Raw genomic sequence first — 72,089 nt, 5'->3', positions numbered from 1 at the left:
TACACAAGTTTGAGCCAGATAAAATTTCAGAACTGAGAAGAGGAAGTGGCACAAAGCCCAACCCATAACTAAGAAGTATTTGCAATTGATAGCTGTTGGGAAAAAGGAAATCAGTTTTTGTCAATAGAGTGATACTGGGTATCCAGGACAGGTCCCATGCTCAGGAGTAACTGGCCAACAGAACTTGGACTAGTGTTTTATAAGCCTTGTATTGTGTTTTTGGGTTTGTGTTGGGTTTTTTTTTTTTTTTAAGAAAGCATAAAAAGTTGAAGGACAGATCTGGGAGGAGTTAGGGGAAGAAAATCAATATGATCAAAAGGCATTGTATAAAAAAAAGCTTTAAATAAAATAAAAAAAACATTAAAATATCAACCAATCAATAGGATTTTTGAGAACTAGAGAGACTGCTCAGTGCATAGAGCATATACTGATCTTGAGGACCTGAGTTCAGTTCCCAGCACCCACTTCAAGCATCTCACAACCACTCATAACTTAAGTTCCAGAGTATCTAATATCGCCAGCCTCTGTGGGTATGACATTCATGTGCCCCAAATCTCACACAGATATATGCATTCACGGAATTTTGTGGGAAGCGGCTCCACTCTCACCATTACAAAGTGGCAGTTGGCATAGGCATTGCTTGAGAGAAAAGACAACTCCATATATGGAGTTGTATGTGCTGAGAGGTGTGGCTACCCGATCTCCCCACCTCGCATCATTGAGAGTGGCCAATTAGCAGTGACTAGCAGCTGCTGATAGGATCAAGGCAATGCTTATAAGGGGCTGCGGGAGCTGGGGAGAGGGACAAGAGGAGACAAGAGAGGAGAGAGAGAGAAGAAACTCGCTGTACAGGATAGCTGAATAAACTACTTGAAGAAGAACATGGTTGCCGTTGCCTTATTCTGCAGGTCGGACGTGGGTAGCGACATAATTTAAAAATTAAAAGTTAAATATTTGAAAAGGAAAAGATGGGTTATCCTTGCTATTTGATGGTATAACTTATCTGGTTAACTCAGCCCATGCCACGGAAATCATGCTGGGCCCGTTCTGGGACAATTCAGAAAGCAGCTGGAGGTCTACGTGCTCCTGGACTGAATTACAGGTAAGTGCCCAGGAAAGGCAGTGAGGAAAAAGCCAAAGGCACGAAGAGGAGATGGTGAGGTAGGAGAGGACACCATCAGTTGGCCACCTCGGGATGGACCTGAGCAGGATCCGGTGGTGTGGCCATCCATTCACATGAACACTAATCACCCAGGGTCTCCCTTGCTGGGAGGGCCAGCTCCAGGGGCCCAGCCCTCACCTCCACAGTCAGGGACTTCTTGGCACTGTGTATCTCAGAACCCAACAATTGGTTGGCAAATAGCTGGGACTCCGCACAGCAAGGGCCTCTGCCTTAGTCCCTCTGTTCCTAGCTATCTCATAGTTCCAGGCCAAAGCGGAAGCTCCAAAACCCAAAAGGCCATTGAGCCTGACGTTCAGCCTTCCTGGGAATGATCAGACACTGTTTCTCTTGCTTCCGCTAACAGATGCAGATGTCCCTCCTTACTGGACTTTCTACCAGCTTTCAGAAAAGGTGAAGAGGGCCCTGGGGTCGCTCAGTCCCCCAACATTCAGTCAGCCCTGACCCCCGACTCCTTGTCTCTGCTCTACTCTGTGACAAATCATCCATCTCAAGGCGGAGATCTGCTCAGCTGTATGTTTCCAACCAACCAGAGCACAGCTTTCCCGAAGCCACCGATCCCCGCCTGTTACTCTTCATCTTGTTAGCATAATGTGCAGCTTCATTAACCAGCCAGATGAATCATTTAGTAATGGGAGCTAATGAATTTAATTTTCTACTTTCTATTTTTTTTATAATAAAACATAGTCATACAGTCCATTTGGAAGGCTCCAGGTTGCCTTCTAATGTTCAGAGTCAATGTTAGAGGGAAAAAAAAAAAGGCAGGGGGAGGGGCTTTTCCTTTCCCTCACCACCTCATATTCCAGGAGTAAGAGTAAGGCCAGAAGAAGAATTCATTTCTCTTTTCACTGTAAGGTGTAGCCATGATGGCGGGCATCCTAACAGGTCAGCGAACTGGCATGGCTCACAGGAAATACACGGAGGATAAAGTTATTAAAGTTATTAAGAAAGCATAATGGTATCAATAAGGGGGGGGGGTGTTTCTCCCAAGTATCCAAATCCTTTCAAGTCAAGTAAGCTGTGCCTTGCCCTCACTATCCCACTAGAAGATGGAACCCTGTTAGGCCGCGGGCTACTTAACCAGTCCTCCTGCCCCACAGCCCAGATGAACAGAAAGGACCATCTTGTAGCTTGACCGCCTCATAGATCCTGGCTGCAAACTCAGACACCGTTCATTTATTGTGAGTTTTCTTAGGTATATAAAAGGGAGGACGCGATGACTCGCCCCTTCTGGCTTGAGACACATTTCATTCAGGACTCTGAGCAGATTCCTCGCAGATTAAGCTTGTTAATTTCCCTCACGGCCAACATTCTTCTCCACATCGCTGAAGCAAAAGCCACCAGCTCTTGTCTGAAATGGAAGGGATGAAAAGGGCTGGATTGTCCCCTCCCCACCCCCTACCCCTCCCACCCCCAGACAACAGTTACATTAACCACTTTGTCCTTTTAATTCATCTAATTACATGCAAGGAGAAAGCAGGCAGCCTTAGCAGGCTCTGCTCCTGCCAGAGCCCGGCTGCTGGGCCATTGCTCTGGGCTTTTTGTTGCCTTATTAGGGGTGCTTTTGTTCAGGGGGATGGTTAAAGCCATTTTCAGCAGCTAGCGAGATGAAGCCGCTTCAATAAGGACACAATGTACTTGTTTAAATTACCTTTCAAAATGCTCAAAACCATTAAGGGGGAGGTGCTGCAAATAAAAGTTGGACTTTTTGTTATAATGTTTTACCCTAATAACAGCTTTTATTTTATTATAATCCATTAGTTGACAATATTATTCTATAGATTATTAGGCAGCAATTTTGTTATTTTATCACACTTGCGGCACTCACTCACCGGGGCCAGAATCCACAAATCTCTGGATAATATGCTTTCAATTCTGTTAAAATCTCTATTTAACTGGTTTGGCTGCGGAACATCTTGGCAAATGTGTTTTTAATTTCATTCTAATTAACTTGACAGTTGACAGAACTCGATGGTGGCATGATGGTGTCCCCTTTTCAGGGTCCCTGAAGCTCCATCCCTAGGAGTATTCTCTCTCTCTCTCTCTCTCTCTCTCTCTCTCTCTCTCTCTCTCTGTGTGTGTGTGTGTGTGTGTCTGTCTGTCTGTCTGTCTGTCTGTCTGTCTCTCTCTCTCTCTGTGTCTGTCTCTATCTCTCTCTCTGTCTCTCTCTCTCTGTCTCTGTGTGTGTGTGTGTCTGTCTGTCTGTCTCTATCTCTCTCTATCTCTCTCTCTGTCTCTCTCTGTGTGTGTCTGTCTGGCTGTCTCTATCTCTCTGTGTCTCTGTCTCTGTCTCTGTCTCTGTCTCTCTCTCTCTCTCTCTCTCTCTCTCTCTCTCTCTCTCTCTCCCTCTCTCTCTCTCTCTCCCTCTCTCTCTCTCTCTGGTCCTGACAAGCAGGATGTCAGAGCCAACATGTAGGAAAAGGTCTTTCATCTCTGTCAAAAGTACATGCAATTTTTAAAAAACCAATTTTTAAAAATCTGGCTTTCTTTCTTGTCTCTCTTTTTTTCTTTTTCTTTTTTTTTTTTTTTTAAAGTCATCAGTTCTATTGGGGTTCTAACAAAATGGTTTGTCCCTTAAAAATGAAAGCCTAAGATGTGAATCCTAAAAGATGAGATGAAGACAAGGGAAACAGAAGTCAGGGAAGGAAGCCATTAAATCCAGCTCTGTCCCAAGCAGCTGTGCAGAAAAGGAGCTTTTCCCTTTATATTTCACAAGTCCTCGGTGGGCTCTAGCCTGACACTTAGCTTTGGGGACTCAGTACTGAAGGGAACAGATCTGTCTTGTCCAGGAATTTTATTCTGTAGTCTTCAATATATCCTCTGCTTCTCTGCCACCTCCCAGACTCCACACCTGTCCACCTACCCCACTCCCTGACCCTGAGTGCACAAGGCCACTAGTGTGCTGGACCACAAAACCATGAGATATTGTTTGTTTTCTTTTGAAAAGTGGCCTGTCTTGATATGAAGATTAAATGAATCTCTGTAAAAAACAGCCCAGCCTTCCCTCTGACTTTCTTTATGCAAACAGATAGGCCTCTATGAGATCTCCGGACACCTTCAGTGACTCTGGGTACCAGTTTCTCCCATCTGCATCTTCTGTATACCATTTGTTTCCTCCACCTTCCTCTCTCTCCCCTTCTTCCCTCCCTCCTTCCCTTTCTCTGATGTTGTGAGTTTTGCCCATAACTGGAGATTCTCTGTCTCCACATTTGTACTGTTCATTTTGCCTCTGTTCAAAACTATTAAGACTGTCAGTCCTGTCAGGAGCCTCAGAGACGAACCACTGTCAGTCCTGTCAGGAGCCTCAGAGACGAACCACTGTCAGTCTTGTCAGGAGCCTCAGAGATGAACCACTGAACATCACCCACACTCAGTGACAAAGGCTTACAGCTCAAGACTTGGACACTTACCAAGATACTAGCCAGCCAGATGCAAACTGACCACACAGCCATCTTGCCTGGTGCAGGCTCTTTCCCAAAAGTTCTTCTTTGAAAAAGCTCCAGGTTCTTACAAAATAAATAAATAAATAAATAAATAAATAAATAAATAAATAAATCATAAGGGTCTCTTTATTAGTTAAGTCCGAATCCTGAATTTTTACTTATAGCCATATAATAGTTTGTTGTAAAGTAAGACAAAAATGTGCATACTTATTTTAAAATGGTCTATATTTTCAACCTGAGCAAACAAAATACAGATAATATAATTATCTGAGTCAGTGATTTTTAAATGACATAAATACTGCTTCCTGAAGATGATCTTGGTTGTCAAGGCGTGTGCTACTGGGCTCTTGCGGGTAGAGGCCAGAGGCATAGGAGTACGCTCTAGCAGTGTGGACACTTCCCTGACTCCACTACCACAATATGTACACACACACAACCGGAAAGATCAACAGTGCCAAAATTGGCAGGTCACACCCTCCTCTTACCCAGGAGCTTCTACCTACCTAACCCAGGAGGAGGAGGAGAGGCTGACTTATTTGAAGGGGGGCCCACAACAAGCCACAGATGACCTAACATCCTGATGGAAACAAAATTTGAGTTCATATGATAATATCTCTCTCTCTCTCTCTCTCTCTCTCTCTCTCTCTCTCTCTCTCTGCCTAGAGTTCAATTCTGCCCTATTTCTGCTTCAGCCTGGTGAATGGGCCTCCATGCTTTGTTTGCTTTTCTTGCCAATGGAGTACGCTGAAGTCCAAGGAGCTACTCTATGGAAAGTTCCTCTCTAGCACCTGCAGCACAGGAGGCGTCCCCTTGCTGTGGGTATAGTGACAAGCCTGAGAGAATGCTATAATGACACTTTCAAAGCTCAGGGGAGGTACATGAACCTCATGCTATAATACACACACACACACACACACACACACACACACACACTTTAGGAATTTCACTATTACAGTTTAAATACAAAATATCCCCCACAGGGTCATGTGTGTGAATACTAGTCCTCAGCTGATGGTGCTGTTTGGGGAGATGTTCTGAACCATTTAGAATACTAGACCTAATGGGTCACTGGGGTAGATCTGTCCTTTAGGTTCATAGCCCAGCCTTACCCGCTGTCCTCCCTAGAGGTCCTGTTCTGCTAAGATGGGTAGAAATGAAGAATCCCAACACCAGCTCTGGCATTGTCTTCCCCCAAAACCCCTCCCCATTATGGTGGATGGCATGCCCTACTCCTAAGCCCCTCCTCATCATGGTAGATGGCATGCCCTACCCTGAAACCCCTCACCATCATGGTAGATGGCATGTCCTACCCCTCAGCCCCTCCCCATCATAGCAGATAGCACACCTACAGATCTTCCCTCATTGAGTTGCTTCTTGTCATTTTACTTGGCTTCAGCTACAGGAAGAATGATTAATACACTCATCCAGTTTATCCACACAGGAGAAAGTTAATACATCAATGAAAACTTGGTAGGGAAAGATGTAGAAGAGGCACATGCAGAGAAGAACAAGAGGTAATATAGAGTACCTGCCTTTTATCCTCAAGGGATATACTCCCAGACCCCTAGTGGGTACCAGAAACCTCAGATAGTACAGAATCCTACATGTGCAATGCTTTTTCCATATATGTATGGTAGTTTAATTTCAGAATGAATCACATCAAGAGATTAATAATTATATCCCCAAAACAGAATACAAGTAACAATACACTGTTGAAGGAGTTACTGAAAAAATTATGAACTGCTTGTTTCTAGAATTTTCCACTTAATATCTTTATACTAATGTCAAAATATTTCTCAGGTCATTAGGAGCACAGGATGAAAAACCACAACAACAAGAGACTTCTACAGAGAATCAGGTGTCCCTGTGTCCCACAGTTGGAACAAAAAAAGTACGTGAAACCTACTTTCTGTAGCATGAAGTGGCCCTTGGATGTGTTCAGGGTCTTCCCATTCCTGTTCTTATGTGTGTGGATTCTGGGTGTTCCACATGGGGAAGGCTACATGTGTAAGAACAATCTTAGGGAGATGAACAGTTCATTTATTAACAAATACATCTTTGTCAAATTAATTGACAAAGAGAAGTAAACTGTTCTGTCATAGAACTCTTCTCAGGCTTGTGTACACCTGTCAAGAATATATATTTCCAGGGCTCAACTGCTCCAAATGTAACACTATGCCCAGTTAAGCTGCTGGAGTATACACAAGGAGTCTAACTAGAATAGAAGGGGGTGTGGCTCACCCTCACTTCATCTTGATACCCTGTCATTGTAGGTACGTGTCACACGCACCCCAAACCCAAGAAACCTCCCAAGCCACCCCTTCCACAAATTGTCCCCGTGACCCTATTCTCCCAGGACTCCATTTTTTTTGCTAGGCTAAAATTAAGTTTTAGCAGGACATTGTAGCCAGGCATATGTTTGACCATTGAGAACCCTGTGTGGCCATTAGAAAGAAAAGAAAAATCAATAGGGCTTCATTAAAGCAGCAGGCAGGCAGGGCCCAGCCCAGCCTTAATTACGGTTTCAGTAGCATTTGCTTTAATTGGAAAGAATAAAAGAAGTGAAGTGGAGTGAATGAAGAAATTAGCATATCCATCACTGTTGCCACAGCAGACCCTGCCCTTAAAGCAATGCTCACTCTTTTGCTCTGAAGCTGCTCAGAATTGGGGATATGGGAGGGTGTCGATCAGCCTCCCGCATTCGAATTAAAATCTTTCATAATCTCGGGAAGAAGGTTTTGTTTGTTTGTTTGTAATTTTTTTTAATCTGCTGGCTACACTAAATACACTTTGCACCCTATCAGTCAAATACAACTTGTGGTGCCGTGGCGGAGAGCCCAGAGAGCTGGCCTTAGCAGTGAGTGGCATGGCTCTCAGCTCCCACAGTCCTGTATTTAGAGTAGTTCTGAGAATTCTCCCTGTGCTCTCCCTCTCAGAGAATGAGCCCCAAGCACAGCCTCTGGTGAGTGGCTCTACTAAGGGACTTCCAGGCAGGCAGACAGACAGAGAGAGAGAGAGAGAGAGAGAGAGAGAGAGAGAGAGAAGATAGGATTGATAGGCCCCAGCTGCTCTAAGCCCCTACTCCCATTTTACAAACAGAACCTGAGTCTCAGGGTCACCCAGTCAGGTGAGATGGAACTTTCTTCTCAGGCCCAGTCTTCTCTCTGCTGTCCTGCAATATGTCACCTGCCAGTAGCTCAGGAAACGCTCATACAGGCATGAATCTTATTCACCAACACTCAGACTCCATCACACATTACCCTTTCAACACCTTCCCTGGTCCTGCCCAGCCTACAGCCCTTCCTTTGGAGATAATGAAGGGGTTAAAGTCAATCTATCGGGTTTGGATAGGACACCATGGACAATGGCAGGCATCCTTGTATTTTGAGGGAAGAACAGTGAACACCGGAAGCAGACTGACCTTCCCACTGGCTTGGATTCCGAACAGAAATGTCAAATGCTTATTAATTCTGTGGCTCTTTCCAAGGTCACAAGAGGAGGCAGCTTCTCTTTCCCTCATCCAGGCTCCTCGGGTCCCACTTTAGAGAGTCCAAGAATGAAGTTACAGAATTGGAACAATGGCTCAGTCAGGCAAGTCCTTGTCATGCAAGTGTGAGGCCCTGAGTTCAGAGTCCAGTACCCCCAAAATCAGAGGTGTGTGCCTAGAATCCCAGTGCTGGGTCAGCGACAGGAGGATCCCAGGGGCTAGCTAGCCAGCTACTCAAGAAAATTAGTGAACTCTAGGCTCAATGGGAGATTCTATTTATAATAATAATGTGAATGGCAACTGAAGAAGACATTTGATGTCAAACTCTGGCCTTCACAAACACACAAACATATATATATACTCTACATCCTATATACAGACACATACACACACATACATGTGTGTGTGCGTGTGTATGAATTCATAAACACTTTATATACAGAATGTTAGATTGCTTAATCAAGGCGCAGTAAGACACAAGGTGGGATTAAATCAACTTGGTTCTGAAGGGATTCCTCCCTCTATTATGTGGCTCTCCCTAGGTAAAAGATTTATTCTGAGATATAAACAGAGACCCGAGTCCCAGGATCTAGGAGCTGGATTCCCAGCCAACACCTAGTTAAGACAGAAATCCTCACAGCCTTGCCCGTAAGCTCCAAGCCAAGCAGAGCCTTCTGAAAATGTATCCAGTATCCAAACCGGATGCTTCTTCCTGGAGCAAGGGACAAGTCCCCTGGACATTGGTTCATTGTGCAGGTCATAAGAAGCCACAGTGTCAGGGTGTAAGGCCGCCTCTGAGGTCAGGTGGAAGTGGCCAGGGAGGACAGAGAGACTGCCATGCAGAAAATTACAGGGAGGCAACAATTCATTGTCCCTTCACAAAGTGGTTATCAGGAAGCCTATGATTGGCTTCTCAATAGAGCGTGACCCGGTTCTGTCCTGAGTAAACCCTGAGGGCCACTGTGCATCAAGCCAGAGACTTTGGGAGAAATCAGCAGGCCTTCACAGATTATAATGAGGTCCCACTGCTGAACAGCTCTCTGTTCTTCTGTGCCCCTCTTCCTAGGGAGGAGTAGAGAGCTTCTCACACCCAACTTCTGAAACAGCCTAGAATAAAGGGTGGCTGGGGGGAATCAGGAAGCCATCCAATACAAGATGACAGGGCTGGTAGGTCATTCCAGGGAGTGCAGAGAGAAATTAACTCCTACCCTGCCTCCAGAATCACCCTTGGGAGGAGCAGGGTCATTACTGACACTCCCACAATGGGAGAGCCACTAACCTCCAGACCTATAAAACCCCAATGGCCTTGAAGTTGAATGTCCTGGTGAGTTCTTTCAGTACAGTCATGAAGGCCACAGAAATGTCACATATAACCCTGGACTCCTGGGAAGATCTCAGCCTACAAGAGATGAGAGGCCCACAGCAGCTGTGTGTGGCAGGGCAAAGGAGGCAGGGAGCCTCACAGGAGTCTGCAGTACTGCAAGTACTTACCCCTCAGTCTCTTCTAGTTTGCACAACTCTCAAAAATGGGGATGGAGGCCTGGTTCCAGCTTCCCATGGCCTTGAGAAAACCATCTCTACCCTGGGCCTCAGTTTCCTTGCTTCAATAATGTGCTGCTCTCTCAACATCCCAAGTAAGACATCCTCTGTCCTGGGGACTGAAACAAATGTTAACTGTATAACCTCAGACCAGTGGGCCTCAAACAAGGAAGGAAAGACCCAACATCAATCAAGACATGGAAGGACAATTTAGGATATAGTGGGCACTCAGAGGCAGGCCCATGCCTGGGGTCTAGTTCAGTGTTAGTGTATTTACCTAACATGAATGAGGCCTCAAATTCAAATGAAAGTTCGGGAGGGAGAAAGATGAAGGAGGAAAAGAAGAAAGATGGAAAGAAAGAAAGGGAAACAGAAGGGAGAGGAAAGGGAAGGAAAGAGAAGGGAAGGAAGGGGGGAGGAGCAGTGGAGAGGGGAGGGGAAGGCAGGGAAGGAGAAAGGAGGGACCCACTAGAGTCAGGAGTGGTCAGATAGTCAATGTTATATTGATATAGTCTCTGGATGTAATATTTCCCATGCAGGCTAATGTCTTTGAACCCTTGGTCCCCAAGGGTTGAGAAGTTGTGGATGGACATTTAGACATGGGGCCTTGCTGTCTGGTCGGTTGATGTAGGCCCCTAGAATGGGTCTTGAAGGTTTTCTAGCCCAGCCTTATCTCCAGCCAGAGCTCTCCACCTCCTGATCCCCTAAGACATGAACAAAATGCACCATGAGCTCCCTCTGCAGTGGACTGCACCACTCCAGCCACTCCAGTTAGCTCAGTCTCACCACCATGGTGGCTGGGAGTGCCACCAGACACAGAGATACCTAAGCAGTGCTGCCTCTGTACCTCCATGGTCAGTTCCCAGGCAGTTTTTCTGAGAACCAAGACAACAACGGCCTATTCTGGAAAAGCAGTGTGGCCAATGGTTATACCACAGGCTTCAGATTCTGTCAGAGCCCACACTCAAATCCCAGCCTCACAGTCTCCAGAATCACAGGCAAAGGAGTCCACTGTCTCATCTGCAAGGTGGGCTAGCAATAGGCTCTTGTTATCGGTTAGCTGCAGAATTCACTGAGAATGTGTGGTGGGTACACTGCAGGCATGAATGTGGGCCTTGGGCACCTGGGACTGCACTGATAATCTGGGATGGGAGAAGATTCCAACCTGGTGCAAAAGACATGTGAGTGGGTGAAGGCGATAGCTCTGTCAGTGATGGGTCCTGCAAGCATAAGGACGTGTTTGACACCCATGACTCACATTTTAAAAAGCTGAAGAAGAAAAGAAAAAGAATGAATATGAATGTGACCAGGCAAGCCCCCTTCTCTGGACCCCAGCTTAGGCATCACTGAAAGGTAAGATGTGGGCAATGCGGGCAAAAGGCAGAATGTCTCTCCCACACCTAAAACTCTCCTTTATGCTTAGCAAGCCACCAGAGCTAGCCTCAGGCACAGGGAAAGGTCCTCCAAGTTCAGCAGTGTCACCTGCTTTTAAAGTGATGGTGCCTGCCTCTTGGAGCTGCATCATGCCCTTTTGGATGAGTGTTAGAGGGTCCTGGAAAACGGACCCATCTCCATGCAGCTGAAATGCACCATTAGCTAGAACCAGCACACCCTCCCCTCTGTGTAGCTCAGCCAGGGCACGCATCACCCAGGCAGTAATTAGATGGGGGAGGACTATCCTTCAGGCAGCTTAGCTGCAGAAAAGCATTTCCATTGAAAATATACATTTGTAATTGTAAATGGAAAGATTACCTGTAATAGCGGTAACAGAGCCATTTCCTAATAAGATGAACACTATAGCTGATGAACGAGGCATCTGTATAGAGCTACGTACACCATTTCTGTACCGCAGGCTGCCAATTTGTTTCCGTGGTGAAAAGCGTGATTTAGTGTTTGTAGCATTACCATCTGTTGTCGTTATTACAGAAATTATATATAAACCAGTTAGTAAACACTTTGCCGCATTGTCTGTTGTTTTGATAATCACCCATAATAACATCTAGCATCAATATGGTCTTTAAACCCGATTTGGGAGTTAATGGAATAAGAGGAGGCAGTCTGTATATGCACCGGGGTAATGTCATTAGGAATGTTTGTGAAGAACAAATTAAATCAGTTGTAAATTGTGCTCTCAAGTCAGCCAGAAAACCAGTCTTGTTCAGGAGAAGGGATTTATATTTTAACCTTGTGCAGAAAATGCACTTACGCAGATTAAAATAAAATAGGGACTTCGCCGATGGATGGAAGTGGTAATTGCCAGGGCCTTAATGGTTTCCTGTTGGCTGTGTCATGCAGTGGGCACAGCTATTTTAAAAAGTTAACCGGCACTCGGGGTCATACTTTCACTGATTCAATCATTAAACCAGGCTAGACATGTCACTAAATGGCTGATTATTCAAACGACGAGCCTGCTCCATGGTTTCCTGGTGTTGTCTTTTGAACATGAGGATTTTCAGGGATGATTCTCATAAAATCAAGATGAGTTGAATTCAAGTATGAGTCAATGGTAGCACTGGGCTAGGGCCTGGCCCATCTGGGACAGCTGCAGGAGGCCCCGCCCGCTTTCTCAGAGAGATGAGAACGGGTGGGCAGCTGCGGTGGTAAATCTTGGGCTTGCACACCTGCAGGGGCCTGGAACAGTAGCCATCTTGAAGGTACGTCCAAAGGGGACCCAGGCTTAGACAAAGAGTTCACTTGGGGAAGGAAGCAGAAAAGGTGTCTGGGAACCCACTGTATCGAGGCTCTCAGGCTCTCGTTCTCATTATCATTTGCCTTAATTATATAGCCAGGGGATGATGAAGAGGCAGGGGCCCAGGCTTCTTGTGTCCAGAGACTCTGCCCCTGGTAGAGGACATTGTCAAGGCCTTCTCTTCTATAACCTCATGATAACCCTAATAGCATTAATTAGAGCCCCCATTTTGCAGGTGATTATGCTAAACCTTGAAACAGTCTGTGTGTGAGGCCTACCCTGGCAGGAGGCCCACCTGAAGTCCGAACACAGTCTCCTCAACAGGGCTGCAAATCTTCCCACAAATACTAAGCCCCCCGGGCAGCTGGATAAACAGCAGCCATTGACTGACCAATGTACTCCAAAGTCAAAAAGGCACTGTACAGGTTGGCAGGGTGGTGCTGGGGAAAACAGGAAGGCCAGATCAAGAGACAGCCTGGTGAACAGGGAACTGAGCAATTACAGAAGCTGGCTTTGGGGAGAGCTTGGAACAGAGCAAAGGAAATCTCACAAAGGCTGCTTCTGCACCCTACAGGTGGTATTAAAAGTGGTACCCAAGGCCTTGAAGAGCTGGGTATCTACTGACCTACCTCACATCAAGCCTCTGGCCTTTTCCTACCTACAAGCCTCTTTCCTACCTACAGTTAGGTAGGAAAATAAGTCTAGTCAGTGTATTGTTTTGGGGAGAACAGACTTAGCATCATTCAGATGGTTTCCAAGGGCACAACTGAGAATTCATTTTTCTTTTATTTTAATGTTTACATGTAAAAATATAATTAGCCCATCAAATCCTCAGTTAAAAAAAAAATCATTCGGCTTAAAGGAAATATTTTTAAAAGAAACCTAACTAGGGGGCTGAGAGATTGTTCAGCAGTTAAGAGGGCATCCTGTTCTTGAACTGGACCCAAGTTTCCAAATAACCATATTATCAGGAAGCTCACAACTGCCTACAATCCCAGGTCAAGAGAATCCAACTCCCTCTTCTGGCCTCCTCAGGCATCTGTTCTCTCTCTCTCTCTCTCTCTCTCTCTCTCTCTCTCTCTCACACACACACACACACACACACACACACACACACACGTGTATTTTTTTTTTTTTTTGAGGTTGTAGTTCAGTTGGTAGAGTGCTTGCTTCTTATGTGTGAGACCAAGGGTCCAATCTCACACTGTATAAAACTGGGCATGATGACTCTCCTCTGTAATCCTAGCACTTGGGAGGCAGAGGTTGGAGAATCAAGAGTCCAAGATCACCCTTGGTTACATAATAAATTGAAAGACAGCCTGAGAGCCCATCTCAAAAAATAACTAAACTTAGCCAGATTGTTTTAACAATATTAAGTGGACAATGACCTAGAGGTGTATACACATAGGCTAAATCATAAAGAGGGTGGCTACTTTGGGGTGAAGGACACCTCGCTTCAAATCACCAAGTGTTGTTGGGTCCACCTCAACATTTCCCAAAATTCCCTTGTGTGCTACAAGAGGTTCATGCACCCTCTTGAACAGGACTAGTGAGGACAGTAAATGACTACTAGGTCCCTGGAGCTCTGATGATGCTCAACAAAGGGACCTGGTACCCAACACAAAAGTCCCACCCAGCTCACTACTTCCTGGAGCAGCCAGAAGATGTCAACTCATGACTTGTTATCCTGTGATCAGGATATACTCAACAGTCACCCATGGCAATGCAGAAGAGCACGGGGCCCACCATCCTAATTCCAGGATAATAATGCCCCTTGGGTTAAGGTTACCTTTTGCAAAAATATCACAGCTAGAGCTTAAGGCAAGTGACATTATTATCAGCCACAGTAAGGTCAGTCACTTACCCATCCTTGCTCAGCTAGACAGCTGCAAGAGCCAGAAGGGAAAGCCATGAGGGTTGAAAACCATAGTCCTCCAACTATGACCTCAGGGCCAAATCCAGCTTGTTGCCGAGTTTTGTTAATGGCTGGTGAATTGAAAGTAGTGTTTATTTTTGTAGATGTTTGCAGGGACTAGGGGTTGGTAGGTGAGAGTAGAACATTTTGTGACTGTAAAACATACATTAAAATAAAATGTTTATGTCCGTAAATAAAGTTTTATTAGAATGTAACAGCTCTCGTTCATTTGTACACAGCCCAGGGCTGCTTTCGTCAGAGTTGATTGGGAGACTACAGGCATTTTCACATGCTCCATACAAAACACAGAAGGCAGAAAGGACCCTCTGTCTGTGGCGTTGCCCAGAAGAAGAAAAGGAGAAGGTGCAGAGAAAGAAAACTGGAGAGAGAGAAAAAAAACAAGAAAGAAAATATAGACCCACACTGACCAGTAGGCTTCCTGGTACTGAATGTGTAAGGAGCAGAGTGTGTGTGTGGGGGGGTGAGGGGGTGTCTGTCTTCCTCCTGAGTGATAACCATGAGGAAGTAAATCCATCCCCAAGTAACAACCAGAAAAGGTGCTCTCTGAGATTGAGAACCTGTAGAAATAGTTCAGGTGTTTGAGTGTTTTTTCATAAAGCCATGTAATTATTTTAATTAAAAATCTTTAAAATATTAATGGGAGGGCTTCAAAGCAGAGTTAATCATAGCCTATCAGTTCTCCATTCAGAAATGCTGTTTTCTTGGGAGGAGGGGTGGTGTAATTCAACCAAATAAATTGGTCATGGCCTGGAATTTGACATGCAAATTTACAGGGCAGGAATTTATAATTTAGTTGATTTGGATATTTCAGGCCTATACATGGAGGAGGAAATTCCTGTTGTACTATTCAAGAAAAGTTAGTTGAAGACACCTGGTCATTGTCCCCCCCCTCAATAAAGACCCCCACTGTCTGTTGTAACAGTTCAAAAACAGACCTAGATGTAGCTTGTACCTGAAGGTTCTAAACACCTTACTTAGCTCTTAAATTCCTCCCTAAGTTCTCTCTCAAATGAGCCTCATTAATCTGGAAATGCAAGGTTTTTGCCTGTTCCCATGAATGTGTTTCAAATAAGCCTTTTCATTTTGGTTGCTTCGATATACAACCAGCGGCAATCACAGACTTACCTTCCCTGGCTGAAACCTGATCATTAAACCAACTTCACTATTAGGGGAATATCTGGCTGGAAAAAAATGCATTTTATCTCCGAAGAATATGCCATATTAGTGAGAAAATTACTCTAAATGGGAACAAAGCTGACAACTGCTGCTTGCAGACTAATGGCCTAGTGTATATATCGTACCCAAAAAGCATGTCATCTCCGGCTGTTGAGCAGATCACAGGCGTCAGGTTCTGGTTGGCACAAATGGGACATTAGGGATGTCAGAAAGGTTTTAGGGATTTGGATGGATTATCCTTCCCTCTCCCTCTTTTACTTAAAGGCACTGGACGCAGGCCCAGCAACACCCAAAAGTCCAAGCGACTTTGACGCTGCACTGTGCCGACATGGCCGCCAGCAGTTTCTTATTCTCCCCTCCTGCTTCTATGTGGGATTATTCAGCAGCCATTTAATGCAAAATTGCATCCTGTGAGCAGCAGAGTATTTTCTCACCCACTGCAGAGTTGTTCAACTCAACCTATTTAGGGACTTGGAGGGTGCCCCTGAGCCCCCCAGACAACAAGAGATGTTAGGGCAATGACTCCTTTGGAAGAGAGAAAAATTGTATTATTGCGCTGCACGGCAGAAGCAGTGTCTGGAAGCAGGGAAGACGGGAGAATAGGCCCTAAGAAGTCCTTGAGATCAAAATGCGAACGCTGAAATAAGAGCGGAAAAATTGCGTTTGTTTCATTCCCAGCCCTTGATACTGTCTTCTTCAGGCGAACAGATTCAAATTTGTGGCCATTTTCTGCTCTTATTAAGGAGAAAGTGGCATCAATTTTAATAACATTGAACACGCGTTAATAGAATGCATTTTCCAGCCACCTACAAACAGAGTGGAGTCATGTCTATGACTCAGAACACTGTAATAAAAGGGCCCGCTCGCTCCGCCGCCCAGTGCAGGACCTGGAAAGGGTGGGGCAGGAACTATAGCAACCATTAGAATTGTATTCTTCTCCTCATGAGCTTCCTCAGACCTCCTAATTCAGATATTATTTTCCATCAGTTTTTTTTTATTAACACATAATTCACTTACTGAGACTGCTTCTTTTGAAACATTTGGTGACAGAATGACTCTTACTGAAAATGCATGGCTAAGAACATAGAAATGGGTTGGTGACGCCTGGGAACCTTAGTGCAGTCTTCACAGGCTGAAACACCTACATGGTGAATTCAAAAGGCAGATAAATACACTGGAACAAAATGCCATGGAACAGAGACCATGGGCCTCACTGAAGCAGGAGGGTATGTGTGTAAGACAGAAAGAAACAGAGACAGGCAGGCAGGCAGGCAGGCAGGCAGGCAGACAGACAGACAGACAGACAGACAGAGACAGCTTCTACCTAACTTGTGATCATGTAGAGCCTCAAGCAGAACTAGCCAGTGCATTCAAGAATGAGGCACTTCTGTCCTTCCCTCTCTTACACAGTTATTGGTACCAGAAACCAGAATTTTGCCTGTGTCTGCTCTGAAAATAGACTAATGTCAGGCACTCTAAGATCAGAGCTGCATGTCCTTCCTGGGCATAAGGGGAATGGGGCTTTTACATGGTTTGCCCTGGTTGTTTGCTTGTTTGGGTGTGTGTGTGTGTGTGTGTGTGTGTGTGTGTGTGTGTGTGTGTGTTTCAGTCAGGGTCTCATGTAGCCCATGTTGGCCTGGAATTTACCTTGTAGCAGAGGATGATTTTGAATTTCTGATTCTCCTGCTTCTAGATCCCAAATACTGGGATTACAGATGTGCACCACTGTCATGGTTAATCTTGGTTGTTAACTTGATGGCACTGGGAAGAGGGATCTTCAACTGAAGGACTGTCTCCATTAGATTATAGGCTGATTTTGTTTTGTTTTGTTCTTGCTAACTGGTGTAGAATGGCTTAGCCCACTGTGGGCAGCACCATCCCTAAGCCATAGGCCTGAACTGTAAAAGTAATACACCTGAGAACAAGCCAGTGGCTCCTCTGTGGTTTCTGTTTCAAACTCTTTCTGCCTAAGTTGCTGCCTTGATGTCCCTCAATGGCTGAATATAACCTGTAAGCTAAAACAAACCCTTTCCTCCCAGGGTTGCTTTGGGTCATGTTGTTTACCACAGCAGCATCCAGTTTAACACCTACTAGAGCAACCACCACATCTGGTTTATGTGGTGCTGGGGAATGAACCCCAGGTCTTCAGGTATGCTGGCTAACATTTTATCAACTGAACAACATCCCCAGCCCATAGTTTTCAGTTTTAAAGAATAAGTTTCAGGGCTGTAAATATGACTCGGTGGTTAAGAGTACTTACTCTTACTATACAAACATAATGAGCAAAGTTCAACTCCAGCCCGCCACTAGTTAAAAAGACCTGCATGGCTCCTCATACTTCTGTAAGGCCAGCAATGAGGTGAGTGAGACACAAGAAGCAAGCTGGGGCTCGATGGCCACCAGTATAGCCAGAGAAAAAGAGAGAGAGAGAGAGAGAGACAGAGAGAGAGAGAGAGAGAGAGAGAGACAGAGAGAGACAGAGAGAGAAGAGTGTTACAGGTTGAGCAAGGGACTCTGTCTTCAAGAAACAAGGCAGACAGTGATAAAAGAGACCCCCAACATTTTTCTGGCCCCTAGGTAATCACAGGTTTGTATACCACACACATATGTACATATACCACATGTATGTAAACACACAGTACACATGGCAGAGGGCAGAAGCTTCATTTATCTTGAGAAGTCTTTAAACAAGAAACATATGCAGGACTATGAAGTATTGAAGCAGAAAGAAGTACATAGTAATTACTCAAGTCACATTCTGGAAGCCACTCTGTGAGCAAATGCTGTTCTGGGCTCAGCGGGGGCTCAAGAAGGATCCCTCAGGGGCTGGGTCCATCTAATGAAAAATGATACAACCCAGATGAGAAATTAGACCCATGGAAGTAAAGTGTCTGGCCTTGTTTATAGCCTAATCAGAGACATGGCAGGGTCATTGACCATACAACATATTTATGATGGTATCTAGCTAAAGACCTACACAGTTATTACTGTATGTTATACATTGCATTTCAGGTTTCACATAAACACTTTAAAATTTTTTTATTTATTTATTTTATGTATATAAGTATACTGTAGCTGTCTTCACACACACCAGAAGAGGGCATTGGATCCCATTATAGATAGTTGTGATCCACCATGTGGTTGCTGGGAATTGAACTCAGGGCATCTGGAAAAGCAGTCAACGCTGAGCTACCTCTCTCTCTAGCTCCACACAGACACTTTTGAAACAACCCTGCAAAGTTGGAAATGTTCTTCTCAGAGGCAAAAACAAAAACAAAAAACAAACAAACAACAACAACAAAAAAAAAACCCTGGAACTCAGAGGGGTCAGGTCATTTGCTCAGGGCCACACTCAGTAATAGCGCCCCTCCTCCTAGAATTTAAACCCAGCTCCATCTGTTTCCAAATCTAGATCCTCCTCCATGTGGTTAAGAAACCCCAAATCTTTTTTTTTTTTCTTTTTTTTTTTTTTTTTTTTTTTTTTTTTGGTTTTTCGAGACAGGGTTTCTCTGTGTAGTCCTGGCTGTCCTGGAACTCACTCTGTAGACCAGGCTGGCCTTGAACTCAGAAATCTGCCTGCCTCTGCCTCCCAAGTGCTGGGATTAAAGGCGTGCACCACCACCGCCCTGCCCCAATTCATTCTTAATCTATGTCATCCACCTCTCTGGTTGCCTCAATTTGGTGGCTAAGTTGGTATCTCTGTGTATTCACAAGGCCCCATCACCAGAGTAAATTATCTGCATCTCAAAGCCTAGCCTTCATTAAGTCCCCTGACAATATCAGGTGACTGAGTGCATGATCATCAATCCCGAACTTTGATACCATTCTCTCCTGGTGGCGCTGGTCAGCTTCAATCTCCCACTAATGCTTGTCCAGCACACACACATAAGAAGAGTCCAAAGAGTGTCTAAGGATCTAAGGATGCCTGTGGTTTGTGGTTCCTGCCAGACTTCCAGCAGCATGAGTTGGGAGAAGCTCTTCTGTTACCTTCCACTCACAACTCAGTTTTTCAGGAGGCATAAAGCACAGGACATTGCATTTCATCTCTCCAGTCCACCTCTGTGTATGGTCACTAGAAATTCAGCACCCCATGTCATTTCCTTCCCCTTCCTTCCACTTTCCCATACAACCAGCTATTGAGCCCTCAGTCCTTCCCACATGGGTGTCCATCCCAGAGGGGCAGTAGAGGTCAATCAGGAAAAGGGTTCTTTGGAGCCTGTAGCTGGACATCTACAACAGGCAGGCTTGAACTATTGGGTTGGTCTTGGAGCATGCGTCCTAAGCTTAGCGATCCTCTTTTTCTGTCTCTAGGATCATTACTAAATGACCCTTTGCAATGCTGACTTGGAAGTGGGGGGGGGAGCACATGCCCAGGAGTTCCCAAGCAGTATTTGTTGGTTGAATGTATGTTGGAAGGATTACCTTACAAGTGGAAAATACCATCTTTGAATGGTATAACAATGAAAACCAACTAGCTATAAAGGCAACTTAATGGCACAATTTTGGGCTGTTGAGCTATTAAAAGGGGAAGAGTTAAGAAAAATAATCTCTTCTTGGTTTTCAAGAAAACCATGTTGTAACTATCTATAATGATCATACTATCTTGTGAAAATTCCAGTTGGAGTAAAGATTGAAATACCTGTTTTTATTAGAGATGGGGAAATTGAAGAATCTTGACAATATAAAATCCTAACATCAGTGTCCCACCAATCTGGATAAAATTCAATAATAAAGATATTTATATTGAAACTCCAAAGGTACAAATGACTCTTTTTTTTTCTGTTCTCAATAAAATTAATCATCTCTGGGAATAGAAAAATGGCTCATCAGTTGAGAGCACTGGCATCTCTTGCAGATGACCCAGGTTTAGCTCTCAGCACCCACACGGCACTTCACAGCTACCTCTTTTGGCCTCTGTAGGTACTGTACATATGTGCTACACATGTATACACACACAGGCTGTGGTGGTTTGGATATGCTTGGCCCGTGGAAAGTGGCACTATTAGGAGTTGTTGCCTTATTAGTGGAGGTGTAACTTTGTGAGATGAAGCGTATCATTGTGGAGGCGGGGCTTTGAGGTTTCATATCTATGATCAAATCTGGTCAGTGTGATCCAGAGACTCCTCCTGGCTGTCTGTGAAAGACAGTCTCCTTCTGGCTGCCTTCAGATCAAGATGTAGAACTCTTATCTCCTTCTATAACACCATGGCTTCATACATGTTGCCATGCTTCCTGGCATGATGATAAAGACTGAACCTATGAAACTGTCACAATTAAGCTGTCCTTTATAAGAGTTGCCTTGGTCATGGTGTCTCTTCACACCAATAAAACCCAAACTAAGACACTGGCATAAACACATAAAATAAAAATAAACAAATAAATCAAAAAATATTTAAATTTAATCATTCCTCTCAATCATCACTATTACTAATGATTTTGAATATGGATATTTTTAACCTCATACTTACTAAATGCCAACACATACCAGCATTGGTTTTTATCATGTAAATGAACATGATTTGATTTAGTCACCCAAAGCCTGGAGTTAATCCATCTATACCTAGCACTATATCTAAAAGCCTTCAGGATGTCTATCTTTTAAAATACTGTTCTCTTTGATGTCTCCAGTCCAAAAAAATAATCAGAAACTTTAAGATACTCTATTTGTGAAATTGTGCAGTCAAAGGCTATTTATAGCAATAACAATATATGCACATAAATCATAAAACAAAACCATAGTAACTGGGCTGGAAAGATGGCTAAGCAGTTAAGAGTACTGACTGCTCATCCAAAGGTCCTGAGTTCAATTCCCAGCAATCACATGGTGGCTCACAACCATCTGTAATGAGATCTGATGACCTCTTTTGGTGTGTCTGAAGACAGCTAAAATGTACTCATATAAATAAAATAAATAAATCTCTTTTAAAAAAACATAATAACTGAGAAATCATTAGGCAATCTACAGTATATACACTTAAAAAATAGCTCATGACTTTTACAGTATCATGAAAACTGATACTGTAAAAAAATGTGTAGTTCACTATTTTAAAAGATTAAATGTATGTATAAGAAACACAGATTTAAAAAAAGAATAAAAAGAAATACATTAAAATCTTAACTTACTTTTCCCAAATCATTCCTGTAGGCTTAAAGTTTTCCAAACTCTAATAAGGGTTCTTAAACTCTTTGACCTCCCTTCTAGCTCACCAATCAAAGTTAGAGAGAAAGGTGGTTAGTGGGACACAGGGGTTGTGAGCCTGTTTAAAAGTAGTTCTTTGGGGTGATACCAATCTTTGCTGTCAGGATATCAGCAGTCCAGTCCAAAATACTAAACACAAATCAGTAGCAGCACTCCAGTCCAATTTGCAAAGAATAAACATGAATCAATAGCAGCTGCTCAATCCAGAAACCATGAGGCTCATAGAATTGTCACAAGTCTGTGGAATCGGCAAGAAGCAGCCAGAACAAATACCACGAGAAGTTCTTTGGTATGTTTCTCTCTATTAAGTCACAGCAATAGAAGATCAGTAAAGATCAGCAAAGCAATGCAAGGCGAACCAATGCAAGAGCTTTGTTCACTATCTGGTGGGTTCTACTTATACTCTTTCTGAACATCACGTGTCCTCTCAACCGTCTGCCTCAGCCAAACATTCTCTCACATGTCTGCTTCAGCAACACATCCTCTTATAAGATAGCTTCCAGAAAAATAACATATGATACAACCGAGTCTCCAAAGAAAACAGAAATTTCACTTCAAATTGCTTCTTTCATTATTTCCTTTTTAAAAACATTCATTGATTCAGAGTATGAGTGTGTGTGCGTGTGTGTGTGTGAGTGTGTGTGTGTATGTATGTATGTATGTATGTAAACATGCGTCATGGCATAAGGTTATGGTTACAGGATAATTTGAAGGTGTCAGTGTGTTCTGGGGATCAAACTAATGTGTTCCCAACACAAGGCCAATACTTAATGACATTGGCCATCAACTTACTCAAGTTTTTACTCTAAAGATGAATACCAATAAAGACACAGATATTTACTGATTTTTTTGTTTATAGAAAATAGGATGGTGGTGTTTAGGAGCCGAGGCTATTTATAGGTTAAATCTGCCTCATAAGCGTGTTGTTATGTGTTACTTAAAGACAGGTGTTGTAATATAAATATACAGAAGTTATTGCTGAGCCAGTATTATAAAACAAATATATTAATAGAAATGAGAACATTAAAAGGAGGAGGAGAAGAAAAGGAAGGAAGGAAGGAAGGAAGGAAGGAAGGAAGGAAGGAAGGAAGGAAGAAATCACAAGTAGCTCTCTGGGTCAGCGAGTTGGCTCAACAGGTGAAGGGGCTTGCACCGCAATACTGAAGACCTGAGTTCCATCCCCAGAACCCATGTGAGGACTGACTAAAGAGACTGACTCCACAAAGTTGTCCTCTGACTTCCACATGCATTGTGGCAGGCCCACCCATGTACACATATCATGTACCCACAAACACATAATAAATAAACAAGAATTTTTGTAAGAGAAGTAACAGGGATATTTTTCAGCATCCTTTGACCTCAGTGAACACTCATACACACACAGTATACACTCACACAGAAATATACATAGACGCATTAATAAAATTTAAAAGTAACTCTTTATTTTTTAAGAAGGAAAGAGCAGTTCTGGACTCAGAGCTACTGTGAACCTGTGTTCTTTACCAGAATGCCCGTTACTTACTGCCCCACCCCGGCCCCAGCACTGGGGGGGGGTTGAACCTATGGCCTTCCACGTGCTAAATACACACCACTGGTTCCTCCAGTCTCATTATCGTGTTCTTAGCATTTTAGGGAAGGAACCTGCAAAAGCAGCAACCAAGAAACTTAGCCAGACCAGAGGTAGCTTAGTAATCCAAGGCAGAAGGCAGAGAGAACAGTGTAAATGAAACTCTCCTGGGCAACTGGGACAACATGCTCATCCTAAGGCCATAGCACTTCCTGCCTGGTCAGAGAATGTTTCAGAAATTCTACATACTGTGCTCCTTTAAGTCTCATAATAAGAGATTGATTGGTTAAGTTAATTATTTACCAAACTCTCTCCTAGAACAGGAGCTGGATGGACTGAGATCCAGGAAAGGTTGTTTTACATTTTTATCAAGTATATTTTACATATAATAAAACACACTCCCATTAAGCCTACCATTGCAAAGATTCAAGAAATGCCCACATACACAGCCACCGTCAAAGTATAGGATATTTCCATTTCACTCCCTCAAAAATTTCAGTTAGTTCCAACCTGTTCTCTGCCCCTCCACCAATACAATGGTTGATGTGTGTCCGTCATTGTTTGCAGATTTTGACTGTTGTAAAAATTTTTGTAAGTGGAATCATGTATCAGGCAGTATTGGCCCAGCATTGCTCACGTGGTATGCATCAGGAGCCTGCCCTATTTGTGACTGAACAGTGGCTCTTTGTGTGGATACAGCACAATTTGTTTATTCATTTACCTACAAGGCACATTGAAGCATATTATAAAAAAAAAAACACTTCTGTAAATGCTATTTTTAAGATTTATTTTAATTTTAGTTATGAGTGCAATGAAGTACTAGAGAGCCATAAAGTAAATGTATTTTTAAGAAAAAAATTCCAACAAGACCAAAAGGGTCTGATGGTCTGATACATATGAACTCAGAGAGACTGGGACAACACTCACAAGACCTGTACACATTTAAACCAGACAAAATCCCAGCACTGAGAAGGGAACATGGACACAGAGAAGCTCTTTGCAATTGGTCCCTGCTGGGAAGGGGGAAATCAGTTTTCTCCAATGGAGTAACACTGAGACCCACACTCCAGGGCAGGACCTATGCTCCAGACAACATGGAATGGACTCTTTGTCTGTTTGCCTGTCTGCCTGTCTGTCTGTCTGTTTGTTTGTTTGTTTGCACCCTTTTGGGTTTTGTTTAGGTATTCTTTGTCTTATTGGTTTTTTGATTGTTTGTTCTAATCTTTTGGGTTCGGGTGGGGATTATTAAAAGGGAGACAGGGAGTTGTTAGAGAAGGGAGGAAAGGTGATAAAAATGTAGAATGTGTAAAAAAAAATTTTAAATAAAAATATTTGAGGAAAAAATAAAATAATTATTTAAAACATCCATTTCCATATAATAAATACAATTTCATGGGGGGGGAAGGCAGATATGTTTTATAAGGAGGTTACATGATTTTTTCATCACCAGCAACATGTAAGATTGTTGCTGTTTGCACTAATACTTGACATTGTCTGCTTGTCTGTGACCGCTTTAGTGCACAAGAGACTATCTCCCTGTGATTCTGGTTCTCACTTGATAGTGAGTATCTTTCATACTTTCTAGCCATTTGTATACCTTCTTTTAGTCAAATGTCTTTCCAAACTTATTTGTCAGAGCTGGGGAGATGGCTCAGTCAATAAAGTACTTAGCACTGAAGTACAAGGGTTGGAGTTCAGATCCCGGGACCGGCCGGGCTGTGGTGGCGCACGCCTTTAATCCCAGCACTTGGGAGGCAGAGACAGGTGGATTTCTGAGTTCGAGGCCAGCCTGGTCTACAGAGTGAGTTCCAGGACAGCCAGGACTAAACAGAGAAACCCTGTCTCTAAAAAAAAAAAAAAAAAAAAAAAAAAACAGATCCTGGGACCAAGTATGTACACCAAAGCACACACAGCCCATATACATATGTAATCAGTCTGTCTTCTTACTGAGCTATAAAAGTTCTTTGAACTGCTGAGTGTGAGACCTTTGTCTCTGAATATAAGAGTGTAATATACATAAACACATCCTAAAGCTTTGTGGATATTATGTTTGAAGAGCCAGTGTGTGACCTAGGAAAGGTTGTCTACTTTCAAGTCACAAAGATTTTTCTCCTCTTTTTCTAGATATTTTATTGTTTTAATTTTTCTAATTGGGCTTATGATCCACCTTGGGTTATCATCTATGTATGGTATGAACTTATAGTTCAAGTTTATATTTTCCTTAGGATAACAAGTTGTTGCAATACAACCTGTTGAAATCATTATCATTACCCAACTGAACCATTTTGGAATCTCTGTGGCTTTCAGTTGTCCATGTGTAAACAGGTATAGCTCTCAAATTTGTACTGTTCCATTGATGTAGTCTCTACTTACTCAATTACAGTAGGCTCTTATTTATAATAAGTTTAAAATAAGTCTTGAAATTAGATGTAAGTTCTACAGTCTTATATGTACATATATGTATCGTGCATGTGTGTGTGCATATGTGTTTGTGTTTATATGTACTCTGTGTTTACTGTTTTAGATTGTCACTGTCTATCAAAAGGTCTGTGAGGATTTGCTTGTGATTCCACTGAGCTGGCTGGTAGTTTGGGGTGAACTGACATCTTAGCAAGATGGGTTTTTCCAATCCATGAGCATGGTATATCTCTCCACACAGAATTAATTTCCCAACAACATTTTGAGGTTTTCATAGTTTTCACATGTGTTTTATATTTGTCTGTGGGCATTTAGTAGCAGAAGTTGTCTGCTTAGCTTACAATTACTCTTCGTCAGGGTATAGAAGCTCAATTGCTTTTTGAATTTCACCCTTGATCCATCAGCCACACCATTAGTTCTAATGGGTAGTTCTTTGCCAGTTTCTTGGGATTTTCTATGCCATTGTGTCTGCTAACAAATATGGTTTCCCTTCTTGCTTTATTTACACTGTAGTGCTTTTTTTCTCTTTTTATTGTCTTGTTGTACTAGCTACAAACTCCATTACGATTCTGAAGAGAAGTAGTTGGAGAAAACACCCTTGCTTTCTTAGTGATTCTCCAAGAAAAATGTGCATCTTACAGGGGCTTCATAGAGACCACTGAACAAACTCAGGGAAGGGCCCTTCTATTCCTAGTTTACTCAAAATTGTTTTTTTTTAATCATACATGGGTATTAATTTTTCCAATATTTTTACCACTGATAAAAGAATTACACTATTTTTCTACTTTTTTCAGTCCAAAATATTGATTTATGCTGATTGCTTTTTAAGTTTAACAAACCTTCTATTCTTGGGAGGAGCCCCACTCAGTCACGTCATATTATCCTTTTGGATAGATAGCTCTTGGTTAAATATTATTGCAGTTATATTATGGAAATGAACCTTTTTTATTTGCGTTTTTAATGCCTTAGTCTGGTTTCATGTTGAGGTCATGCTATCTTCTCAGGAGAGAAGCCTGGGTAGTGGAGACATTAAGCAGCATAAGGAACAAGGAGAAATGAGCCCTTTGTACAGTAAGGCAACCAGTTAACCTGATACATATGAAGAAAACTTTCATTGGGGCCTATAGTCAGAAGGCAGTATGGAGGGTTTTACTTAAAACAAATGTTTGTGACAATTATATGGCTAGTCAGGTAAAAGTTCCTACAAGTTGTCCTTTGACCTGCATTCTTGAACCATGTCCCATTTGCTCATGCACTTGCACACACACACACACACACACACACACACACACACACTATATGGAAATGCAACTTCAAACATTTTAAATGTTAAATACTAATCTGACTAAGCAAACAAGCAACAAAAAGACAACAACATTGAGAGTTAGGGATGCAACTCATTTGGTACAGTTCTTATCTAAGATGCACTTACCCTGGTTTCAATCCCAAACACTATGAATTAAGCAAAATCAGTGAGGAAGGAAGGCAGAGAGTTTACTCTTCTTCCAGACACAAAGGGCTCTCCAAAGCCAAGATTGTAACGAGGCCTAGCACATTCTAAGACAGTCCACAGACATGTAGACTAAATTCCAGGGTGTCATAGTAAAGTGCTAAGTTGCCTTGGATTTGAAAAAGGAAGCTAGCTGGCTGCAGGTAGGTCAGCCATGCTCTGTGGGTGGCCCCACACCCACTTACACGTGGGCTCAACGATCTATCAAGAGTAATAATAAATAAGGACATGGAATTGAGAGGGAAACAGGTTGGTAGATCTGTGAAGAGTTGGGGGGAGGTAGTTAGGAATGAATAAGATGAAAACATTGTAAACATGAGAATTTCAAAGAATATGTATTTTAATTTAAGGAAAGCTGGGCATGGTGGCTCATGCCTGTAATCCCAATTTTGGGAGACTGAGACAGAGATTAACTCAAGTTTAAGGCCAGCCTGAGCCACAGATTGAGACCCTGTCTCAAAAGAAAAGAATAGAAGGAAGAAATAAATGAGGAAGACATTAGTAACCTTATTCTTAGGGCTGGAGAGGTGCCTCAGTCCTTAAAAGTATGTGCTGCTTTTACAAAGGACACAAGTTTAATTCCAGTATCACATTGGACAGCCCACAATCTTCTGTAAATCCAGCTCTGGCCTCTGTACTGTCTTCATGTGCCCATACCCCCACACAGACATACACAGAGCTATACAGGGTTAAAAATAAATTAGATAGGTGTGTGTGTGTGTGTGTGTGTGTGTGTGTGTGTGTGTGTGAGAGAGAGAGAGAGAGAGAGAGAGAGAGAGAGAGAGAGAGAGAGAGATGTAAGCTAGCAGATAGATAGGAAGAGGGAAGAAAGGGATGGGGGTGGCTTCCATCTCTAAGCTCTTTCAATAAGAGAAAGAACTAAATGTGTTTCTTGTGTCTCTGTGGTGTGTGTGTGTGTGTGGTGGTGGTGGGGGGGGCGTGTGGTTTAGAACTGGGAACCAAAAACTGTGCTAAGTCCCAGTTTACCACAGGGACTGTATAAAGCCCTTGGAAATGGTGAGAGTAGTGAGCTTCCCTGGCTCCCCAGGACCAGGGAGGTTGAACAGCTGCTGAGGAGGGGTGGAGCTTATAACAAAGGGGTTGAACCAGGGATGAGTCCCCTGTGGCTAAATCCCTCACAATGAGCCCCTGCCCCATTGCTACTCTTGCCACTTGAAAACAAGCTTTTCTGTGTATCTGCCATGCTGTTTGTCAGAGAGGAAAATGGCCCTTCAGAGTCGTGGTTACCAAGCACCAGATGGGATGCTTGAAAAAAAGTTTCCATGAATTTTTAAAAATACAGTAATTCATTTTTCCAGAAAACCATTTTTTTCAGTAAAGAACTATTTTTAATGTCAAAAGTACTTCTTTATCTCTCTCTCTCTCTCTGATTTTAAAAAAATATATTAATTTTTAAGGATTTCATACATTTTAATCATATTCACTTTGATAACTCACTCCCAACACACCCACAGCCACTCCCAACACTGTGACAATGGTGGCGGTTGTGTTTGTTGTTGTTGCTGTTGTTATCATTGTTGTTGTTCTGAGTCCACTGGTTTCAATGTATGTTGCCCATACACTCATGGGTGTGGGGCATCTTCTAGGATGTGGTCCACCTGCCAGAGGCCACACCCTCTTTCTCAGAGCCATAAACAGCTTTCGTATTAACATGCTGACTGTCTTGATTTTGTGCTGTGAGTTCACAAGTGCACTGGTCATGTCCAGAAGAATTTTGGTTCGGTCCATCCTGACTTTTGGTTCTTAATCTGTTTGTTTGTTTGTTTGTTTGTTTGTGTTTGGTTGTCCAGACAGGGTTTCTTTATGTAGCCCTGGTTGTCCTAGAACTCTTTGTGGACCAGGCTGGCCTTGAACTCAGAGATCTGCCTGCCTCTGCCTCTTGAGTGCTGGGATTAAAATCATACATCACCATTCACCATTATCTGACTGGCTCTTAATATCTCTGCCCACTTCCATAACTGTCTCTGAACTTTAGAGGAAAGGGGCATCTCATCCCATCTGTGGCTGAACGCACCATAGATCTCATCCTCTGGACCTTGATCAGTTGTGAGTTTCTGCATTAACTGGCTGGGCTGTAGGTGGAGCTTTGTGGTGTCATTGTTTTGTTTTAACAGGAAATCTTGTCCGTAGCCTAGGCTGGCCTAGAACCCAGGCTCCTCCCACCTTTGCCCACCATGGTGCTAGGACTGAAGAACTGCACACCATGCTCTGCTTCTTGCTCTTCTTAGTATTAAATACTTTTAAAAAACCTTTCATTTTACAGGATATCAGTGAGCAAAGCTCTTCTTTTTACAATTTCTCCCAACAAAGTTACGTGTCAGAAGCTGATCTCAAAACCTCCCTCTGTGATCTCAGAGAGACTGCTCTGCAGATGCGTTCTTGCAGTGGGCAGTGGGCAATGCTGAGACTCATGGCTGTTCACAGTGCTGTAAACAAGCAATTGGGAATATTCATCTGTAGATGGGACAACTTCAGGACACCCCACACCATCTCTGCAGGGAGCACTCCTCACCCTCATCTCTGCAGGGAACAGGCAGAAAAGGGAACAGAAAGAATGTAAAAGTCTCTCTCTCTCTCTCTCTCTCTCTCTCTCTCTCTCTCTCTCTCTCTCTCCCCTTCCCTTCCCTTCCCTTCCCTCTGACTTCCCCTCTATAAAAATTTTCCTGGCCTTTATTTGTTGGGACCAGTGAACCCACCCAAGAGCTACTTCCCAATAAACCTGTCTTTATATACAAAAAAAAAAAAAAAAAAAAAAAGACTGTCAGAGCCAAGGATGCAGGGAGTGCTGAAACACTGCCCTCCTGGTTGGGACACATGAACTAACAGAGACCCTGATGACCTACAAAAGACCTGTATGAGATTAAGCCACTTAAAAACTCATCATAGATGGGAGAGGGGCTCTGGAGACCCAACACAAGGGGAAGAGAAAGTGACAAATTAATGGCTGTTATAGAAGGGAGAGTCAGGGAGTATTTTGTTGTTGTTTCTTTTTTGTTTGGTTGGTTTTGAGGGTTCCCCATGAAACAGTGAATAAACCTAGGTCCAAGCACATATGGGAAGCACTAATCGGACTCAGTGTGTTATCTGAAGAAGAACAAAAAATAGTCTTGAAGTGAGAAGGAGGCATACTGAGCTACTGAGGCAAGGACTAGGGGATGAAGAGGGAAAGAGTAGGGTAGATGAGATACATTATATTATACATCCATGAAAGGGAGAAATGGGTCATTTCTGAAGTTTGGTTTATGAAATCTCTCTCTCTCTCTCTCTCTCTCTCTCTCTCTCTCTCTCTCTCTCTCTCTCTTTCACATACACACACAATTTTGTGACATCCAGTCTGTGGCGGTGCAGCTATGTCACCTGGACCAGTATTTACCCAGGCCAGGTTTTCTTCAAGGGTGCTTGGATTGGGGACAAAGGATGGTAGGACTTATACTTAGATGTCACCATGCCTTACAGTACCTAAACCAAAAATGGTCTTCATTGTTCTTATTGATGATCAGAGGTGACCACCCTCTGAGTTAATCTGAAGTTACTGAAACCAGGCTTCAGATTCTTTTCCTCATCTGACCAGCCCATGCCACTGTGGTTCTGAGACCCCTAGTGTGGAAGGTTCTCTGGGTATAATTGTGTGAGCCCATGTAGGGGAACCCTGGATAGATGCGGAACAGTAATGGAATCAGGGACATATCACAGGTACCCTGCTGATTCAGGCCTCAGTTTCATCGTCTTACCAAAACTGAACACTAGAGACCCAATTGTAATCTCTTGAGACCCTTTTTTAAAAAAAGAAAAAAGAATAATAAAGAAAGAAGAGAAGGGAGAGGAAGAGGAGAAAGGGGTTACTTGAAAGCAGCCAGTTAACTGGGGGAAACAGAAGTTTCCGAATGGCTTTTCTTATCGAGTTACACTGGCAAACTGTCAGAAGACAATGCTGCCTGGATTCTAACAGTGCAGTTGCTGCCTTCTAGTTTGGGCTTAACTTCTTTCATGATACACACCTAGACCACAGCCCATGGCAGAGACGATCTCACAATGAGAATGCTAAACATCCTGGCCAGTTCTACTCCAAGACTGCAGAGCAGCCGAGGAGCTACACAATGTGCTTTTGTTCAAGTGGCAATTAGTAGAAATTATAGAACAGGGGCAGTGTCATTGTGCAAGGGATTCAGCCAAAGTCGACTCAGACCGGTTTTCATTAGACCAACCAAAAGCTGGAGAACTCTCTTTTTAAAAATTAAACAAGCTCTCAGCCTATTTGCTCCAGCTGTAACAATGGTGAGAAGTGTGCTTTCTCTTGCTTGGGACAGTACCTGGAGGATGCTCTGAGGGGGGCTCTCTCTAAGTGTTGGGTCTTTGATTGACAAATGTATTCAAGGGGAAATTGCTGGTGTGATTTTATTCATTATTAAGAAAATGAAGGAGCTGAATTGTGCTCTTGTAGCTCCTGAGCCACTAATGATAGTATCTCCACTTATTTATTTTATTTTTAATGCACACGTTGGAGTATGAGGGTCCATTTTGGTCCCTGTGATGCAAGAGAGTCTAAAAGTGATCAGAATAATTAAAGTATAAGAAGAAGGACTGGTACACTGAGAATCAAAGAATCTCTGACTTACAAGGCACTGAAGGCTCATTAGGTCTACCAGTTGGTCAGCTTAGCCCTTCCCCAGACATTAGGAAGAAAACTAGCACCCCTTCCTAACAGCATCCCTTTAAATGCTTGATGAAGATGCCAATGGCCTCAGGTCATCTCCTCACTGAGCTCTTTCAGTGTTTTTAGAAACTCAGACCCTTCTCTGTCCCTTTTGTCTCCTCCTGTCTAGATTTGCCTGCCTCTTGTAGTTCAACTGAACATGAATATGGGACCTAATTATGGGAAAGAAAAGACTAGATATTCTTTAATCACATTCAGGTTTTTTAAGAGGCAAACATGGGACAATCCCTGGAACTTTACAAGAAACATTTAACAAACTGTGACTCAAAATACGGAGACTTTTTTTTTTTTTTTTGGCTGTTTTGCGTATTCAAATGAGGAGTCATTGCAAAAGACCTTATGCCTAGGGTTTGGGAGTCTAGGCTGAAGTACACTGCCCACTGTTCCCTGGGTACCTCAGGTACTGGCATTCAATATCTTTAATCCAGTCCCATTTCTGAACATCAAGGAAACTGGGCTCCCAGTTACCAGTGGAATGGTGGGCATTGAAAAGTTTCTGCTAGAGACAGTGAAGAGCCCCTATATCTGCACAGTTTAAAATTCAATAGAGTGCAACTGTTTTCCCTCCCAGGAAGAGGTCAGTACTCAGTACAATTGGCTGGATATGTTAAGACTCATACAAGATGACTCCTAGGGTTCTGAGGTTCCTTACAGCTTAAACATACGTTGGAAAGAGGGGTCATAATGGGATGAGCCAACATCTTCCCATCTACTCTACATTTAATTGGAAATGTGGAGAATTATCTGCCATATTTGAGATTCTCTCACCCCTAGCATGATAGGTTTTTTAAATAAGGGGTGTGTGTGTGTGTGTGTGTGTGTGTGTGTAGCATGATAGGTTTTTTAAATAAGGGGTGTGTGTGTGTGTGTGTGTGTGTGTGTGTGTGTAGCATGATAGGTTTTTTAAATAAGGGGTGTGTGTGTGTGTGTGTGTGTGTGTGTGTGTGTGTGTGTGTGTCCCCACATGGATATTCATACAGGCACCAAAAGACGGCATCAGATGCCCTGGAGCTAGAGTTACTGGCAATTTAGAGCCCCCTGATGTGAGTTCTGGGGACTGAATTCCAGTCTTCTAGAAGAACAGTGTGTACTTTTAGCCTCTCCAGCCCTGGCAGTATATATATTTCATGCTTTATCAGGCATGAAACTCTGTAAACCACGATGACCTTGAACAAAGAGATCTACCTGTCTCCCCAAGCCCTGGAATTAAAGGCATGGCCCACCATACCTAGTAACAGTTTAGTTTTGTTTTGTTCTGTTTTGTTTTTAATAATTTGTAATCCAAATGCAAAATCTCAGCAGAATTTTATAATAGTGATTTCTAACAAAGTTATCCTACAGATGATTTTTAAATCAAGTTTTTTTTTTTATTTCAACCTTTAAAAATGGTTTATTATAGTTTAAAGAACTTGGATTTTGGAACTAAACAGACCTGTGTGTGTAATGTGCCTTCACCATCTACTTGGCTGTGTGATCTCAGCCGAGCTTCTTTAGTCCTGAGCTTTGATGACAGTACCTTATGAAGCATCTAGAAGCCTTGGTGCATAATGTCCAACTGTAACTTTGGACTCATTATTGATCCTTTTATTAAATCAAATGTTATATCTTGAGATTTTAGACTACATGGTAATCATGTCTTCTAAAGGAGGTATGGTGCTTTGAGTAAAAATGTCTCTCATGGGCTCATATATCTGAATGTCTAGTTCCCAGTTGGTGAACTGTTCAGGAAGCATTAGAGATGTGGCCGTGTTGGAGAAAGTGTGTCACTGGGAGTGCGCTTTGAAGTTTCAAAAGACACACCAGGCCTAGTCTCTTTTTTTTTTTCTGCCTTCTGTCTGTGGATCAGGATGTAAGCTCTCAGCTACTGCTTCACCGCCATGCCTGTGTGCCTGCTGCCACCACACTCCCTACCATGATGATCTGAAACTGTAAACAAGCCCCCAATTACTCTCATAAGTTGCCTTAGTCATGGTATTTTGTTGCAAAAAATAATAACCCTAACAATTAGAGAAGGTTTATGAAGAGTGGAAGAAGCTAGCCTCGTTTTCACATTTCAGAGTAGCAAGTTATACTCTTAAGATTTCACAGACAGAAGTGTCCCCAGGTAGAATCTTCAAACTCAACATCAGGCTTTCAGAATTCTGGATGCACTCCAAAGTTGTGTCCTTGGCTGGGTACCACACTCACCTCCTCTGGGTTTGGTTGCTTATTCTAACAGATTCTCCTCTATCCTCCATCTGTTTTCTGATCTCTCACAGCTGGAGAGATAAGCCAGGCATCCCTTCCTTGATACCTGGACAAGCTACATTTCCAAGGCAGAAAAGAAAGGGAGAAATGTAGATTGTAGAATCCATCCAGGCTCATCCCTTACCTATCCCAAGAACATCCTTATGTGCTCTGAGAGAAGATTAGCAGTCATTTTAGTGTTTCCAGACTGGGGAAACCCTTCACAAAGGTCCTGCATGGTGGTGGAAGATGGTGTCATTCAGGAGAGGCCAAGGGCCTGAGGTAAGATTTGAACTCAAGGCCTCCATTCTGCACTTGGGTTCTATTCACTCCTTATATGAATAGAAAAGTTGGCCAAACCAAAGATATCAGGAATAAATAAATCATTTATCTCTCCAACAAGTGGTTCAAGCTGTAAGTCTTCATGTCAATAAATGCAAACGTGTCACACAGTACAGTCAAAGGTCAAAGTCCAAGGCACATGGCTGAAAAGGTGCACTGGTACACTCTGTTCTGTTGTGACTCACGCAGATGATTGTGTTTACAGCTTTCTGCCATCAACCACAGAGTCCACTACATGAAAATGTTTCTTGGATCTAATTCACAAAATCAATCTATGTGTGCAAACAATTGGCTTTTGCCTCTGGAGCTGTTAGTTAAGGCTAAAGCCCTTGACTTCACAGGTCTCCATTTCTAATGTGTATGGAAGAAAAGTGTCAGCCTCAAGAAGACCATCGAACATCCTCTTTTCCCTGGACCATGATGATATCACAGCCAGAGGCCCTTAGAGTCAGCACTGGGTTGGAGCCAGCTTCACTGCTGAATAGCGGGAGACCTCAGAAGTCTCATGGCATCCCTGTACCTCGGTCCTGTCTCTGAGCCTGGATAGTGATCATGTCTTCCTATAGATAGTCTCTGGACGTGTATCATTCTTTCCCCAGTCCAATCCTGCTTGCCATGGGGGTTCTGTGAAAGTTGGGATGGTGCTGGTGTTCATGGGACTTGATATATAGTATATGACAGACTCAAAGCAGTACCTGGGTACTGAGTTACAGGGAGTCTGCACCAGCCCCATCTGAATGGTTATTACTCATGGTCCAAAAAGCCCTTGGCCTCAGACTTGCCTCTGCAGACCCTGAACGCCTCACAGCCCGCTAGCAGCGGCCCATCTGTTTCATGGACTTTCTCAGCAGCAGTGAGTTCTTGCCTGTGGTAGAGAATCTTAGTAATGACTCAGACACTATCCCAAACAGATTGCAAATGATCTCTTGATGGAAGCGATGAGACACTATAAAACATAATATTTCCTGAGGGGCCTGGAGATTTTTCTTGTTTCTAGTTAGTCAGGTTTTTAACCATTTAGGAGACAATTATAATGTAACTCTGTCGTCACAACTAAGATTTCCTCCAGATGGAAAAAGATGCTGTTTCTTAAATTAAGACCATCTTAACTGTCAGCTTTTCAATGCTTCCCTGGGTTTTAGAACCAGAGAGGACCTTTGAGATCAGCTCACTGATGCTTGACTTTCAAACCAGAAGAACTAGAGGCCAGAGAGTCACAGAGCAGGTCAAAGACAAAGCTGAGAGAATCCACAAAACTCTGGTTCCCAGCACTCACATAGTGGCTCACAGTTACTATAGATAGCTCCAGTGCCAGGGGACTTGATGGCATCCTCTGGTCCCTGTGGACACTCTCATGCTGGCCTTGCCAGCATTCACACAGGCACACACACATTCTTATAAGTTGTGTGAGATATATAAATATAGATAGATAGATAGATAGATAGATATAGATATAGATGATATAGATATAGATATAGATATAGATATAGATATAGATATAGATATAGATATAGATATAGATATAGATATAGATATAGATATAGATGATATAGATATAGATAGATACACACAAATATAAATAACAAAAGCCTGAGGAGCGTGACAATATTCTGTGCAAAAGACACCCACCTGCAGTGTTTTAAGTGCAGAAATGAGGCAGAGAACAAGACCTCACTCAGCCTCCGCTGCAAGTCTGTACACTAGCAAGTACAATATCCTAGCACTCTGCATATCCACAGATGATGTTGAGTGTCCTGGGTTTTTGTTATGTATAAACATTACTAAGCAGGTGGATTTTCAAGTTCACATTCTGCAAAGAATAAGAAATTGCCATCACTTCCAAAGCCCAGACCTCTTCAGAACATACCCTGGTGAAACTGTAGATCCTAGGTACTGGGTCATCTCAGAAATCTACTGCCCTGTGCCTTTTTGGAATTTACACTACCATGCTTTTCCACCTCTTACATGGCCTCTTCTGCCCCTAGTCACCTTAACAGTGTTTCTATTCTCCCACATCAATCAAATAGTAACCCTGAGCCAAAGGACTAAGGGGAGAGGGCTCTGAGACCTGTATAGTGACTGAGCCTCCCTAGACAGTACCTCTGCTATGTTGCAGTCATCCCCTAAAGGATAGTGTATGTGCAGTATGGCTCACCATGCAGTGCAATAGTGATCCTAACCTGGTTCAGATAGATAAGAACTTGGAGCAGAGCATGATGGGAGTAGGACCCAAATGTGAGGGTCCCCCTGGACACAGGCTTTGGACCCAGATGAGCTGTGTGCAGGGGAAAGTGACTGTGATGACAGCTAAAACACAAGACAGGAAATTGGGAGGACCATGCTCCAAGGCACCTGCATGTCCCTCCCAAGAAGATCAGAGGGGAGGAAATCAGAGTCGTGAAGACAGTAGCTAATGTTGTGTGCCACGTAGGCCATACTTCCCTACATGAGAGTGATGGTGGCACATCTTGGTGTCCACTCCAGCTCAAGCACTGTGCTAAACTAAACTTTGCCAGTCCTTTCACAGTCTTTTGAAGCCACTTTACAAAGGAGAAAGCAGAACTGAAAAGCCAGGTAACATGTCCCAAACCTTTATGCTGTCAATAGAACACCTGCAGTCGGAATCAAGAGCCTAAGCCATCCTCCTGACACTGGCTCTTCAGTTCCAGCATTCTGAAGTATCTCAGTGTTCCCCGAGTCTAGCAAATTATTGAGCACAGAGATGTCAAGTTAGGGAATAAGATACATACACAACCCCTCCTTCCCCCCCTCCTGCCCTAGCACAACCAAAAAAAAAACAAAAAACAAAAAAAACAAAACAACACCAAAAAAAAAAAAAAAAAAAAGAGAAAGAATCCAGTTACAGATGATCTGTATAGAAAACACATGCAAAGTTGACCTGGGGTAGAGCCCTAGAGTGGACATCTATGTTTTAAGATAGATATAGGCAATTCAGGGCTGGACCAGAAGCTCACGGAAAACATCACAGACCTTGGCCAAAGCTCTGCCATCTTTAGCATGTGACTCTCTTCCTCTAACTTGTCACTATGGATCACAGGCAATTGACCCATCTCATACCTCTATTCCTATTCCAGACAAAAAAGAAAAACAGACAGCAACAATATGAACAGGCAAACCTGTCTCCCAGGCTCCAAACACCTTCTGTTTACATTTCACTGACAGAACACATGACCACTCCAGTCTAAGAGGTTAAAATAGGCAAAATGTTTTCAGAAGAGTACATGATCAACACAAACAAAATCAGGTTTTGTTAGTTGTCTTAGTTGCTTTTCTGTTGCTATGATAAAATATCATGGCCACCGCACCTTACAGAAGAGCTTATTTGGGCTTACAGTTCCAGAGGGATAAGAGTCCATAACAGTGGGGAGGCATGGGAGCAAATGGAAGGCATGGAGGCAAGAGCAGAAAGCTGAGAGCTCACATCTTAAACTACAAGCATAAAGGAGCCTGGGTGGGAGTGGAGGGTCCAGACGATGGGAGAACACTGGGAATAGCATGAGGCTTTAAAACTTCAAAGCCATGAGTTAGCCCACCCCAAAATCTACATTATCTGTGAACTATTGATACATGTCAAAGGACCAGTCCTGAAGGTCCCAAGCTTCAGGATCTCCATGACACAGGACAACAACAGGATAACTGGGAGGGGTCCTGGCAAGGATTCAATATGGTGGAGCAGAAGCCAAAGACCTTGAACCAAACCAATGACTCAGTGCAATGAGCATTTGCAATTGGAGATGTGTAGACAGAGGGGTATACAGTGGGACACACTACAGCTTTCACAATGAGATGCTTCTGATGCTATGCTTTGTTTGGATTTTTTTGGTTTTATTTTATTTTATTGGGGTGGGGTAAAGGCTACAAGTGCAAAGGTTGAATATGAGAGAACAAGAAGAATACAACTGGGGTCCATGATGTAAAACTTACAGAATAGATAAAAAGTTTAAATACATAAAACAAGCCTCAAAGTCCATTTCCAGTGACATATGCCCTTCAGCACAGCCACACCTCCTTGTCCTCTCCAGACAGCACCATCAGCTGAAGACCAAGTGTTTAAATACGATAAGCCCATGGGGGACATTGCCATTCAAACTGCCAGATTAGCCAAGACAAAGCAAAAATAGCTAGAATTTAATGACCAAAAGAAAGAACTCTCTGTAGCTGTCTTTATTATTGAGTGGGTTCTTTTTTCCTCTCTAACCCCAGTTTTACCCCCTTATCACTAGATAGGAGAGAAAGGGAGGAGGAGAGGGGGAGGGAGGATAGGAGGGAGAGAGATCCTTGTATCTAATTTCTTATAATTTCTTTCCTCTTGTTTCTTCTTTGAGCAAGACTAGTAACTACTACCAGTCCCCTGAATAACCACCAACTACCAACCCTGCCCATCACTTGGGAGGGTGTCTTAGGGATTTACTGTTTGCTGTGATCAAACACCATAACCCAAAGGCACTTGGGGGAGGAAAGAGTTGGTCCCATCTAACACTTCCATCACTGAGGAAACTCGGGGCAGGAACTGAAGACAGGAACCTGGAGGTGGGAACTGAAGCAGAGGCCATAGAAGAATGCTGCCTACCAGCTCATTAGTCATGGTCTGCTCAGCCTCTTTTTTTCTTTTCTTATACAACCCAGAACCACCTGCCCAGAGCTGCACTACCAAGTGATCTGGGTCCTCCTGTACTAACCATTCATCAAGAAAATACATGACAGATTTGCCTATATACCAATCTTCATGGAGGCATTCTCTCAATTGAGAGTCCCTCTTCCCAAATGACTCTTGATTATGTCAAAGTGACATAAAACTAACCAACAAAGAGACTAAGACAGAGGGATGGTGAGTTTGAGACCTACCTCTCCTACAAAACAAAGCCCTGCATCAAAAGAACAAAGCAGATAACATAAGGCAGGCCAGTTGGGGCGATAACTTAGTTACAAGCCCTGCTCTGGGTTAAGAGCTTCCTTTCCCTGGTTCTGCCCAACCCAGCCCAGCCTCTTTTGTTTATCAGAGAAAATGAGAAGTTGCAGACTTTGTCCAAAGTTCCATGTGACAGCTGAGTGTCTGACCTGATGTCAAATGATGCTTGTCTGAGTTCAAAGCCTCAGAAAATGAGACCATGGACTAGACCCTGCCCATTGTCTATGAGGCATCCACGGCTGCTTTTCAGCCTCAATAGCCAGGTTGAGTCATTGCAACAGAGAATAGACAGCCAGCAGAACTTACTGTCTGGTCCAAAATAAGCCTACCGACCTCTGCTCTAGGTCCGTGTGAGATGTTGCTTCTCAGTAACAAATGCCAAAAGAAATAACACTTGGCAAAGGTCATCCAGTAGCCCATCGCCAAGTCATTCCAATGGCTCCCCATGTAGACAGTAATCCTTCACTGACAAATAAAGTGAGGTGCAATCGTGTTCAGTAGTAGCCTGGGGTCTCAAAATTCTGAGTGTCAAAGACAAGGATTGTGTGTGTCATGGATGTTCATCCCATGTATGTGTGCCCATGTCCACATGCAGAAGCAAAAGAGGATACTGGGTGTCTTGCTCTATCACTCTCCAACCTATGCCCTTGAGACAGGGTCTCTCACTGAACCTGGAGGTAGGCTAGCAGCGAAGAAGCCCCAGTGTTTCTCCTGGGTCCAGTCCCCTCAGCACTGGGCAAATGCTGGTGTTACAGGTACTACTAGCCACACCTAGTTTTTCACATGGCTTTGGGGTTTTGAACTTGTGTCCAAATGCTTGTGCAACACATGCTCTTACCTGCTGAGCCGTGTTCCCATCCCTGAAGAGCTAAATTTCTACCAAGAGGTGGAGATGAGGTCATTTGAGATGTACATTTACCACCTGCCGCAGGCACCATCCATCCATCTCTCTATCTCAGTGCATTTGAGACAGATCTACAAGGCAGGGCATAGAGACAAATCTCTGTCTTGTAGATTAATTGTTCCCAAAAGAATACCACAATTCACCAATGCTGATTTTGATTAAAATAATCAGGATGATTTCCTACTTCTAAAATACTGACAAAATAGCTTTTTTATCTGTGTAGACAAAAAGAGAGAGAGGATTATTTAAATCAAGATTATGTACAACACGAATCCTAATTACTACACGATTACCTAGCTAAGAAAGTGAGTATTCGTGAATGTTTTTCTGCTGGCAGTCAAACCCAAATTAATAGCATTCTGAGCTGATGTGGATCACAGATAAAATTAAATTAATGTGACTCAGAGCCAGCTCTGTTTATAAGCAAAGCCCGACTACAAAAGAAAAGAAACATTTTAAGATGCAAAATTATGCCCCTGAGCACACACCAAACATAGATTTTTAATTAAAGCACTGAGACTTTTTTTTCCTCTCCCAGTTGTTCAATTTGGATATTTACCAGAGATGTCAGTGCCAGTCTGAAAGTGGGGTCTAGGGTTCTGAGTGCTGTAGAAGGTAAGAAAATAGCCAGGGTGGGTTTTTCCAAAGTTTAACCAAAGAAGCCATTCCTGATGAGAGTCTAAACTTCCACCATCAAATACTCGCCTCTAAACCAAAATGAAAGAACTCCAGGAAGAAAGCAGAACAGTTAGATGCTTTGTGTTTTCAGACAGTTTGCTACTGTAACTCAAAGCTTCACTTTTCAGGAGATATAACAAACATCCACCAAGTCACCTTGCCTGTCCTATTTGTCTAATACCCACCATACCCTGGAATGAGCAGGAGACAGATCTTGTAACCCAGTGGTCTTCAGGCCCGAAAAGATCCACACTTCTCATTCGGCATCTCCTGTGGATGTTGGCATAGCCTTCTCAGGACCAAGCTAATGGTTAGCAGAGGGACTGCACTAATGACCTCTCCTCAGGCTCTAGTCTAAAACCCAGTGTTGACCCACACTGTAATGACCACTGGCTTGGAGGAGCAGGACCCAGAGCTGCAATTCAAGATGGTCAGATCGGAATCTGAGTCTCAATTCCACATCTGTGAAGTGGAGATAGTGTGATTGGTGGCCTAGATGACCGGGTCCTTTCAGGAACAGCTCTCAGCAAAACAGATCAGTATCGAACACACTCTTGGCACCAGGATCTACAAATGCATATTACAGCCCACTCAGAAACACCTTCCTTCCTGGGTCAAAGAACATGCCCAAAAGTCACCCCGGAATCCTGGCAGGATTGGGGAAAGAAACAGACCACCTGACTCCACCTGCTCTGGCCCTCTCACCTTTCGTGGTCCAAAGCCAATCGATTTCTCAATCATCCCATTTTCAGACATAGACCCCAGGCCTCCTTAGCCCCTTTAATCTCAGCTCCCCTGCAGACCACACTAGCCTCCCAATCCCCAGTTTAACAAACATTTATTGAGCACCCTTGGGCTCTTGTTCAGAAACACACACCAGAAAATTATAAAAATGAAAGGAATTATTTCAACCAAGGAAGAAAACAACTCCCACGTCTCCAGTGCCATGTGTGTGCACGGGGACACATAGGCCTCATTTCATGGCAGGAAAACAAGGTTTAGAGGGACCTCCCTCTACAGCTAGCAGTCTGTACCGGCTTCTGTTGTTCCTGTTGCTGCCGTTATCCCAACTCCTCATTAAGGCTGTAACCAGGGCTTCCGTTTAAGACATCCCTTGCCTTATTTCACCCAGACCAAAGCCACTGTCCCACGGAGCCTTCCTATCTACCCTAGTCAAGAGGATTCATCCCTATGTATAGACTCAGAGCACGGTCTCCTCTCTCCTGTTGATCTTTGGGCCTGACACACTGTGATCCAAAAGTTACCAGTTCTAAGGTTCCTCTGATGACAACATAGATGACCTTTCTCCTAGGATAGAAACATTCCATCCATCTAAGACCATCTCTACAAGGGAAGGAAGAATTCTCACCCCCACTTCTTGAAACGCTGAGCTCTATGGTAGGGTGTATTAATCCTCCCCCCTCCTCCCCCAAGGAAATACTGTGATGAAAGCCATGTAAAGGAGAACAGTTTGCTCTAACTCAGAGTTCAAGGGTGTGGACCATCATGTCGGGGAAGTTTTGTTGGCAGCAACTGGAGACAGCTGGTCACAGACAGTTAACAGGCCACATAGCCACAGTAACTAAGGATGATCACACTTACTGGCCATATGAGACCAAGGGATGGTGCCAAACCACTTTAAGGTGGACAATTCCACCTCAATTAAACTATCCTAGACAATCTCTCACAGGCATGCCAGAGGCTTATCTTCTAGATGATTCTACACCCGTCAAGTTGGTAAGTATTGTCAATCATCACACCGAATACCCCAAAGAAAGCCCTTTGGGCTCTGATATCCTGCTATATCCCTATGACCCCAGCAGTGAGGAAGCCCCACCCATGCCCATTTGTGCTTGCGCGCGCGCGCGCGCGCACACACACACACACACACACACACCAGGTTCGGAGCTACACCAATCCGTTGCTACATTAAGAATGTTCAGTGACCCTTGTTGGATCACAAAGCATGGTGATTCAAGACATTGTGGCTAGTAAAAGAAGGCCCTTTGAGGAGCCCTGGCCTCTACCCAGCCCCAACCCTGCTCAGAGTCAAACTTACCCATTCTCTCTTAACCTTCCAGAATTTCTAAATTGTTCTATGGAGGTGTTAGAGATCCCTCAGCCTCCCAGTCCTGTGACCTGTGTCATCAATGAGGCCTTCCAGAGACAGCAATGGCAGCTGGTTTCTCTCTCTATTCTGGGAAGTTCTAACCAGAGGTAAACCTCAGGAATTACTCCCTATTCTTCTGAAAAAAAAAAAAAAAAAAAAAAAAGCAAGCAAACCAACAAACAAATAGACAGAGCTAAGCCATTACAAGGTATCCAAATCCTAGTTAGATGTGGATCCAAGGTATCCTAGTTGATGGAGTTCCGAAGAAAACAAGGAACCCTGTGCTGACACTGACCTTGGAGTACTCCAAGGTGAGTTCTGACTAAAGCCTTCTCCATAAGCACAGTCTATGCTGGCTCCCTACCATGGGCCTATGTGTCTTTCCCCCTAAAACAGGCTACACAGGTACCTGAAGAAGCAGGACACCAGCGATGCCTGTCAGTGAACACTTACTCTGTGATGTGGTCATAGTGTTGGTCCCCAGAGCCCTGCCCTACAGTTCTGCTCTTCCCAGGTTATGAAAAGTCTGAAAGCCTGGTTGTCTGTCATGAACCTTGAACTTGTTGAGTGTAGCTCTCAAACAGAGTAAAATTCTGTCAGTGCTGCCAAGAGATAAAGGACAACCCCATACTTACCCACCCCATACTTCCTAGCTGACTTCTCTAGGATCAGTTTGGCCTCTAAAAGAATCAACTTCTCTTTTATGATTCTATGAAACATAAAGACATAAGATACATAAACAAAAGAAACTGTGACTAGGGAATGCCTATAGAGACAGACATGAATTTCCAAAAGACCACCGTTGTCTAGTCCAGCCATAGACTAGGTTGTTCTTAGCAAGTGCTAAGTGAAGAGAGATTGTGCCACTTCTGACCCAAGGTTTTGCTTTTCTCCTCCTCCCATTTGTTTGTTTGTTTGTTTGTTTGTTTGTTTGTTTGAGACAAGGTCTCATATAGCCCAGGCTGACCCAGAACTCTATGTAACCCAGGAGGATCTTGTACTTAAGATTTTCCCCATTCACCCTTTCTAGCACAGGGATTAAGGTCATGCCCTACCACACCCATTCTTTTGTGGTGCCAGGGATCAAAGCCAGGGCCTCAGATCCTCTATCAATTAAGCCCATCTCAGTACCCCATTTCCCCCACACTTTCTTTTGAAGACAGCATCTCATTATGTAGCCCAAACCTAGCTTCAAACTCACCCTCTGCCCCAGCGCCGGGATTTCCTGCACTTGCTTGGAGGGAGAGAGACTCTTGCTTGCACACTTTTCTTTTTCTAACCATCTTCGGGGAAGTAAGAGAAAATGGCTCATTCTGCCACCTCCTGCCTGCAGGATAATAGCTGCTTCTACATCTGCTGTTGCTGGAAGCTGGAACCAAAACCCAGTGCTGGCAACACCTACGTAGTTTAGGATCAGAATGGCCATTTTTTTTTAACCCATACTTCCAACTTTTCAAGGCGGCATTCCTGATTGAGAACTGAACTCAACACGCCCAGACTAGTAAGCCGCCACACAAAGACTGAGAAACAAGAGTCATTCCCTAGGTCTTCATCCTCTGCCTCACACAGCTGCCATCCCCCAACAACTTGAGGAACAAACTTAACTTTTCTAAACAAAAATAATTTCATCATTTTGTGTGGCATTAACACCCCGCCACCTCGATATGTTATCTATATTTTTCTTGTTGACATCCAACCAATTCAGAGGTAAAAATCCATCCTCCGGTTTTCCTGTGGGTCGTAAATCATAAAAAGGTTATATTTTATGAAAGCCGAAGCCGAGACGCAAACAGCATATTTATATCCAAAGAGTTTCATCCATTAAGCAGCAATGACAGGGCCCTGTGGGCCAGAATCTAGTTTTCTTACTTAAAAAGCTTAGTTCTTTTGTAGACTCCTGCAGGGACCTATAACAGTTGGAATTGGGTTTTTTATGCCTCTGAGGCCTCCGAATGAATGTTACACTTTTCCATTATTTTCCTTTTTCTTTAGAGAAAACTAGGTTACCTGCTTATTGCCTAAAACCCGCACCCTACGATTGTACTGTTGTAAAATCTGTCTTCTGCCCTTCTCTTCACACCCCTCCCCAACACCCCCAAACTTTGTTAAGACTGTGTCAAGCAAGGTTGGAGTGTATTTGCTGAGGTGGGGGTGGATCACTGAGATGGGTTGGGCTGATGGATAGCACATCCAAACACCACTTCCACCCAAGACGTGCCCCAACAGTCCTGACCTCCTCTGCTTCACCAAAAATAAAAATAAAAAAGCTTAAATCTTAATACTTCCCTTGCCCATGCTTGAGAATGCCTTCAAGTCCCCTGACTGTTTCATGAGGTGGTGTATGGCTGGCATGGAAAGGTATAAGTCAGGAATCTCAAGTTTCTTGTTCCTGCCCAGTATTTTAAAACATTAGCACGGCAGCCCCTGGGGCTATTAAAAGATGATGCATCGGCCTGGTTTGTCAATGGTGTAATTGTGGTCATGAATATACATGTAGGTTTGCAGAGAGATGTGAGTGTAGGCTTCATACAACTATGACACCAGGCAAGTAGTAAGTCCAGGCTCAGAGCCTATGAAATGATCATCCGGCAACTAGCCGGATAATCACTAACAATTAAGAAAATGAGATATCTGAGCTCTCGTCCTCTTCTGCCCACTTGGAACATATATTTGTTCTTTTGATGTCCTGTGTGAATAGGGGTGCTTTATCTGACTGCTGATGGCCTAAACAATGTGTCCGAGTTGTAATATAGAACTCAATTTGCTGAGACTATCATCTGAAAGGCTTGGACAATTTATTGAACACTGTAGATGAAAGAAAGAGAAGGGGGGAAAATTTTAAAACTGACCACTTCTAAAATGAAGAAAATAGGGCCGTAAAGGGTATTGTAATATACTTTAATCTTCCTTAATGTAGAAAAATATGAAATGCCATTAAATCTCCCTTTGAAATGGATGTGGTCTCATGGCTTGAGCACCCAAATCTAGTTAATGAATCTATTGTGAAGGCAAACAAACTGGAGAAAGGCAGTGGAGGAGTGATCTGTGCATTATCCAGCTAATTCAGAAGATGAAAGGAGGAAAAATTAAAGTTAAATTCACATAAATATTAGCGTTCGGGAGAACAGTTGCAGGTGTAAAAGGAAGTCAGCATCTTCCCTTCGGCTGTTGGGAACAAGCAGGGTGCTTTCCGCTCAAGAGCAAAGTCGTGAAAGATGAAAGCATTTCAGGGGGGCCTAATAATTAACATTTTAAAAGGTTTTCTTAATAAAAAATGATCCGACAATAATAGCAATTTAATCATTTTTATTTGAAAAATTAGATTGATTGCAAACGTTCATTTGTACAGAAGTGGCGTTTATGGGGCTTGGATGAGCTTATCCAATCCAGTCTTCCCGTTAATCACTTTCTGTAGCGTCAGAATAAAAGAGAAAAAAGAAAACGCAGAATGCAGGAGAGGCTCAAGGGTAGTCATGGTGGGGGATGGGCAGCCCTTCCTAAAGGACCCAGTGTCTTAGCTAACCTGCCCTCCTCAATGCAGTCAGAGTCTTACCAAGGAACCTCAAGCCAGGATAGGTATGTCACTGGGGAAATAAACATTACGTAGGGGGCCTGCTGGTGCTGACATGGACCACCCAGGATGGAAAATGGCTTCATGAGCAGAGTGCCTTTCCCAGGGAATAAATTTTTTTTTTTAACCAAGTCAGCACAGTGTAGAGGCTCCACCTGAGCCCGGATGTCATGGACACAAAGACTTAATGGCAATTAGCTTTGACAGAATTATAAATGATAATTTATCTTCAGTTCAGGGCATATAAAACCCTGTCTATACAGACACAGTTTAATGTGATCTTCATATTAGAGCTTCTGCTCTTGTGAGAAGTTAGAGTCTACTTCAGCTCTGTAAGGAGAGACAAGAGACCAGTACTGTCAACCTGGAAAGCACAATACAGGAACCGAGATGTGGCTATCTACCAGGGACTACGGATCACTCTCCCTTCTCCGCTTCGGACCTTGCATGGCAGTGTGCTTAGACATCTGAAGTTGAAACGAACAGCACAGACTAACAATGGAGAATCCCAATTCCATTTTCTCAGAGGAAATATGAAGGCCCAGCTTAGATCTAATGTTCACTGTGGATCCAATCCATGGTTGGGGCAGATCACGCGGTATAAATGTAGCTGTGGAGACACACAGGAGATGAGAAATATCCTCATAGATGGGTCCAGAAGATGCCCTAATCCCTTTACATGGGATCAGGAACGTGTAAACATAAGATCTTAAATGTCAGATGGCTCAATGTGTAAGCTTGCTTCCTTGTCAGGCAGTCTGAGTGACAAGGTTCCTATTTCACAGGGCCAGTAGAGGTATAATGTGAGTTCATTTGAATAACTGCAGGAAAAAGCCCACTCAACAAAAACCAAGGCTCTGAGGTTTACCAGAAGGCCTTGTTAGCTCTTGTCACTCAGGCATTCCCCCCTACCCTAAGAGGCTTTCCAGAATATTCATTTCACTCCTTCTTACTGCTGCCCATTAAAGCAATATGAACACTCTCAATTTCTCTAAACTAATATGTTTCCCATGATGTAAAGACACTGCGCACAGTGGATGCTCAATACATATGACAATTTCTAAAGGGAAGAGGAACCAAGCACCAAGTACCCATAGTTCCTATGAGAACACATGAGTCAGCAGTGAGGATATCAGTCCTGGATCCAAAGTGAACCAAAATTTTTCATTGGCCAGCCTATTATCACAATATAGTCTGTCTGAGAGCCATGCACAGACTTCCCCATGCTTTTCTCTAGAAGCCTAATATCTCCTCCACATTTAGTGGGGTCTGCAAACATTAGATTTAGATGAAATGACCTTAGGCAGGACCATGTTTATTCACAGTGGTAGGGCATCACGTCACCCTTCTGCGCAGATGGTTAAAATGCCCACAAAGGAAAGCAGGGTCTTTTTACAGCAGGTGGAAATGACTTCCATAGTCTGCAAGGGAAGCTGGGAATTGTAGTCTTTCATCATGAAACTATCAAAGAGGCCCATTAAAGTCATGTTTGAAAGAGGCCAAGTGGTTCTTGAGAAGGTGGACAGACAAGTCCCTGTAACTTCTATTGAGGGAGCTCTGTGTAACTCTCACTGTGCTGTCTTTCCTTGTTGGACTTTCTAGGCAAGTTAGTCAGCCAATGTACCTCAACACTCACTGATCCTGCAAAACTTCTGCACTCCTAGAACAAGGACAGGAAAGAAACCTACAAAAAAAGTGTCAGTGCTTTTCCATGAATAAGGAATTCTAGGGAATTTTCTTCCTTTTCTTATCCCCAAGGATTATACAATGACTAGAAAAGAAAATTAGATTCTGATTTTTTTTTAATCACTTGATGACGAGCACCCTTACATGATGAGTCACCATCTAAGGGTTACTATTGCTCTAATGAAATACTCTGACTAAAAGTAACCTGGGCAGGAAAGAATTTATTTCTCTCTCATCATTGAAGGAGCTCAGGCAGGCCAGACCTAAAGGCAAGGGCTGATGCAGAGACCATGGAGGAACGTTGCTTATTGGCTTGCTCCTCGGGGCTTGCTTAGCCTGTTTTCTCATAGAAGCCAGGACTGCTCACACAGGGTTGCACCACCTACAGTGGGCTGGGCCTCCCCCCATCAATCACTAATTTGAAAAAATGGCCTACAGGCTTCCTACATCCCAACCAACCTTATGAAAGCATTTTCTCAATCAAGAGTCCCTCCTCTCAGATGACTTCAGCTTGTGTCAGACTGACGTAAAACTAAGCAGGACAACCATCTTGCTGCCTCTGTTTTGATTTATCTGTCTGTTTGTTGTTTGTATGTATGCTTGTTTTTAAAGAAATCCTGTGTGTCCTGTGGTGAGCAGCCCACGAAGGTCTTAACTCCAAATGGAGTATGAAATACACAAAACATCCAGGAAGAAGAACAACCATGGAAGACTGGGGACATTCGAGGATCTGAGGCAGGTGGGTTCCCTGCCTTTGAATTTGCTGTACTGGGTGACAAAGAACAAGAGTTAAGTTTAAAAACGGAAGTGACCTGGACTCTCAGCGCTTTCATCTTCCCTTTCCTCTGGCTCTGCACTGTGTTCTCTGGTTAAGGCATCAAATCAGGCCTTCACAGGTCGGTTTTCCAGTCACTGCAAAAGAACAGCAAGGAACCCCCGAGAGAAGCTACAAGGCATCTTCCCTGAAGGAGGTATAAACCACATAGTGCACAGGGGTTTTCTTTTTCCTCCCTCCCCCAGAATTTAAAAACTACTTTTAACCATTTATATATCTGTTGTTCGTCTGAGGCAATTTGTGTTTTACCTGGCTATTCTACCCCCCAAGATGAATCCCCTGGCACCATTTTGAGTATTTTCTGTCTGGTTTGGTTACAGTGGGCTTGTTCTTGGTGATGGTGTGATTTGGGGGTTCTGCTACTTTGTGGGTTCATCGAATTGACTGCCAAATCTCTAATCCGGGGCAGTCTTCAGTCTGCCCATGCCTTAGCTGAGCGATGGTCATTGGTAGTTGCCCATGTTGCACAAGGCAGAGATGGCATACGTGTCAAAATAAAGAACCCAGGAAGGGGAGTCACAGGAAGGAAACCTCCAAACAAACCCAAAGTTGGGAGAGCAATGAATATCCTTGGAGACACCTCCCCTTTGAGAGACCATTAAGATGTTACAGCTATGTTCAAACTACCGAGTTGTATGAATGTGGACAATGGAATTTTCTTCTGTGTGTGTGAAACTTTGTCTGCATTTATTATGCATGTTTGTGCCTGGTCCCCATGGAGATCAAGAGAGGGTGTTAGGTCCCCTAGGACTGGAGTTACAAGGGTTTTTGAACCAACACGTGGTTACTGGGAACTGAACCTAGGTCCTCTGCAAGAAGAGTAAGTGGTTTTAACTGCTGAGCCATCTCTCCGACCTTGTCAATGGATTAAATAGTATGGATCCAGCTCTAGTTATCTAAATATAGTTATTAAATAATCTAGTTATTAAAGTTATCACCCAGCAAGAGTGATCAGACATGCATCTCAGACATGCATCCCAACACGGTACATACCAGTCACTAGTGCATCTAGGCCTGGCTCTGCACCTAGCCACACCCCTCTATTATGTGTGAAAAATCATTGTGCCCACACCATCTCCCTAATATCCCTGCATAGGAAATTGACAAAATTTTTAAAGACTTTAATGGCAACAGCAATCTAAATTTTCAAAAATATTCATAAATGTTCAGCAAGGATAAAATAATTAAATAAGAATATATCTGGATGTAAAAAGAATAGAAGTCTACACTGTGGAATTTTTAAACAAGTAAGAGAATAGTCAGACAGTTGTGGCTTTTGTTATGTCGGGCACTCTATGAGGACTTGTTTAATGGTGTCTCATGATGTAGAAGAACACTTAATGATAAGCAAAGCATTGCAATAGATTCCGAACATGGTGTGATTTCATTTGGAGCTCGGATGTGGATGCAAGCATCAGATGCTAACAAGTGTCACCTCTGAGTGGGTTGTGGTTATGGAAAATGCTTATTTAATGTTTTATGCTTGTTTTTAGTTTCATATTCTCTATAGTGACCATAGAGTATTTTTGTAATTTTAAGAAATTGCTTTAAAAATTTCAATAGTGGCCCAGCCCTTGAGAGGCTGTGACAGGAAGCTTGCTGCAAGTTTAAGGCTACACTGAACTGCATAGCAAATACCAAGCCATGCAGAATTATCACACATGCATACTGAGACATATAGGAGGCTAAGCTGGTTTAGGGGATCACGGAATGTCCTGGGTATATAATGTAAGTGCATATAATACCTCTATCTTTTCATTCTTCTTCCTCCTCTTACACTCCTCTCATTTCTCTCCCTCTCACCATTCCACTCTCTTTCCTTGCCCCTCCCTCCCTTCTTCCCAGGGAACCTAATGGGTTCTGGCCTCTGCCTAGACTACCTCATTCATTTATGGTTCTATATTGGTCCAATATGCTGAGCAGGGTGGCTGTGGACCCCCAAGGTCCCATCTGAAAACAGCCCACACTGGGGATCTTGGAGTTACACTTTCACAAGAACTGTTCTTTCCCTGGTCTTTGCAGACAGTCCCTTTCATCCCAGGAGATAGAAGTCATCCTTGGGAAAGATGGCCTTTGTTAGACAAATCAACCAAAGTGAAGTCAGATTTTCCCAGATCATCTCCTCCAAACTTACACATCTGCTGAGTGCTATCATTTTCCAAAACAAGAAGAAGCAAGTTTCAAAATACAGATACACACCTGGTGCCCCCCATCTGAGGGGTGACTGGCAGCAATGTACGGAACCCCAAGAGACTCTCGATCATTAGAACTTAGATACACATGCAGTCCAATGGGTGTTGGGGAATCAGGAAAGATGGCAGGCATTCTGGAACCTTCCCGAAGGCAGAAGTCTAAGGCTATCTGGATCCTTCAACTTACATGCAGAGAACATGCCAGACCCTGGAAACCACACACTCACAGCAACCACATTCAAAACCATGGCACAACCAGAACCCTGGGGGTGTCTGATGAGGAGGGCAGAGGGAATTAAGGCTGGACCAATCCCCTTGGAGCTCTGACTGCTACCCTGAAGAGCATCTGTTTTCTCTGCAATGCTGTGGAGGGCAGAAGCACAGCAAGCTAGATGCATCAGCCCTCCACATGAATTCTCTATCTCGATACTTCTTGTTCTGCCTCTACTGACACACAAGTTGAAATCTAGGTAGAGGCTTTATTTCAGTTCAGAGAGTCCTTTTAGAAAACCTTGTCAGAGACCCTGGTAGCCAACGGCCTGTGAGCATCATGTCTAAGTTTTATTGTGACTACTGTGATACGTTATCCTACCCACGATTCTTGTCTGTGAGGAAGACATACTGCAGTGGTCGGAAACACAAAGAGAACGTGAAAGACTATTACCAGGAATGGAAGGAAAAGCAGGCCCAGAGCCTGACTGACAAAACAACGGCTGCATTTCAACAAGGAAAAATTCCTCAGGCTCCATTCTCAGCTCCTCTGCCTACAGTGGCCATGATCCCACCTCCCCCCTGTTTCCTGGGTCCTCCTCCGCCTGGCATGATGCCTGTGGGACCAGCTCCTGGGACCCATGGGAGGCCACATGCCCATGATGCCATCAGTTCCCATCGCCAAGCCTCAAGGAAGTCTACAGTTAGGTGGGTGTGGCACAGAAAGCTTCTATCTCCTCTTCAAACACTGACCTACAAATGTTCTTTACCTTTCCCAGACCCTCAGGCCTCCGCCTCCAACCAAAGATGCCTGTTTGCAACTGGCCACACCATCAGACCCAGAATTTGTAGCCAAGCATACGGCTTCTCTCCGCTATCCTCCCATCTGAGGGTAGTCAGGAAGGCGTATGCACACCATGTCCTCAGCTCAGGACAAAGCGGGCCTCCATCCACTTAAAACAGCTCAGGGAACATGGCGAGAAGCTCTACCATTATTAACTCCTTGCCCGAGCAGGCACCGGTTCCTTTAAATCCAATTGCAGTCTTAGCAGGCTTGCTTGCCTGAAACAAAAGCCTCCCGACCCCTGGAAGATGACTTCCATGAAAGTAGAGCTCATTTCAGAAAATCAAAGCAAAGAAAAATATTGAATACAATTCCGAGGCATAATGCATTATTATGGGCTTTTATGGATTTTATGTATAATTTCATGTAAAGTTAAGAGGCTGAAGCGATCTCGTACATTCGGCTGTATTGTCGGCCCAGCACCAAACAAGTTCCACATCTTATTATGTTCACAGTTGACACACTATTAGAGAAATGTGCAGCTGTCTTACTCTACTATTCATTTCCTCATTACTATTTTATAAATATATGATTAACAGTTATTGTAGCTGCCTAATTCACATTTATTGCAAAATGCAAACCCCACAAATGAATGCTCAAAGCAAAGAGATGTGGTTTTAGAGTAATTTAAATTTTACAGTTCCATTTACTCTGCTTTTTAATTTGCTGTGTAATGAGCCTATTAGAACACAGCACATCTGGAAGTTCTTTGGGGAACATTTAATTTTCTGTGGCTTCAGTACTAACAGAACTTGGACCAGAAAGCCCACAGATGCCTAGAAGACTCTACAAATCCACACATTTTATGCCAAGATGCTGGTTAATTGTGCAGATGAGACAATTATAGCAGAGCTTCAAGAATGGCTTCTTGGTGCTTAAAAAAGAACGCACCAACAGAGGACCTTTCTCTTTGCAAAGTTTCCACATTAAAATCGTAAACTTAGAGGCCGGTGAGAGGGGCTCTGGGGGGTAAAGGTGCTTGCTGCCACGCCTACTGATTTGAGTTTGATAGCAAAGAGAACAAATTCTCAAAAGGTGTCCTCTGACTTCAACACAGAGTGCTCTCTCTCTCTCTCTCTCTCTCTCTCTCTCTCTCTCTCTCTCTCTCACACACACACACACACACACACACACACACATAGATACAAGAAGGAAAACTTGAAAACAGAAAAGCCTGAAATTAAGATTCCCCAGTTGTTGTTGCCATTACCGTTGTTGCTGTTGTTGTTGTGGGCTTTGTTTTTGCTGTGTAGTTTTTGTGGTGTTTGGGGTGGGGACAACACATGCACATATTTCTGATTCAGACTGGAAGCTATCTCATGGTGTCCACTTTTCCAGATTCGTCTTGCTTTGTGCCCTAAGAGCCTTTTTCACCTTGCAGAACAAAGGCCCAGCAATTTGTGATGCTTGCACAGCAAAGCAAAGCTGTGTGTCCTCTAGGCCCAGCCTGAGCCAAGAGGCTGCCACCAAGCCTGCATGCACCACACCACACAAGCATCCCGAATATTTGAAATTGATTTGAATATTACCTACAGATCACTGCTGCGGAACTCATGTTTGAGAAATAATGTGAATCCGTTGCCATTGATCAGCTAATTTATGTTCTACAACTAATCGAAGCACAAATCTCATTAGCCACAGGTCAGTAAGGCTCGGAGAGAAAAAGACAATCATTTTGGTAGCCCAGTTGGCTGTAAAGACACAATTAGAAGCCGCTAGACTTCTCTCTCCTTTTGCCCAAGCTGACAGTTTCCTGGGGTCCTGAGGCCACTTTCACACACACACACACACACACACACACACACACACACACACACAAAAGAAAAACAAAAAACAAAACACCAAACTGTCAATTCAATTCAATGATCCAAAGTACCTCTTTTATTTAATATGATAACAATAAATGCAAGCTTATAGTTCTTAAAAGCATAGAATGCCCACCAGCTACTGGTACTGGGGAAAGGTAAGTTTTCATGGGGGAGGAGTGAGGCTCTCCATATCCTAATGCTGCGTGCATTGAACTATTCCCCAGAACACAAGAGAACTGTCCATGAACCAATTAGGTTTGGCAGTCCAGACGCACCTGTAATTCATCCAAGACTTTTAAACCAAGTTTAAATATGAACAGTGATTGGGAAATGACAGAAGGGAACAAACTCTCTGGGCTGGGAAGATAGCTCAGCCAGTAAAGTGCAGAATGTACAGGCATGAGGACCTGAGATTGGATCCTTATGAAGAGCCAGGCACAGGAGCGCTTGTCTATAACCCCAACAATGTGGAGTGGGAACAGGAGGATGGCAGGGACTACTGAAGAAGACACTGTTGACTCCTGGGCTCCACACTCACGTGCAAGTACACCTACACACATGTGCACGCACATGGACACTCTCATGTACACAAATCAGACAAATGTAACAGTTCCTAATTTTTATCAAAATAAGACTTCTGGTCCTAAGTGCCTCTTGTTAAGCTCTCTAGTGTCATTTTTAAGGCGGTTCCCGCCGGCCTCAGATGCAGAAAAGCAAGGGGCCTTGGCTTTCTACTAGTCAGAAAAAGCCTTTTGTCTGACTTAACAATGGATCAAACTGGGAAATTTGCTAAATGACTGGGAATAGAGTCCAAACTAAGATTTTCTAGAAAAGCAAACAGGAAAACTGCCCAGTGACACCTAGAGGTTCCCACTGACCTGTTATTTCCAGGTCACTGCAAAGCCATGCTGAATCCATAAAGGGCATTGCTCGCAGCCATAGGGCATATTTCAGGGGTCTTACTCCATGATCCACTGAAACAATGGGCAATCCACATTCCGTAGGGGCTATGACACCAAGGACAGGGAAAGAGGCTATCAGGTTAAGAACAGAACAAAGTCACCCACACTTCCCCATTGGGACTTGGCCCTAATGTCACAGGATAAACAAGTTTCACATATGGATTGTTTACATTATTATTTTTTTTAACTGACAATGCTCTTAAACTCTGAGCATTTTCTTTTCTGGTGCATAAATGTGTGAAGAGGTGTGTGTGTATGTGTGTGTGTGTGTGTGTGTGTGTGTGTGTGTGTGTGTATCTGTGTGTCTGTGTGTGAATGTGTGTGTATGTGTATGTATGTGTATGTGTGTGTATGTGTGTATGTGTGTGTATGTGTGTTTGTGTGTGTGTCTATGTGTATGTGTGTGTATGTGTGTATGTGTGTGTCTATGTGTGTATGTGTATGTGTGTATGTGTGTGTATGTGTGTGTATGTGTGTATGTATGTGTGTGTATGTGTGTGTAGGTGTGTGTAGGTATGTGTAGGTATGTGTAGGTGTGTGTGTATGTGTGTGTTTGTTTGTGTGTGTGTGTGTGTGTTGGTACATGTGTATGTATGTGAAAGGCCAGAGGTCAACAACCCAACAACCTCTGGTGTTGTTCCTCAGACACTGTCCACCTTGCTTTATGGCTTGGTTGTCTTTGACACAGGGTCTTTCACTGACCTGAAGGTCATCAGCTAAGTTAGACCAGCTGGCCAGCAAGTTCCTGGAGTCACCTGTCTCTGCCTCCCAGTACTGAGGTTACAAAAGCCTGCTACCACTTCCAGCTTTTAAAAAAAAAAAAAACCAACAAAAACAAAACAAAAAACCAAACAACAACAACAAAACCCCGTGGTTTCTAGGTGTTCAACTCAGGTCCCTACCCTTAAATGCAAGTACTTTACCAACTGAGTGTGACAGGCCCCTATACATTATTAGCACAACTGGCACTATGTTGAAGACACCATTCTGACTTAGAACCCAGCACATAGGCCCCAACACCTGCCAAAATGGGAATAAAGGCCTAATCCATCAAGAACCTGATCCATAATTCCAGGATCCAGGAAAGCTAATAAATGGATTAACCTTGCCTTTTTGCTTTTGAAGTTTTGCCTCTTTCCGATCGTAAACTGAAGTGTGTCAACCAGGATGTGGGCTTTGTGCCTAAAGGAAAACCATGGTGAGGCTTTGGGTTGCATGATTTGAGCAAGTTCCCCATGCAGCTGCTGGCCAGCAATCTAGACTCTCAGTTCAGCTTTAAGAATGTCTACACGTGTTCTCTGGTGAAGTTAGCTCGCAACAGAGCTATCTACCTAATCCTCGGAACATTTTCAAACATTAGTCCACTTGCATTATCTTTGTCTGGGCTTCAGAACATCAAATCTTAGAAATCAAGACGTGTCCCAGTAGTTATCCCACAGGGCTCTAACCCTGGAGGCTGAAACTCACGAACACACACTTACCCAGCATCTGCATCCCACAATGAAGACTGAGTAACAGCATCCACCACCTGACACCAGCATCCCACATTGCATTGGGGGGGGGGGGGGGGAAGCCCAGAGACAGCTCAACCAGCAAAGCTGCATCTCTGCAACAGATGCTCTTGGCTCTTCTATTCACATGTGCACATATGCAGAGCAGCTACTCCTACACATGGCCCTTCTCATCCCCAACTGATGGTGCGGATCTCACAAGCTCCACTCCCCTAGCATCTTCAAGTCTTCTCTCTCCCTCACCCACATGAGCTTGGCTTCCTGGTAGCATCATTTGTACTCCCCTCTCCCCCTTACCACAACTCTACCTTCTGAGAGCCATCGAGACAGTTACTGCCACCTGCCCCCTCCCAGCCCTGCTATGGTATCTTATTTTGTCATTATTTTTAACTAAGCACATGGTGAACCCATCTCTCATCAAAAGAAACAGTAATGTCAACACTGCTGTGGCTACCTATTACCTACCTGTTCAACCCTAACTTGTCTGCCTGCTTCTTCTGAAATGTAGCATGACCCCAACTGTGTGCTCAGTCCATTTTCTCAATAGTCTTCAGTGTTGGTGAGCGATGGTTCAGTGTCATGAGCTTTACAGAACTGCCACTTTGTTCCCTATGGTCTTCCGTGCATAGTATTTTTCCACTCAGCATTGGGTTTCAAAGATCCATGAAGATATTTGTTAGGTGCCTAGAGACCATTATTTTCCCTGTGAGTACAAAATTCCATCTAAGATTTGTCCAGTCTCTTATCAATAAGCATTAGGGTGGGTCCAATGTTTTAACTGTTGTAAGCATCCTCCTCAAATTCTCCTACCCCATATAAGCAAGAACTTCTCGAAGGTAGACATCTTATAGTGGAGTTCCTGACATGTGAAAAGGGGGGAGGGAGAGAGGTGGGCGGCTCTGTGTATGTAGCTTTGCAAGACATTGCTAATTCTCTTCCTATTGCTCTTTCTCACAGGCAACATACATAAGACTTGCTTGATTCTCCTTCTCACTGTAACAGCTGGTCTTCAGAGTTAAGTGGGTGGAATGTAGAATCGACCTAGAGACACCCCTTTAGCATGTCTGTTGAAGACATTTCCAGAGACGATTAACCAGGGGTCGGGGGTGGGGTGGTGGACAGGCAGTGCAGATATAAAGAGTCCTGAGGAAATTCAGTGCTGCCTCCTGCCTTTACTTCTTCCTGAGCAAATGTGTCATCTATGGATCATCCTCCACTAACATCAGGCTCTGGCTTCTTCGGCCTTCCAACATGAACTCCATGCCGGCATCTCTCTAAAGATCTCCTGGGCCTTCGGTGATAGACTAGGGCTATCAAGGCTTCCAGCTTCAGAGTCTGAGCTGCTACCTGGTTCTCAGCCTCTCCAGCATGCAGATGCCTATTGTTGGATTATTTAACCCTGTCCTGTAAGCTAGTCTAGTAAATCTCCCTTTCTAGTGTATATGTATTCTATTGATTATGTCCCTCTAGAGCAATGGCCATCAACCTATGGGTCACAATCCCTTCGGGGGTTGCATACCAGATATCCTGCATATTAGATATTTACATTATGATTCATAATAGTCGCAAAATTATAGTTATGAAGTAACAACAATATATTTTTATGGTTGAGGGTCACTACAACAGCAGGAACTGTATTAAAGAACCACAGCATTAGGAAGGTTGAGAAAAACTGCTCTAGAGAAACCTTGCCTAACATACCTGCCCTGTGCAAGGTATAGTCAGATATTTATTTTTTTTAATATGGGTGTTTTGCCTGCATGTATGCCTGTGTTCTACATGTGTATCTGGTACCTGAGGCCAGAGAGGGTATCAGACCCAATGGAATGGGAATTGCAGATGGTTGGGAGTCATTATGTGGGTGTGGGGAAATAAAGCCAAATCCTGTGCAAGAATCAACCGTTGTTCCAACCCTTAGTTAGAGTTTACTTGGATCAACCAAGCAAACATAAAATGGTATGCCACTGTGTCTTTAATCTGCATTTCCTGGTTAGAGATGAGATCGAGCAACTGTCTAGGCTAACTGTCTATCCCAGCTCACTCTTCCAAAACCCATGACTCTTGACTGATACCCACTGCTTCATTTCTATTGATTGTTCCCATTCATCTAGATTCTGTATACTAATATTTGTTATGTATGTTGTAAACATCTGTTTGCTTCATTGTTTGTTTGTTTGTTTTTAAGAATTTCTAAAAGTCTTGATTCCTGCAACTTGCCAACTTGTATTTTGCTTAAAACTACCAGTATTACAAGGTAGTGTCTATTTTCTTCTTTAAAATATTGGTTTTAGCTTTTACATTGAATCCATGTGTGAATGACTTCGTGGATGGTATGCTGTAGGGATCATATATCATTTCCCTAATGCAGTTAATCAACATTTCCAGCACATTTTTATTGGTCATTCCATTCCAGTACAGTTGGTGCTGGGTCCTCCGGTACAATTGGTAGCTAGGTCTGCTCCTGAGCTTCTATTTGGTTTCATTCATTTTTGTTACATTGCCAGTACTACAATATGTCAATGATTTATATGCAGCTTTATAACCTGACCTCACATTTCCTAGAACATGGACTCCCTTCCAGCCACATGGAACATATTTGGCTATGTCCACAGTTTGTTGTCCAGGAGGGCAAAGCAAGAGGAAGAAGAACATGAAAGAGGTATGGTAGTTTGTCTTGGCTACTTTCTCTGTTGCTGTGATAAAAGTTGCTCTAACAAAAGCAACTTCAGGGAGAAAGAGTTTACTCTGGCTCAAAGTTCAAGGATATACAATCCATCATGATAGGAAGTCACAGTGACAGATGGAGCTTCAGGCAGCTGATCACATTGCCTCCACAGTCAAGAAGTTTGGAGATGCTCACTTTTTTTCTTTGTATATCACTCAAGATTCTAGCCCAGGGAATGGTGCTGCCCACAATGGAAAGGGAGCTCTTCTACCTCAATTAAGTTCATCAAGATAATCCACCCCAGGCTTGGGCCTAGAGGCCCATCACCCATATGAGTCTAAATCTCATCAAAGTGACAGTTGAGATTAACCATCACACAGCTGACTTCTATGCACCAGGCTCTGTGATCAGTGTCTGAGGCATTAGCATCTCATCTAAACCACTGCTGCTCTGAAGAGTTCTGTCTTTTCCTTTTGTTCTATGTTTGTTTTATAAATAAGAAAACTGGAAGCCAGGAGGCAGTGGTGGTACACACCTTTAATCCTAGCATTTGGGAATTAGAGACAGGCAAATCTCTGAGTGTGAGGCCAGCCTGGTCTACAAAGTGAGTTCCAGGACGGCCAGGACTACACAGAGAAACCCTGTTTAGGGAAAGAGAAAAAAAGAAAAGAAAAGAAGAGAAAAGAAAAAAAAAGAAAAGAAAAGAAAACTAGAGCTTTGAGTGGTTTAATGACTTGACAGACTCACACATCAAATAAGAAGTAGAGATTAAAACCCTAAGTCAGTAGCAGACTCCCAAGCCCATACTCTTAGGCTTTCATTCAAGAACTGTGTCAAAGCCATCACTTCCTGAGCCACCAAACTTGCTTAGCTCCCTGAGCTTGGAAACTGCATCTGAGTACCTGAGGCTAGGTCTTTGGCTTGGGAGTTTGACACTGATCTGCCTGGGCCATGTATATCCCTCCTAGTTATACCATCTTTCCCCCAGAATGTGTGGTCAGCCTAGCGAACTAGCCTTTGTTGGACATTTTTCTCTAATTGTGAAGCATTTTCTGTTCAACCTGGATTGTGGTAGGGGAGGGCTGTGGGGTAAAGTGGGAGCATTCCAGACAAGACTCGACGACATCTTCTCTACAGCTTTTGCCCAGCAACTCAAGAAAATGCCTGCAATGGAAGCTGAGCTGTCCCTTTCAGATGAGAATAACCGCAAGGCCTTGCACATAATAAACCTCACAGGGCTGGTGGATTCGCTAGCTTTAATTATATGGTTGAGGTCAAATATATTTTATGGACAAAAGCAATGATAGGCGGAGTTTTCATACAAAAGATTTCAGCTCATTTGAGATCTAACAGTTTTTAAATTTAATAATTTTTTACAGCCACAATTGCAAAGGTCAGCTCTAATTTCACAACCTATTAAGAGCTGCCAAACCCGAGGCTGCAGCTTGAAGCTAGCAGGGGGTGTGGGGGGAGGGGGATGATGCACAGAGATGAGGCTAACAGCTGGACAAGAAAAGCTTCAGGGTCCTAGTGTAGCTGACCATGAATCCTTCAAGGACCAACAGTCATTGGTTAGTACTGGTCTCATTTCCTGGCCAGCTTTAGAGGCAGATGTGAACTTGTACTTCCAAATACATCAGAATGGTTTCCTGTTCAGTAGGCATCTACTGTCTCCATTTCCTATGCCAGCTGCCAACAATATTTGTGACTTTATTCTTAGCAATGTCATGAGACTCCTTCTTATATATTAAAACACCAGTTGAAGACAGAAAAGCCCATCTGAAGTGTCTAGACAAGGTACTTGGACCTTCCTTTTTAAAAATCTATTATTCAAGCCAGGCGGTGGTGGCGCACGCCTTTAATCCCAGCACTTGGGAGGCAGAGGCAGGAGGATTTCTGAGTTCCAGGCCAGCCTGGTCTACAGAGTGAGTTCCAGGAAAGCCAGGGCTACACAGAGAAACCCTGTCTTGAAAAACCAAAAAAAAAAAAAAATCTATTATTCAGGGTTCTCTACAGGAACAGAACTGATAAAATGAATCTATATATACAGAGTTGTATTAAAGTGACCTACAGGCTGTGGCCCAGCTAGTCCAACAATGACTACCTACCAACAGAATATCCAAGAATCCAGTAGGTGTTCAGTCCACAAGACTGTATGTCACAGCTGGTCTTCAGTATATGCCAGACTCCTGAAGAAGTAGGCTCTAATGCCAGTGAAGGAACAGACTTGCCAGTGAGGATGAGCAGGCAAAAGAGAAAGCTTTCTTCTTTTGTGTCCTTTATATAGGCTGCCACCCGTAGGTATGGCACCGATTAAAGGTGGATCTTCCCATTTGTCTTAGTTAGGGAAGAGACATCATAACCATGGCAACTCTTAAAAAAAGACATTTTTAATTAGTGCTGACTTATGGTTTTAAAGGTTTAATCCACTATCATTGTGGCATTTGTAGGGACTTGGTTTCCCCTTTAGAGCCACTGTGACATTTCTAAAATAAAAATATGCTTGTCTCCTTTCTGCTGCCTAGAGACCCTCATAGCATTGGGGCCAAGTCCAATCTTCTCACTTAGGCACACAAGCACCAAGGACACTCCAGGGTCTCTGCTTTCAGGCCTAGATGTCCCTCCCTTTGATGGCCCGACCTCATCTTGGAATATACATCCAGCTGCTGCTCTCAGGAAAGCATTAAGTACCCTACCAGTCTACCCAGCTGGCACTGGGTGACACCAGTATTTCTATTACATACTGTCTACTTCCATCTCAACAGCCCAAAAAAATGCAATTAAAGATGGAGAGTCAAGGTCAAAAGAAACTAAGTGATTTATCCACTATTCATAACCCAAGACCAATCCAGTATATCAGAATACTAGGATGTCAGCATGGCACAAATTGAGCCCTGCAACTCTCCTGAGATTGGGAAGACATCGTCTCCACACTCTTTTTAGCTTTCTGTTGATGTGTCATACTCTGGCTGACTTACCTCTCAAAACAAGGGCTTGCCTTCCCTTGTCTTTGCATTCCTAGCTCCTAGACAACAGCTAGCCTATCAGAGGTGCTGAGTTAATATATGCAAAAAGAATAAATAAATAATCAGTGAAGGTAATTACTGGTAAATGTACCAGCCATAAAAAGAACCCCATGATTCTGCAGAAACACACATTGTACAGTTGTTCTAAAAGGTCCCATCTGCACAGTGACTAGCCTCTTAGTGAGCCGGTGATGGCTGATGTATTGGAAGAACCACCCTTCAGAAGGTTTGGTCTCCTGATTCGTCCCTCTTGCTATTCTAATGCTTCTTAGTCCTTGGTGCTCTTAGCCATGTCATCGGGACCTGATTTTGAGTCTTCTATTAAATGTATTAGAAAAATTAATCAGCTACCCAATTCAATGAGTTCTGCTGCACATGGTCATAAATTATATTTATCCAGATGTTTAGCAGGGCCACGCCAAACCATTTAAACATAAAACAGATAAGTTCTTTACATCTAATTGTAGGCTTCCTAAGAATCAGTCCTCAGCAGATGGCTGGGCAAATGAATGCTAGAGAGAAAAAAAATTAAAGGCTGTCTGTATCTCTCAAATTGACATGGTGAGCAGTTGGGTTCTGCTGGAACTAAGAATGACCACAAAATGTAATTATGATTGTAATGAGAGTGGGTTAAGCTTAAACTATTTCTCATTTTCATTGCAGTCACCGCCACAAGATGGAGTGGAGATTAATGCCAGGCCATTTCCTGTCCTTGTTATATTCTTTGTCATTAGAATTAAACATCATCATTTGAGCATCTCATGTATACTAAGAAGGATGGGGGGGGAACCCAGAGCACCAGGCAGATCTCCGTGCTCCACTGACTCCTCTATGATGAAATCTGGCCCCAAACTCCAAATTTTAAGCTTAACTATTGACAGAAATGGAGCAAGGAACAAGAAGGAAATAAAGCAGACAGATAATTGGGCAGAAAGAACAGAGCCACCGCGATGAAGTTGGTCAGTTCTTGACAGGCTTAGGGGCTGTGACGAGTGGCAAATGGTGCCCATCAATCTAGTTACCACGCAGGATGCTATGAGGATGAGATAAAAAGAAGGGAGGTGAGAAAGTTCAAGAAAATAAGAAGCATATTGTGGTCCAGTGGTGTGCATGACAGGTCTACAAGTAGTATATTGGTTCTCTGTGACCAAAGCCCTGACAAAGGGCAACTTAATTAAGGAAGGATTTATTTTGGTTCTCAGTATGAAGAAATATTCACCATGGTAGGAAGGCATAGTGGTGAGCGCAGGTAAAGGCTGTGGTGACTGAAGCGTGAAGCTGCTCGCTTACTTCTCAGTGGACCAGAAAGAAGAGAGAACAGAGTATTTAGCACTTGCCTGGTTTCTCTCTTTTTATTCAGCCTAGGATCATAGCCCATGAGATAGTGCCATGCTCACTCAAAATCACACTCCCAGACATGCCTCTCTAGATGCAGCTCCCAGGTGATTCTAAATCCAGTCAGGGTGACAATAAAGACTACTGTCATACCTGGGAAGGCCACAGATGTAAAAGAATTGAAACCAACAAGTCTGATGGAGGCACAAAGCTTAAGCACAGGATCAGCTAGCACTTTCTCAACCCAGTAAATCAGACGGAAAGTTGTGTGGACTTGGGAGACCCAGCTGAACCCTTTTCTCTCTTCTGGTAACACCACCCATGCTGTGACATCTCTGTCTGCCTCCATGTCTGTTCTCACCCGACCCATGGTTCTCACAGAACCATCACTTAGAGGAGCTGAGCTGGCACTTACAAAATGTTTGCTAGGTAACTACCAGGTCACCATCATTTGAAGGTGTTACTAGCTGTTGTAGAATAATAACTTGTCCAGTTGATCTTAGCCAAAAGACCAAGGATGCAATTAAGACTTGTGATACCTAACTTATAGAAGCCAGAGCTGATTCACTGTGTTGGCTACAACAGTGTCTTACCTTTTGGTTTTATATGTACTGCTGAAAGTTGAGGGACAGCATTCACAGCTGGCAGACTGAGACACTGGAAGTGGGGTAGAGCAAAGGTTTGAGTGTATTTAGCACAGCCGAAAGAGCTGAGCTACTAAACTCAATTTGTTTTTCCTTGGTAATTGATTAGCAAATGTCTTAGGGTTTTACTGCTGTGAACAGACACCATGACCAAGGCAACTCTTATAAGGACAATATTTAACTGGGGCTAGCTTACAGGTTCAGAGGTTGAGTCCATTATCATCAAGGCAGGAGCATGGCAGCATCCAGACAGACATGGGACAGGCAGAGCTGAGAGTTCTACATCTTCATCTTAAGGCTATTAGTGGAAGAATGACTTCCAGGCAACTAAGAAGAGGGTCTTAAAGCCCAAGCCCACAGTGACACACCTATTCCAACAAGGCCACAATTCTAAATAGTGCCACTCCCTAGGCCAAGCATATTCAAACCATGAGAGCAAGGTGGAGCAACCTTCCAGAGCTTGTGGCAATCTGTATACAAACCCAAGTTTGTAGTCATTAAGTGGATGAACGGGTGTGGTTGAGGTACAGAAGTTCTTCCTTTATTCTAGGTTCCAGATCTTTATCAAATGTATGATATGCAAATAGTTTCTCCCAGTCTGAGGGTTGGGTTTTTTGTTTGTTGTTTCTGAGACAGGGACTCCTGTAGCTCAGACTGCCCTCCAACTTCTATGTAGGCCAGAGTGAATTTGAACTTCTGTTCTTTTTGCCTCCACCTCCTGAGTGCTAGGATTAGAAGTGTACACAGCCACCACCCTTCCTGGGTTTATGCAGAGCTGGGGATGAAACCCTGAGCTTCATGCATCTCCAGCTTCCAGCGTTTCCACTTTTCTACAACATCACAAAGGTGTTGTGAGCCAGATGGAGTCCTGGTTATTTTCTCTTTGGTTGTTAGTTTCAGTTTTTTATCTAATATGTCATTGTTTAATCCATGTTCACACAAATTTATAGTTTTCTCCCAAGAGCCGTATAGTCTCTGCTCTTTGAGTTAGCTCCATTTTAGCTAAATTCTGTCTATGGTGTAAGGTAGGGACACCTTTGCTCTCTGGTTAAATAACCGGTTCTCCCGACTGCATTTGTTGAAAAGACTGACCACATCTCTGCTGAAGAGTAGGGGAGTTGTTGTCAAAAGTCATTTGACCATAAACACATGAGTCTTCCTTCTGTATTTCTTTTTTTTTTTTTTAAATTTTTATTGATTCTTTGTGAATTTAACATCATGCACCTCAATCCCATTTATCTCCTCATCCATTCATATCCTCCCTCTGCCCTTGCAAACTCCCCTGCAAAAGAAAATAAAAATAAATATATTAAAATTTTTAAATTAAAAAAAAAAACTAATAAAACAAACAAAACCAAAACTCATTTCAGTGTGGAAGCTGTGGAATGTCACACAGTAAACCACTTCTGGCCAAGTCGAGCCAGACCAATGACTCATTACAATGAACATTTGCAAGAAAAGTTGTCTGCACTTCCAACTCAATTCTGTCCGTCTATATCTGACTTGTTTTAACACTCTGCAGCTTGACTGCGACTGTGTAGGGTGTTTTGAAGTTAGGAGATGTGAGCCCTCCAACTTCTGATATCGTTTTACAAGGTCGTTGTGGTTCTTTTGAAAATAGCCAGCTGGAGTTCTGTTGAAGATCGTTTTGGCTTCAAAGATGAATTTGAAGATGATTATAAGCCTATCAGTAACAAATCTTCTAACCCCTGAACACTGGATGGCCTCTGGTGGGTTTTTTTTATAGGTCCTCTTCTATTTCCTCTCAATATTTTCTAGTTTTCAATGTACGAGTCTTACAATTCTTTTGTTAAATTTTCTCCTTAAATAGATCCCCTCTGTAAGAAAACCTTGCTAATTAAGTCTACCATGACCAAAATGGGGGACTTCCTTTACCAGCAGGGTTTCACCTTCTCTGACCTTATCTACCACCACCTCCCCCCCCACACACACACACACCTTCTACCTGGGGAAGGTGGAGTAGTCCTTAGCAGACCTACAAGTTCAACTTCCTCTTTCCTGTAAGAACTCACCCAGCAAGTAGCTGGAGTTTCTGGAACGCCTTTCCCTACAAATGAGACATTCACAGTACTTTAAACTCCAGCCAATGGCTTCATTCACCATCCTTTCCCACTCTCCAATAGCCCTTTTCCACCCCAAGTAAGATGTATGCATACAAACTCACCCCGAATAAAGGTGTGTGCACAAGCTAAGACTGTCAGAGAGCTGTATCACTGAAGATCATTAGAGAAGGCCTTCCTCTAAAAGCTCTGTAGCGCTAAGATCCTCAGAGAAGGCCTTCTCCCCTCTGCACTCCACTCCTTTCCAAACTCCACTTCGTCCTTCCAGCCCACTGTGCAGCAGTGTCTAGTCAACCTGAGAGGGAGGAGACAGAGGATTTGGAACCAAGCTAGTCCCCAACAAACATACCATACCCCTCTTTAAGGCAATTGTGAGTGAGATCATTTTTGTCCCATGGCCCTGGGTGATTCCTACGCATTGCTCTCAAATCTGTAGCTTTCAGTGATGATTGTCAGCTCCGGTGCTAAGGGCCAGGGAGACCCTGACTTTTTCCATACAAGACTGAGGTTTCTACAAATGGACTCTTCCGCTCCTTTGGAATTTGGATCCTTTTTGCCTCTCTTTCTTATGTAATTGTTCTCACTGCATTAACCGTGTCCCCTCTGACTGAATCTTGGGTACATGATGGAACAGAGGCCTATTCATATGTATCTCATCAGTCTAGCTACCTGACCTACAAATGTCTCATGGACATTTAGTGAATGTAAAAACATGAGACCAAGAACTTTACTTAAGAAAATATGAACTTCTAAAAAAAAATTAGAATTAACTCACCAAACATCATACACATTTTTAAAATTCAGTTAACATACCATGTTGATACATACTTACTGATACAGTATGATTATTTGGTGCATCGATAAATATATCATGGTAAAATTTAGGTAATTAGTATTTCCATCTCCACAAATATTTATAGATTTTGTTCTGCTTTTTATTGAGATAATCTCAATTTGTAGCTCAGACTAGCCTTAAATTCATTCTCATCCTGCCTCAGTTTCCAGGTTCTGGGATTACAGAAGTGAAGACTGTGCCCACAGATTTGTCTTTTCTATGTGCTGGAGGCCTTGGCACTCCTGTCTCCCACTTACTTTGAAATATATTCTAAATCTTTCTAGACTACAACAACCATACTATGTGAAAGAGCACTAGAACTTATGTTTCTCTACCCAACTCCTACCCAATACCTGTGCTCCCCAATTCCTCTCTTCTGTGAGACTGAAATTTTTTTTTTTTTTTTTTAGCTTCTACAAATGAGTGAGAAAACATGATGTTGAGAACGTGTGATAATTGTCTCTCTAAACTTGGGATATTTCATAAATGTGAAGAAACAGGAAATACTAAAGATGACTACAAAGCACTGCTGCCCCAAATAAGTTTATTAGCACTAATCCTAGCTAATAGGAAGACCATGGCACGAAGGTACAAAAGAAGTGATGCAGCAGAGGAAGCAAACTGGCAACTTCAAGTGCAAGCCCTTCCTACCCGCAGCTGCTTCATTTTTCCAAGTCAGAGCAATATGGGAGAACAAAAATCTATGTAATACTCTTCCACAAGAAAAGATACTTAATGAAAAATCTGAGTAATTGTATTATTTGCTTTAAAAATTCATAGCCAGGGCCTGGGGAGATGGCTTTGCAATGTAGAGGACTTCCTTTCACAGGGGACCTGATTTCAGTTCCTAGCTCTGAGATCTCACATGGCTGCTCACAACATCTGTAACTCCAGTTCCAGGGGATTCAACACCCTCCTAACCTCTACACACACACACACACACATGTGGAACACATATATACATGCAGACAAAACAATCATATATATAAACTAAAATGAATAAATCTAAAAAACAATCAATATACATTCAAGGGCTAGGGAGATTAACTCAGTCTAACCACTACAGAGTCTAAAGAAGATTATAATTCTGGTTAACATTTCATATTACACATATATGGTTCTTATATTCACTTTTCCTTTCCTATTTTAAGAGAAGCATAAATGAAAAGGAAAATATTTACTTAATCACTAAAAAAGCATCAGGGGCTGAAGAGATGGCTCAGCTGGTAAAGTGTCAACTGTGCAAGCATGTGGCCCTGAGTTGGGATCCCTATGGCACACGTTAAAAAGCCGGGTTCTGTAGCATATACCTGACACTCCATGGATGAGGGACAGAGATGGTAATCAGGGGATTGCTAGCCAGATAGTGTAGCTAATTGGTGAGCTCCAGGTTCGATAAGAGGCCCTATCTTAAAAATAGAGTGGAGAGTGATTGGAAAAAAAAATGCCTCTGGCCTCTGCACATTCACATATAGGCATACAGCATACATATATACATATAAACACATTGTATAACACACACACATCTATGAAACATATATATAAAATATCCCCAACTTCTTGCCCACTGTGACCAACCCCTTCCTAAGAGACGTCTTCCTATTGGAGGATAGCATTTCCAGGCCCACTGAACACAAAGTGAGTAAATGAGAGCCAAGAAAAGTAGGCATGGTCATTTCCCTGCTGGAGCTCGACAATGAAGCTCCATCTCTTATCCCAAAATGCACTGCTCTTCCATTCTTGATTCCCGCAGCTGAAGCCAGTTTATAACGGATAAGGGGTGTGAGCTAGTGAGGAAAAGCATGGTGCTTGGAGACCACTGATTATCTGGGGGGTGGTCTTTGATGACAACACAGTGCAGCTTAAGCTGGCTAATATAGCAATCAATATTAGACAGTATATTGAAAGGCCCATAATCTGTAGAAGTTCACATTTAAGACTGTAGACATGGAATGTCTATGATAGACAAATTTTCAAGATGGCTCTAAGAGTCCCCTCATTGATTGGATGTTCTTTATAATTATCTCCTCTTGAATAGAGGCAAGACCTAAGAATTAGATGGCACAGTGGCTCCATGATAGATATGACAGTTAGCTTTGTCACTTTGACACAACCTGGAATGAGCTGAGAAGAGAATCTCAGTGAGGGATTGTCTACATTGGGTTGGCCTGTGGGTTCGTCAGTGGAGGATTTTCTTAATGGATGTGGGAAGACCCAGTCCAATACAAGCAACAACCATTCCCTTGACAAAGAGACTTAAACCGTGTAAAAGTAGATAAACAATGCAAGAAGACAAGTAAGCAAGCATACACGTGTTGCTCTCTGCCCTTGACAGTGGATGTGATGTGACCAGCTTTGTCATATCCCTGCTTTAACTTCCCCACAATGGATTTGTCCTGGAAGTGGAAGTTGAAACAAACCCTTTTCTCCCCTAAATTGCATTTGTCAGAATAGTCTATCACAGCCACAGAGATGAGACAACAGTCACTTATCAATTGACTATACATCAATCAAAAGACAGTATCCTAAATGTGCCCCACCTAATCAGGTGAGTGCTAGAAGGTGAAAGGCCAGAGGCTCTCCGGTAGACCTCTGAGGACAAGCAAACAGCCATGGTGTGTAGATTGCCTATTCGCAGGGGTGGCCACAGATGCCATGGTCTCAACCTCTCAGCCCCCATGGGACCACATCCTGGTAACAACTCATGAACTTAGAACAGTCAGAGCCAGTGACAACCTTGCTTGGCCAACAACTTGATGACATCTTTGTGGCCCTTCACGGAGCATCCAGCTAAGTCATAACCATGCTCCTGCACCATGAGCCCTATGACATAACAACTGTGAACTGCTTAAGTAGTTCAATCATGACAATTGGTTGTGCTGGGTAGGCACAACATGTTCGATCTTTCTTACAACTTAAAAATGGCCCAGGAGACAGACCAGGCGAATGTGACATATCTTAATCACTTAAATCTGAGTGACAGGCATATGAGAGTACATTGTGATATTCTGTTCATTCAGAAAATTGAAAACTTTCCAGAATAAAAAGTTATTTAAAGATGTGTCATGAGTTTATTTCTCTTAGGTCAGCACTGGTAATTCCATCCACCTCTGGCCTTCCAGCAACCAGTATGGTGCCTGACATTAGCGCATGCTCCAAAAATCATTGCTGGGTCAATTAATTGGCCTTGTGAACAGGATGTGGTGTCAATCTGATTTTTAACAGTTGTGCACTGTAGCTTATTATAAACTCTAAAAATCACTTTACAGGTGCAAGAACTGAGGCCAGGAGATTCTAACTCAAGGTCATGCAGGCCTCAGGTAAGTCTGGGATTTTTCCATCTTCTAAGTCCTGGCTCAACATTCGCTGGCCTGGCTTTGGAGCATATCTGCCATCCAGCTTCTCCCTGGGATTTAAATAGTGCTGTTTCATCCCGGTTTATCAGGAGAATTTACGTACATGGCCCCAGTCATATTGAGACATCCGTTAGGAAATCCAGGCAGGCAGGTTAAATGTTAATTTCCTTTCTACAGTACCATTTTCTAACCTCCTTCCATGAATCAACGTGAGTAAAAGGTTCTTCACTTGCTGACATAAAACAAATTGAACAAATTACGTTACTTAACTGAGGAAGAACCAGTCACGCCTCGATTCTGGCCCAGCCTCTGCTGAGCTTCCTCTTTATTAACATTCATTTGCAAATGAGTTTGCATTTCTAATGTCCCACTGCATTGATCTCATTAGCATATCTAACTGCAACCCATCACTGGGCAGGTTCCTAGGTGCTCTGTGAACCTGTAGGGCAGGGTGCCTTGAGGTAACAAAGCACAACCTCCCAGGCCATGAATCACAATCAAAGCCAGGCCATGAATCAGAGCTGTGGGTAGAAACCATTTCTAACGATGACATCAGTAACTTCAGAGCTCTCAGGGGGGCTCTTAACAGAGTGAGTAGAGGAAGGGAGGACCCATACCTGGAGCCCTTCATTCCTCAGCTTTTGCTTCAAACCAGGAAGGCCTGGGCCTGTTCTCCAGTATCTCCCACAAGGTCACTAGGGGTTTCATGTCACTGATAGAGATAACCAACATTCCCACAGAGCTCCCTTCACAGCTGCCCTAGAAATGAGCAGCTTACGTGTGTCTGAAGGATTTGGAGTCAGAAGCAGGACATCCTCAAGGTGCTCCTAAAAGCACCTCAAAGAAGTCAAAATGGCCCCAGATAATGAGAGCTTAAAATTCCCCATCTTTGAAGTCTAATCAGAATGCAAAATGTGCCATAGATTCTGTGTTTAAACACTTGCTTCCTAGTTGGTTGTGGAGGCTGTAGAACCATCAGGAAGTAGATCACTGGGACAGGCTTTGACAAGGATACTCTGTGTAGGCCAGAACTTTTTGCTCCCTAGTCCAAGAATGTATGAGACATCATAGCTGCACACTCCGACAACCATAAACTTGACCATGCCTTCTCGACCATGAAACAAATTGAACAAATGCTTTTGCTTAACTGAGGAAGAATCAATCACGCTGTTGCTCCTCACCCAGCCTCTTTATTATTCATTTGCAAATGAGTTTGCATTTCTGATGTACCAAGTAAAACCCAAATAAGCTTTTATCATGGCAACTAGGAAAGTAACTGTCTTAATAACTGTTCTATTGCCATGAAGAGGCACCATGACCAAGACAACTTATAAAAGAATACATTTAATTGAGGGCTTGCTTACAATTTCAGAGGGTGAGTCCATAACAATCATAGTGTGGGAAGAATCAGCAGGCAGGCAGACATGGCTGTGGAGCAGTACCTGAGAGCTTACAGAGA

At 43.2% G+C, this 72,089-nt stretch overlaps 1 long non-coding RNA gene across 1 annotated transcript; it reads left to right on the top strand.

Annotated features, from left to right (window-relative positions):
• Positions 1 to 43,040: 43,040 nt before the first annotated feature.
• On the top strand, positions 43,041 to 68,012 carry LOC143435994 (uncharacterized). Its single transcript, XR_013106277.1, has 4 exons — positions 43,041 to 43,176; positions 48,939 to 49,065; positions 59,251 to 59,347; positions 67,685 to 68,012. It is a non-coding gene; the product is annotated as an uncharacterized LOC143435994 (long non-coding RNA).
• The last annotated feature ends 4,077 nt before the right edge of the window (positions 68,013 to 72,089 follow it).

Source organism: Arvicanthis niloticus, chromosome 1, assembly GCF_011762505.2.
Source record: "Arvicanthis niloticus isolate mArvNil1 chromosome 1, mArvNil1.pat.X, whole genome shotgun sequence".
Classification (NCBI taxonomy): domain Eukaryota; kingdom Metazoa; phylum Chordata; class Mammalia; order Rodentia; family Muridae; genus Arvicanthis; species Arvicanthis niloticus.
Note: the sequence above shows the minus strand (reverse complement) of the source record. Positions and strands in the feature narration are given on the sequence as shown.